General features: G+C 32.8%; 3 protein-coding genes and 1 long non-coding RNA gene across 4 annotated transcripts; 1 reads left to right on the top strand and 3 right to left on the bottom strand.

Annotated features, from left to right (window-relative positions):
* Positions 1-9,247: 9,247 nt before the first annotated feature.
* LOC105778139 (probable cysteine protease RD19D) lies at positions 9,248-11,122 on the bottom strand. The gene is made up of 4 exons (XM_012601766.2): positions 10,563-11,122; positions 10,322-10,441; positions 9,939-10,182; positions 9,248-9,670 (listed from the first exon to the last, which is right to left on the bottom strand). Exons 1-4 carry the CDS (start codon positions 11,079-11,081, stop codon positions 9,399-9,401), a joined length of 1,155 nt encoding a protein of 384 aa, XP_012457220.1. The 5' UTR covers positions 11,082-11,122; the 3' UTR covers positions 9,248-9,398.
* An 18,343-nt stretch (positions 11,123-29,465) lies between these two features.
* Positions 29,466-30,643, bottom strand: LOC105778673 (probable pectinesterase/pectinesterase inhibitor 58). The gene is made up of 2 exons (XM_012602422.2): positions 30,379-30,643; positions 29,466-30,298 (listed from the first exon to the last, which is right to left on the bottom strand). Exons 1-2 carry the CDS (start codon positions 30,641-30,643, stop codon positions 29,598-29,600), a joined length of 966 nt encoding a protein of 321 aa, XP_012457876.1. The 3' UTR covers positions 29,466-29,597.
* Positions 30,644-33,329: 2,686 nt separating this feature from the next.
* Positions 33,330-34,555, bottom strand: LOC105778672 (probable pectinesterase/pectinesterase inhibitor 58). Its single transcript, XM_012602421.2, has 2 exons — positions 34,243-34,555; positions 33,330-34,162 (listed from the first exon to the last, which is right to left on the bottom strand). The coding sequence occupies exons 1-2, from the start codon at positions 34,505-34,507 to the stop codon at positions 33,462-33,464; spliced, it is 966 nt and encodes a 321-aa protein (XP_012457875.1). The 5' UTR covers positions 34,508-34,555; the 3' UTR covers positions 33,330-33,461.
* A 6,593-nt stretch (positions 34,556-41,148) lies between these two features.
* LOC128033663 (uncharacterized) lies at positions 41,149-42,816 on the top strand. Its single transcript, XR_008189647.1, has 3 exons — positions 41,149-41,233; positions 41,704-41,784; positions 42,591-42,816. It is a non-coding gene; the product is annotated as an uncharacterized LOC128033663 (long non-coding RNA).
* Positions 42,817-72,089: the final 29,273 nt, after the last annotated feature.

Here is a 72,089-nt window from a genome sequence, read left to right as displayed (position 1 = left end):
AAAGATTTTCATAATCATATCTTTAATATCATATTGATCTTTATTTTTATTTATCTTTATTTATCTTCAATTAAATGTATTTATCTTCTGGGAGTTTAAGTAGGATTAGACTATCTCCCCTAGCACTATAAATAAGGGGTGAAGTGACCCAAAAAGCATCTATCTTTTTTTTCTGTAAACACTCTCTCCCTAAAAGTCTAGACTTTTGTTCTTCTCATATTTCCTTTCAATAAAATCTCCATTTTATTATATTTATTTTCTTTTTCACCACAACCATGAGCCGCTAAACTTATCTAGCAGAAGGTTGTCGATATTCCCCAAAATAAGTTCTTGAAGCTTAGAGTCCTCGCTGAGTATTCATCATTTCTCTGCACTATCGGGCTGACGCTTCCGTCCATGTCCTTAAGAAGTAAGGTTTTCAACGTATGCAAAGGCAACCGCTTTGTATGTTTTGGGAAGGTTGCACAGTCGATTCGTTAGCTTACTGCGTCAGAGGTTAGCGAGCCCAAGAGACAAAATGGTGTGCTATTCGCCATTGAGAAGTGTTGATCTAACATAAGACGATCCCACAGAAGTGATTGTTGGCAAGAGTCAGGTTCCACTAAATTGTAAGTCTAAATCCTTGGAGCTGGTGGTCGTAGGCGTCCTCTTCCACTATAACTGGCTTATTTGGTTTGGGAAGGATCATCTAAAAGCCGAGGATTGAACCCAAGGTGGAACGAGACAACCGGAGGCTTGAACCTCCCATAAGAAGCGTTAATCTAACATAAGACGATCCCACAGAATCGATTGTTGGCTAGAGTCAGGTTCCACAAAATCGTAAGTCTAAATCCTTGGAGCTGGTGGTCATAGGCATCCTCCTCCACTATAACTGGCTTATTTGGTTTGGGAATGATCATCTAAAAGCCGAGGATTGAACCCAAGGCGGAACGAGACAACTGGAGGCTGGAACCTCCCATAAGATTTATTTTCTCTCAACTCTATTTTTAATTTCTCAAATTTTTGATTCAATATTCTTAATTCTTTTTTATTTTATTTTTCGTTTCCAGATCCAAACCTTTAATTTTGTTATTTTCTTTTTTTTCCATAAACGCGGGTTTTCTTGGGCAAGATTCTGCCTAAGATTTCACGGAACAAGACATTGTGCAAATCCAGTCCCTGAGGATTTGACACTACTTCACTTTTACTATTTTTTTCATTATTTATTAGGGATAGGATATTTTTGGTGCTTTCAACGACCGCATCAAATTTTGGTGCCGTTACTGGGGACTGGCAACGTACTAATCTTGTTTTTTTATTTTTTATGACCAAATCTGCTCCAGGTACTCTTGCATTCGATTCAGAAATTAAGAAGACTGCTAGAGCCAATCGCAAGGAGACAAAGTTACGAAAAAAATAGTCAGGGGTGGTTGGAACTCAAAGAAACCCACCGCCAGAAATCGAAGTCGACGACGAAGCTGAGTCTAGGGTTAACGAAATCCCTACTCGAACACTTGAAAGCAAAAAAGTAGAAGTCAACTCACTAGAAGAAGTGCTTAACGCAAGGGTTAACGAAAACCCGAATCTAGCAATCTAACCAATGGCTCAAACGATTCGGCAACTGGCTGAAGCTCTGACAGAACAACCGCCATTGTGCATTGCGTATCCTACTGTGGATACCAATTTTAAATTGAAGTCAGGTTTAATCTAGTTACTACCAACTTTCCGTGGGTTACAAAATAAAAATCCCCACAAGCATCTGAAAGAGTTTCATATGGTTTGTCTTAGCGTGAAACCTCAGGGTGTAACTGAGGATCAGATTAAATTGCGTGCTTTCCCTTTTCCCTAGCAGATTTCGCTAAGGAATGATTATTTTATTTACCCCCTGGATCTATTACAACTTGGGCTGATCTATCTCTTTTGTTTCTAAACAGATTTTTTCCAGCGTCTCGAGCAGCTGAGCTAAGAAGAGAGATCGTTGGAATAAGACAAAAAGAAGCGGAGTCCCTTTACGATTATTGGGAGTGGTTTAAGAAGTTGTGTGTAAGCTGCCCATAACATGGTATAACGGAACAATCTCTCCTCCAATACATTTACGAAGGTTTGAAGCCCATGGAGATGAATATGGTAGATGCCGCTAGTGGAGGAGCATTGGTCAACATGACTCCCCAGCAAGCGAGAGACTTGATCTCCACGATGGATACAAATTCTCAGCAGTTCTGAGCTAATACTGAACCCCCTAGAAGGGTTCACCAGCTAAGTAATTCAATGTTAGAGGATAAAGTTGATAGACTTACTAATATGATGAATTCTCTTATTGTAGAAAAAGCAAAGACAGCCCGGTTATGCGGAATATGTGCTACACCTGATCATGCAACTGATGCATGTCCCAGTTTGTCTGATGATACCATGGCCTATCTAGATGTTGTGGGAAATTTCCCTGGGTCGCCACAAAGGCGATACGACCCCTACGCTAATACCTACAACTCAGGGTGGAGGGACCATCCTAACTTAAGTTATGGGGCCAATCCACGAAATAACCAGCCATACCAAAATCAGTTTACGCAACAGCCGCAAGGCTCAGGTAATTTTCTAGAAACCATGGTAAATAAGTTAGCAACTAACGTTCTTGATTTTCAACAGCAAACTCTTAATTTCTAAAAAGAGATGAAGGATTTCCAACAGAAAATCGAGGCATCCATCAGAGAGTTGACCATATCGATCGAGAAATTGACCTCTCAAGAGAAGTTGCAGTCACAAACAAAACCAAACCCAAGACAAAATGCAAATACAGTGACGTTGTGACATGGAAAGGTACTAAAACCAATGCCTAACAGGAATCTTGGCCAAGAAATCGCCCAGGAAAAACTCGAGAAAGATGAACAGGACCGACCGAAGCCTCCATTGCCTAAAATTCAACGTCCATTTCCAAAACGATTCAACTAGTGTCGACAAGGTAAAGAGGACAAGGAAATCCTCGAAACATTTAGGAATGTCGATATCAACATTCTGCTATTGGACGCCATCAAGCAAATACCGCGGTATGATAAATTACTTAAAGATCTTTGTACCAACAAGCAAAAATTAATAGGTAATGAAAGGGTGAATGTTGGTGAGAATGTATCTGTAGTGTTACAGCGTAAAATGCCGGTAAAATGCAATGATAGGGGCATGTTTGCAATACCATGCAAAATAGGCCATCTGAGAATTAAAAAGGCTATGTGTGATCTAGGGGCTTCTATAAATGTAATGTCGTATTCTATTTATGAAACACTTAACGCGGGTTTTTTGACAAAAACAAGTGTTATCATTCAATTGGCGGACAGGTCTGTTGTGCATCCATAAGGAGTCCTTGAGGATGTTCTGGTAAAAGTTAACGAACTTATTTTCCCTGTAGATTTTTATGTGATCAAAATAGAGGAGGATAGCACTCCTGGATCTTCAGATCTCTTGCTGGGTCGATCATTCCTTAGTACAACTAATACTAAAATCGACGTTCGAAGTGGAACTCTCACGATGGAGTTTGATGGGGAGATCGTAAAGTTTAATGTCTACAACGCCATTAGCCATCCAAGAGAAATCTTGAGCGTAAATTGTATCGACATAATTGACTCTTTGGTGGAAGAGAATTTTGAGTCAATTTATGGAGATAATTCTGAACTTGATGAATTTGAATTTGAATTTGTAAATGAATTATTATCTCTAAATACTAAACTGTTACCTTCTGTTATACAGACACCAGAGTTGGCGTTAGAACCCGCAGGAAAGACAAGGAAATTAGACATCCAAGAGTTAGAAGAAATTTGCAATGATGCCTTTGAGAATGCTCACATTTATAAAGACAAGACAAAGTTGTTTCACGATAAGAGAATAGCTCAGAAGCATTTTTCGGTAGGACAAAAAGTTTTACTTTATAACTCCGTGTTAAAGTTATTCCCAGGTAAGCTTCGATCACGATGGTAAGGACCTTTTATTGTTACTGAAGTGTTCACACATGGAGCGATTGAAATAGAGAGTGAAGAATCTGGAAAGCGGTTCGTAGTCAATGGCAAGCGGTTGAAGCCATTTTATGAGAATTTTCAAGCCTACACGGTTGAGAAAATCCATTTGGAACCACCATAAAATCAATAACGGCGTCGAGCTAACGATGTTAAACAAGCACTTTTTGGGAGGCAACCCAATTTTTATTTATTTATTTATTTACTTTATTTATTACTTTATTTATTACTTACTTGGATATTAATAAATTTTTCTTCTTTTGCTTAGAAAAAACAGAGCGAAAATGCGAAGAAAATCGTTGAGCAACGCTTAGAGCACATTGAGGCCCGACTTGAAACTTTTGGCCAGCAACTGACCGAGCTCATTGCCATCATATACGATTGACAGTAACAACACAGAGAGTTTTTCTAAACTTTTCTACCTATTTATTTCTTTTCGTCCACATTGAGGACAATGTGCTTTCAGTAGGGGGAGGTACTCTTCGTTATTACTGTAATTTTTTGCTATAATTTTGGTTGTTGTTGCTGTTGCTGTGATTATTTTTGGCTTGAGGCTCCATTTTGTCCATATTTATTTAGAATCTTCTGCCTCTTTTCATGCCCAAGATTTTTACCAAGAATTGCCTACTGTTTGACCTATAAGCATGATTCTTATTTTCTGAGGAAATTACGGATTTGCCATAATTGATGCCATCTCCACTGTTTTATTCTTATTAGGCTAAAAATAATTGTGATTCATAGAGTTAACTTTATCTTGCTTTTGTAAAATTGATCAAGTTTAATACAAAGTGGACACTTAATATGTTTGCATGCTAAAATATGTTCATGACTATTAAGGTAATTACTGAAACTTATTTTTGACACTTGATTGTTTTTCTCTAAAGTCCTCAAAAAATAGTTATTAATAAAATGTTGTTTAATGTTTTTGTGGTTATGAGTGCAGCTTAAAAACGTGACTGACTGAGTAACCGGGGTAAGTTGCTTCGGTTGTCATCCTATTTCGCTTCAAAAGGTTGTGTGACGTGTTAGGTAAAACTACGCTAACCGGAATTAATTTTTAAGAACATGTTGGGCTGAGTAACCGGGGTGAGGTGCTTGGCTGTTATCTCTCTTCGCGTCAAAAGGTTCGATGTGTTCTTAAGAAAAAATTATAATTAGGAGTCTGCTAGGCTGAGTAACTGGGGTGGGGTGCTTGGCTGTCATCTCTCTTCGCGTCAAAAGGTTCAGTATATTCCTAAAGCATAAAAAATATAAATAATAAATAAATAATAATCAAAATAAATAATAATAAAAAAGAAAAAGAAAAATATATAATTTGGGGACTAAAGGATGAAACAACTAGGGTGTCTCGGTAGGCTTGGTAATTTACCTAATTTTCATTAAATAATTCAAGTCGATCCTAATTTTTGTGTGTATTAATTGGAAAACTTTTTCTGTTTTACTTAAAGCAAGCTTAGGGTTCTCTTTATTTTTCATATGCATTTTTTACTGATTTTTATAAAACTTTGGACTGGTATTTCTTTTATGGCAGAATCTAACTTTCACAGTAGATTGGAACCATACTTGAGGGCAAGCATAGGGACTAACGTATTTTTATGTATTAATTATGTATTTATTCTAAGTATGATCTTGCTAATTTGAGCTATTTATGATCTTTTATCTCATAGGGACTAAATCTGAGGCAAAAGCAAAATAAATGGCCAAAAGTGTGAATTTAGAGATAAAATGGGTCAATGTGCGACACAAGGAAAAGTTGGTGCCAAAAGTGCAAGCTTAGAGGACACAAGGGTTGAAATGCAAAAAGAAGAGATTTTATTCTATCAAACTCTATTTTAATTATATTAGGATAATTAATATTAAGATTATTATTAAGGATTACTTAATTTTATAATTTTATTTTATTTATCTTTATTTATCTTCAATTAAATGTATTTATCTTCTGGGAGTTTAAGTAGGATTAGACTATCTCCCCTAACACTATATAAATAGAGGGTGAAGTAACTCAAAAGGCATCCATCTTTTTTTTCTATAAACACTCTCTCCCTAAGAGTTTAGGCTTTTGTTCTTCTCTTATTTCCTTTCAATAAAATCTCTATTTTTATTATATTTATTTTCTTTTCCACCACAACCATGAGCCACTAAACCCATCAAGCCGAAGGTTGTCGATATTCCCCAAAAAAAGTTCTTGAGGCTTAGAGTCCTCGCTGAGTATTCATCATTTCTCCGCACTACCGGGCTGCCGCTTCCGTCCATTTCCCTTAAGAAGTAAGTTTTTCAACGTATGCAAAAGCGGTCGCTTTGTATGTTTTGGGATGGTTGCACAGTCGGTTCGTTAGCTTACTGTGTCAGAGGTTAGCAAGCCCAAGAGACAAAATGGCATAGGATTCACCATTGAGAAGCGTTGATATAGCATAAGACGATCCCACAGAAGCGATTGTTGGCTAGAGTCAGGTTCCACTAAATCGTAAGTCTAAATCCTTGGAGCTGGTGGTCGTAGGCATCCTCTTCCACTATAACTGCTTATTTGGTTTAGGAAGGATCATCTAAAAGTCGATGATTGAATCCACGGCGGAACGAGACAACTGGAGGTTGGAACCTCCCATAAGAATTTCCTTTCTCTCAACTCTATTTCTAATTTCTCAAATTTTTGATTCAATATTCTTAATTCTTTTTTTATTTTATTTTTCGTTTCCAGATCCAAACTTTTAATTCTGTTATTTTCTTATTTTTTTTCCAGGAACACAGATTTTCTTGGGCAAGATTCTACCTGGGATTTCATGGAACAAGACATTGTGCAAATCCAGTCCCTGAGGATTTGACCCTACTTCCCTTTTATTATTTTTTTCATTATTTATTAGGGATAGGATATTTTTGGTGCTTTCAACGACCGCATCAGTATGGTGTTAATTTTTCAGAAACTTTTGCACCAGTTGCAAAGTTGGACAATTATAAAGCTTTTATTTTCCTTGGATGCTCAAAACAATGGAAAGTGCACTAATTAGATGTTAAATCTGCTTTTCTGAATGATTTTCTCTAGGAAGAAATTTTCATTGAACAATCAGAGGGGTTTAAAGTGTTTGGTGAAGAGCACAAAGTTTGCAAGCTAAAAAAGGCCTTGTATGGCCTAAAACAGGCACCAAGGGCCTGGTATGATAGAATTGATGCATATTTGTCTAGGCTTGGGTTTGAAAAGAGCATCAATGAGGCTACTCTTTATGTGAAGAAATCAGAGAATGAAACCTTGCTGATTGTGTCACTATATGTAGATGATCTACTAGTAGCTGGTAGCAAGAAAAAGTTGATTGAAGAGTTTAAAAAGAAGATGGAGGATGTGTTTGAGACTGACTTAGGGGAGATGACTTACTTTCTTGGCATGGAGGTAAACCAGACTCAACATGCTATCTTTATAAGCCAACAGGCTTTTGCCTTGAAGATTTTAAAAAAACTTTGCATGACAAACTGCAAAATTGTTAACACTCCAGTGGCTCAAGGTGAAAAGCTCTCCAGCAAAGGTAACTATGAAAAGGTGGATGAGAAAGGGTATAGAAACCTTGTAGGTTGCCTACTCTATTTGACAGCAACAAGGCCTGCCATTATGTTTGCAATCAGCCTTCTATCTAGGTTCATGCATTACTGTAGTGCAACTCACTTTAAGAGAGCCGAAAGGGTCCTAAGAAATGTCAAAGGAACTTTGGACTACTGGTAAATTTTGTGAAAACTGAAGAGCTCAAGCTGACACGCTATTCAGATAGTGATTGGGCAAGCTCTGCTAATGATATGAAGAGTACAAGAGCACATCGGGCTATTTTTTCACTTTAGGCTCAAGTGTTTTTTGTTAGAGCTCAAAGAAGCAACAAATCGTTGCTCAATCAACAGAAGAAGCATAGTATATCGCAGTTGCTGTAGTTGTTAATCAGGCCATTTGGCTAAAGAAGCTTTTATGTGATTTAAATGAGAGGCAAGATGAAGCAATTGAAATCAAAGTGGACATTTAGTTAGCTGTTGCCATAGCAAAAAATCTTGTGTTTCATGGCAAAACAAAACACTTTAAGACCAAATTTCACTTTGTTAGGTAGGCTGAACAATTGGATAAAGTCAAATTAATCCATTGCAGTTCAGAAAATCAGTTTGCTGATATTTTAACTAAGCCCCTTAGTGCTACAAGGTTTGAGAATTTGAGAAGAAGTCTTAGTGTTTGTTGCATATATCCAAGGAGGAGTGTTGAACTTTAGCTTGCAATGCAACAGCAAAAACGTTTTGGAGCTCAACCATGCAGCTGTTCTGTTTTATTTGACTTGTAACTAGTTCAGTTCATTTTGTAATTAGTCTAGTTGATATACTAAGACTAGTTTGCTGATTGGTTTGATGATATACTGATGTTTAGGTGATGATTTTAACTGATGATGATTTTAACTGATAAGTCAGCTTGTCTAAATGTGGAAGATAACTACATAATTAGTGGGAGTAATTATGCATTAGGTAATTTGTAACTTATATTTTTAATGAAATCATTTATACAGATCAATTTGTGATTATCTTCATCAGTTTTTCTTTATTTTTTTTCATTCCTTTGTCAATTTTTTTTTTTTCTTTCCTTTGGCTGATATCCCCAACAACTCCAGACTACTTTCTAGCTTTTTAAAAAGCTCGCGCGTTTGGCTTGGGAGCCTTGCATCATCCATCGAGCTTCTAAGAACAATAGGATTTATGTTAGGAATGATACGGTGATGTTTGAGATATACTTTACAATGATCTTTGGGGGGCTGTAACGTCACAACCTCATTAACGGACCATGGATCCAAATATTTGAGATATACTTTACAATGATCTTTAGGGGCTGTAACGTCACAACCTCATTAACGGACCATGGATCCAACAACTACGGTCAAAACATCGCAGGTAGATGAACTGTAGCTTGTTATTCTGTGGTGTACGCGGTACCACTACGCTGTTGTGTCATAAAAGTTAGACCTTAACTAAACCAGTGCTCCCCGAGAGATCATCGGAAGGTCTCAAATACCTTAATACAAGGTACCTGATAGTCATCAAGTAACTGAAATCCAAACTTCCTTGCATACTACATCTTGATCCTATGTAACCCCCCTCAAAGTTTGGGACTTTACTATAAGATAACAAAAACATATTTAATATAAATAGCCTCTCCTACGTCGTAACTGCTTTTCTTTGTTTCCCATTTTTATTCTTACTCATTCTCATCACATTACAATCCCAAGGTAAACCATTTTCATAATCATTTCTTTAATATCATATTGATCGATTTAGATATAGGTCACTTCTTCATAATCAGTTCTTCAATAGAAAATACATATATGTTGATTAATCTAATTTAGAAATGTTACTTCTTATCACTAGGAAATATAATTGAAAATTACTATACTAAACAAAATGAAAACGATGATTTCAGTAGACTTGGGTTGCCACTGCTGAGACCATTGTGTTGATTCCACACATGGAATGGCCTCGGCAAATGCGATAATAGCCATGTTCTCCCCACCGTTTGCCCCATGAGTTCTTTATGATCCAATAGGGTTGATTCCCAAGTCTTAGAATTGAAAACCCTTTTGCCCCATAACCCACTAGTAATACTCCATGGTTGATCCACCTCTTCCCACATATTATTGGGCATGACACCCCTCCTATGTAGGTTTGCATGAAGATAGCATTCAACCCAACTGTAATGTACAAAATATCAAACACGAGCATCAAATACAAATATACGTACGATTGTGTTAGTTATGTATAAGAAGAGATCCTTTAAGAATCTTCTAAAAAAGGATATAAACCGAACAAGGGTGTCGAAACTCGGAATATACATAAGATATATGCAACCTATGCTATATGAACTCTTGTTTCTTACTTATCTTAGAAAAGAACTTCATGTAACATCATGTATAATTATAGCATATTACTTTCATTGATTTTTGGAGGAAGTTAACTCACCGGCTAAAGGGCCACGAAGGACTAAATTTGCGGCGATTTGGTTTTCATCGATGGGGATGTTAGTGAAATTCACAACTTCAACAGCTACTTTCTCAGGGTTGAACTTGCATTTTTTGCGTTCCCCAGTGTAGGGGTATGCACTCTCCTCCATTAAGCCTCCTGCCTCGATCAAATACTTGTAGGCATTCGTCATTAGGCCTCCACCGCAACCGTTGTCGCACGCATCCTTATCCTTTATATCGCACTTTACGAAATGGCATCGAAAGGGAGCAGATCAAAGAAAGGTTAACAAAAGCTTTGTGGACAATGATTAAAAACCGAAGCATGCAATATGAACAATAATTGAGAGAGACCATATATAGAGTATGAAATTAAGTAACTACCATGTGATCACAATCTACAAGCTGTTGTTCACTTAGATTTAGAAGCTTCCCTGTTGCAATAAAGTTGGCTCCTTCAATAGCTCCTGTGGTGCTAAATGCCCAACATGATCCACAAGTACCCTATAAATATAATTAAGCTTTGGTAAAACCGTCCGATTACTCCAGACCGGTAACCCGAATCGAGTCAAACGGTCCAAATTAAAAATCAATATTGATTCTTTAAGAGAACAAAAAAATTTACCTGCATCTTAACCTCTGTTACAGCTCCTTTCTCTCTCCAATCAAAGCTCTCAGGCAACCCATCAACCTCCAACACCTCTGCTTCACCACCAACACCATCCCTCAATAATGGTGCCGCCACAGTGGGTCCCTTGAAACCAGTGTAAAGACTCTCAAACTCCTCCTCAGATAGATCAGAAAACTGAGTCACACCATGCACAGCCGTAGGATCAAGCAGCTGGTGCTCAGCAGCCCTCACCAAGTTCTTCGCAAAGATCCCGAGGCGGTGCATGTACTCCTCCCTGGTTGAGTAGTTTTTTCCGTACGTTACCATGAAAACTCGGAACTGTTTGTGGACGTGGTTTCTCGTGAATTTGGTCTTCAGAGTTGGGATATCTGAATTTTCAGTGACTTGGTGTATGGTTGGTTCTTGTGGGGTTTCGAGGAGAGCGAAGCTGAACGAAAAGATTAGGCTGAAGGTTAAGATTTGAATGGCTATGGTGGTGGTGGTTAGAGCTAAGCTTTGCCCTCCTGGTTCCATTTTTGTTGTTTTTAGGGTTTCTGATTTTTGGTCTGTTAGCACCGTTTTGCAGGGAAGATATAAAAGAATTGGGGTTTGAGAGAAGAGCATATAGGACACTTGGACTCTTATTATACTGTGCCACATGCCTGCCATGCATGGCTGCCCGTTGCAGAAATCTGCTTCGCTACCTTCTTGCTTTACTTTTTATTTTTATTTTTTAAAGGTTGATGTATGTTTTGTCTCTGAATTTCATCAATGGTGTTAATATTATTTTTAAACTTAAGATATACTTAAATTTGGATTGCATGACATATTTGGTATTTTTTTTTATAGGCTTAAGATATAATAATATAACACTGAGAACAAATAATGTTACGAAATATGATTAAAACTCATATTATCGCACGTGACAAGCATTAATATATTATAAAAATAGTTTTTAAAATATATAAATTTATAAAATATTATAAAAGTTATTTTACGTCCAAAATGTATATTTAAATAAATGTTTATTTGTTGAAATTCATTTTGAATTTAATTTTATAATTTTTATATTTTTATTTTTATAAATATTAGGTTTTTATTATCATTTTAAAATTAAAATATATAAAATCTAAAAATCTAATATATATATATATATATTTATAAAATTATTTCATTTACATAGGAAATATAATGTCAAAATTTAGATGAATTTGGGCATCATTCTGCTTAGATATCCCTTGACATAATTTAGTATACAAGTGAGAATAAGCAAGTTTATAGGATGAAATTTGATCACCAAAATTAAAGCAAAGGTGATATTGATGAAAGATAATCTAAAGGTAAAAGTATCTTGGTGGAAAAAATTTCAATTTGACAAAAGAGAAATTATTGAATATATTAAATCATTGGTTTACAAGTTGATTTTATCCTTAGAGTTGATTCGAATGCATAATATATTTTGCATATCAATTCTAAAGAGATACAAATGCAATTCTTCTTATGTCATCACTTCAAATACAGTTGAAATTTAATTATCTTTGACATACAAAGATGAATCTATTAAAATCTTAGTCCGAGAGGTTAAGGAATGCATAAGGAGAAGCTTCCTTGGGTGAAAATATTGTGGCAAAATCACAAAGTCAAGAAAGGTATTTGGGAGAGCGAGGAAGTGATGAAGTAGCAACACACACGACTATTCGACACAAGTAAATTTTGAGGATAAAATTTTCTTAAAGGGAGAAAAATTGTAACGCCCTGAAAATTTCAGTGTCGTAAAATTCTCATAAAATAGATCATTATTCATTGAAAAAAATTATAGAGTTAAACTTAGATAATTAACAAGGGAATTTAAGATTATGGAAGTACAGCTGTTAACTTGTGACTAGATTGGAATTGTGGTGAAATAAGAGGAACTTGATTGAAATTATACAGAAAGAAAAGGGAGCTGAAAAGGAATTTAACCATGAAGTTAAATTAGTAGGCAAACGACGGGAATTTTACAAAAAAAACCCTTTTTTATAAAAAAATTACCGAAATGGGCCAATTATTTAATTATTTACCGGAATGGTCCATTTTTCGGAAAATCGCGTCCATGTCTGCGCAATGTCAGGGGACGCGTCAGGAAATCTCTACCACGTCAGCGCGAGTTGCTGACATGGTAGCGATTTCCTGAGCCACGTAGTGCGTTACGGGGGACGCGATTTTGCCGTTTTTCCCACGTTAGGTTTTTTCGGCTTTTAGGGCTTAGGGTTCAGGCTTTTTAGGGTTTTTAGGTCTTGGAAGAAATAATTTCAAGTTGACATTTCTGATCAAATAGTATAAAATCGCTTCTAGCAGGATGCTATTTGAGAAGAATTTGTGAAATCGCGCCCTTGTGGATGCGCTTTTGCTACAGTAGGTCATGGAAGAAATAATTTTTTTTGACGTTTCTGAGCAAATAGTATAAAATCGCTTCTAGCAAGATGCTATTTGAGAAGAATTTGTAAAATCGCGCCCTCGTGGACACGCTTTTGCTACAGTCGGTCATGGAAGAAATAAATTTTTTTGACGTTTCTGAGCAAATAGTATAAAATCGCTTCTAGCAGGATGCTATTTGAGAAGAATTTGTGAAAATCGCGCCCTCGTGGACGCGCTTTTGCTAGAGTAGCATGTTTGGGCTGAGGCTATAAATTAGGCAGAAAATGTTCTCAGAATGCATAAGTCACAGCAGAAACAATTTAGAGAGGCTAAAAAGGTTAGAGTTTCAAATATGAGTGAACGTATTAGTGCTGTTATTTACTATGATGGTGAGGTTTGCCACACCGAGAATGGTGTTGTTTTTTTCGAGAATACGGTCATCGGTTTTAACCAGAACATAGATTTGAAAGAACTTCGTAAAAGAATTAGGCGTAAAATTTTCGAAACGACGCCAATGAAAATTCTGTCTATCACGTATCGATTTTGTTCTTCTGTTGATCCGGTGACATATGACTCGTTCGACATAAAAGGTGCTCCTAGCTTGGAGGCAATGGTGCAGACTCATCTTACTAGTGGAGCACCTTATATTGAGTTATATGTACAATTTACATCGCCAACTGATGTACTTGCGAACGATGTTCGAGATGTATACACGACACCTGGCTGACACTTGGTTAGCGGGTTACTAAATACGGAACAGCCCATGTTCGGTAGTGGTGTCGAATGCACATCCCCCGTAAGACACTCAGTCGGTGGATGGGACATGTGCGTCGGTGGTTCGACGTTTGATGCTGGACATACGTACTGGGGAACGGCATCAAGTTCTAGTGGGTGGCAATCTATATCCAATTGGGGATGTTATCAAATGCCCAGAAGAAGGGATGACGTACTCCTACGACGTCAACCGGTGAGGAGACCTCATACGCTGCAGATGATTGTGGGTTAGAAGATGACTCCGATGTGGATCCACCTCGAGAGCCCAGGCCGGATGGTGTAGAAGTTGGCTTATTTTCTGAACCGGAGCCTATTCCAATAGAACCTGAAGATGCTGAAAGGAGTTTAGATGAAGAAGAAAATCCACGATTCAGAGCATACTCACCTCTAGCCCACATGCATAATATCGATCTGTCCGCAGATGATGCGTTAGAGTTTCCAGATCTACCACACCGGTTGCGTGATCGTACAAGTTCGGGGGTAGATTCCGGTGAATTTGAAGTTGGTAATCAGTTTACCAACAAGGATAGTTTTATTGGTGCTTTGAAACAACATAGCATCAAAAACGACGTTAACTACCACGTTGTTAAATTCAAATCTGATAAGTTTGAGACGAAGTGTGTGGTCCAAGACGGCACATGTTCATAGAAAATCTACGCCTCGTTAAGGAAAATGACAGGGTTGTGGGAGATTAAAAAGTACAAAGGTCCACATACATGTGCTGCAGGTACAGTATTGACGGTTTCTGAGTAATACTTTTATTATGCAATGTTGCATTATTTAATGTACTCAGTTTATAGGTGTTTCACAAGATCATCCCAAGATGGATTCAGCTATGTTAGCTAGCTTGATACTGCCCACGGTAAAAGCAGATCCCAGGACTTTAGTGCCGGTGTTAATTGCCAATATCCGTAGCCAAATGGGGTACACGCCCTCTTACCGCAAGGCTTGGATAGCTAAGCAAAAAGCGTTGGAGAAGATGCATAGTGGGTGGGACGCCTCATATAATGAAATATGGAAATGGTGTCAAGTGCTAGAGAGATACGTCCCAAGTGCCATCACAAACCTTGAAACGGAACATGCGTACTACAACGGCCGATTGCTACGTGGATGCAAAGTGTTCAAACGCTTGTTTTGGACCTTTAAGCAATGCCGAGACGCATTTTCATACTGCAAGCCGTTGGTACAAATTGACAGTACCTTCATGTTCGGAAGGTATACTCATCGGCTATTGCTTGCAGTGGCACAGGATGGCGGTGGGAAAATTCTTCCAATTGCATTTGCAATAACACCGGGGGAGTCGTCTGATGACTGAGATTTCTTTCTCTCTAGGTTAAGGAGGCATGTGTGCCCCCAACCTGATATCTGTGTTATTTTAGATCGGGGTGCCGATATACTAGCTGCATTTGATAGACAAGGAAGCTTATGGCAGCGCACACACCATAGATATTGCCTAAGACACGTTGCTTCGAACTACTACAGGCAATATCCATTTAAGAGCGAACGACGACAAGTGACCAACATGGGTATTTAGTCTATATCTGTGTTATTTCGTTTGTCAATTTGAATTAGTTTTATTGGTAGAAGTGTTATAAATTATTCGCTATGATCTTATATTGGCAGGGTATGAAATAAAGAAATATCGTTTTCACGAGATGTTGGCAATTTTACGTTCAATTAACGGAGAAGGGGCGGACTACCTTTGTAACATACGTTTCGACCAGTGGGCACAAGCATACGACGGCGGCCTACGATATGGCCATATGACGTCGAACCTAACTGAATGCATAAATTCTGTTCTTAAAGGAACGCGCCATCTACCGATAACATCAGTTGTGCGAGAGACATATTTTTGTTTGGCGGTGCTATTTCCAAAGCGAGCAGCAAGTTATGAAGGCCAGATGTAGGGAGGTCATGTATGGTGCAGTAAGGTAGTTCAAGAAATTAACAAAGCCAAGGCGAGGACAAACACCATGCACGCAGTGTGTCACAATTGAGACAATTTATGGTTTCGCATGACAGAGTTTGACAGACCACACCAAGGTGTTGTTGGCGGGCAATATTGTGTACACTTACGAAATAGGAGTTGTGACTGTGGGATGTTTGATGCACTTCATTATCCATGATCGCATGTTATTGCAGCTTGTCAGAATCTCCGTCTAGATCCGATGAGTTATGTGGACGAAGTGTACAAATTAGAAAACATTTACAATGTCTGGAGACACTTTTCCCACCGGTCCCAAATGAACGTAAGTGGCCGCCAGTATCTCTTGCTCCTTTTAAGCTGTTACCGGATAGAGAATTACGTCGCAAACCAAAGGGTCTACCTTGCTCGACTAGAATACGTAACAATATGGATATCCGAGAAACAGCCAATCAAATGAAGTTGTGCAGATGGTGTAGGAATCCAGGCCATACAAGTCGACCATGCCCTAATCGCAATAGTTGAATGTAATTGTAAAAAAATTAAGTTTGTGAAATTATTAATTGATAAATTGTATTAATAGTTAGTAAAAATTTCAAATTATATAAAATTATTAATTGTTAGTACCAGTCAAAACATTTTTTCCAAATCTAACATTATGTGAAAGTAAAATTATTAATTGATAAATTGTATTAATGGTTAGTAAAATTATCAAATTAGGTTAGGGTTATTAATTGTTAGTACCAGGAAAAAACATTTTTCCAAATCTAACATTATGTGAAAGTAAAATTATTAACTTAGTTTAGGGTTTTAAAGTTAAGGGTAAGGGTTTTTAAGTTAAGGGTTTAGGGTTTTAAGTTAAGGGTTAGGGTTTTAATTTAATTAGGTTAGAGTTTTTAATTAAATTAGGTTAGGGTTTTAGGGTTAAGGGTTAGGGTTTTAATTAAATTAGGTTAGGGTTTTTAATTTAATTAGTTTAGGTTTTTAATTAAATTAGGTTAAGGTTTTTAATTAAATTAGGTTAGGATTTTAGGTTAAGGGTTAGGGTTTTTAATTAAATTAGGTTAGGGTTTTAGGGTTAAGGGTTAGGGTTTTTAATTAAATTAGGTTAGGGTTTTTAAGTGAAGGGTATTAATGGTTAGTAGAATTCTCAAATAATATCAAAATATTCAAAATATTTAAAATTTTCTATTTTATTACATCAAATAAACTTCTATTTTATTACATCAAATAATATCAAATAATATCAAATAATATCAAAATATTCAAAATATTTGTACAAATAAATTTAAATACGGCAATCAATGTCTATGCCCGGGGGATTCAGTGCCACATGGCGGCCATCGACGGTTACGCGCTGGATTCCTCATTTTTCTAGCTTCCGGCCGCTGATGATGACCCGGGTGAATGTCTGGGCCTCGTTGAGGGGCTGCCTTCGTCGTCTTGTCGTCTTGGATTTAGAGGCCCACGCCTTTCCCTTTTGACACGTATTTACCGTTGCTTCTCCTCTGGCGTCAGTAAATACGGCTTGCCATGGATCCTAAACCATGGCATGTATTCTGGAACGCACGCTAACTCCGGAACGATGATTGGTTCCCGAGTAGGTATATATCCATACTGAGCTTCCCACATTTCCATGTACTCGGACCAGTATCTCGGCCAATCCGTATTCAATTGCGGAAGGTCAACTTTGTGGTGATCGTCAAACACCTCAGGGTCCACGGGAATCGGTTGTCTACATCCAAATTGTCGTAACACCTTGTCTGACTGGTGCATCTCCACGGTCGCGTAGTTGATCAACACAACTTTCACATGCCAAGCGTTCGGATTTTGTAAGAACTCTTCCGGAATTATTGCCCGAATTGCCGGATCCTCGTATGGTGTCCATTGAAACTATATGAACATGATAGAAATATTAGTTATATACATAATACTAAATACTAAATACCAATCGACTAGCGAATGTATGGAAATATCTATTTTATTTAATACTTACTTGTGCTTCCAACCGTTGGTCCAATAGAAGCCGTATATCTTCAAGAAAGGTAGGTAATCGAGCATGACTTGCCGGATGGTTCCACCTAATTAAATAAATTTTTAGCATACTTTTATTTTTAAAAATCTACATAAATATTGTAAAATCTAATATAAAATTTACCTCGTTATGAGTGGGAATGTATATGGGTGGTCCACTCGAGGACGTAGAAATGGAAAGCGAAACCGTGCCCACGACTGCAGTAGTGACAGACAACCTCTGATTTTTGCTCTCCTCGGTCGCGTCGGCCCTCACATCTCTCGATAGAACGTTGCCAAGACGAGTTGGGCATCAGATAATCTCCAATTAATTGAAGAATGTATGCCCGAGCATATCAGATTCTTTCAATTTCGGTACCCATCCACCGGCAATCCCAATTGCAAACTGACATCTTCTAGAGTGATAGTGCACTATCCACATGGAAGATGGAATGTGTGCGTCTCAGGTCTCCACCTCTTGATCAATGCACTGATTAGTTTCGGGTCCACCTTGCATCCCCGACCTACTGTCGCCACGTGCCAAAAATCCGCTTCCCGCAGGTAGTTCTCTACCAACGGTGATGGAGAAGCATGCATATTCCGGATATTGCATTCCAATACCCGATCTACAGACTTTTATAACAAATAATAAATTAAAAATTATCTAAAAATGTATAAATAAAAAATTCTTAAATAATATTTAAAAATTATATTTAACGCTTACCATTTTCATTTGTTCCATCGATATGTGATGATTATCAAAAGGAGTCAATGATCCGGCCATTGATGAAATCGTACAAATTTTTACGATTTATAAAAAATATAAAAAAAATTTAACATTATTTTAGAAAAGGAAATTGAGAGAAAATTGAAATTAAATATGGATTTGAGAGAATTTTGGAAGGAAATTGAGAGGAAATTGAGAAGAAATATGAGAGAGGATTAGTTTGTGAAAAAATAAAAAGGGGTGGGGGTATTTATATTTTTTTACCGCGATTTCCTGATGCGTCCCCTGACATCGCGCTAACGTGGATGCGATTTACCGGAAAATGAACCATTCCGGTAAATAATTAAATAATGGGCCCATTTCGGTAATTTTTTAAAAAAAAAGGGTTTTTTGATAAAATGCCCGGCAAACGACAGTGTTGTTGATGTTATTTTTGTTGGGGTTGAAAAATAGAGTAAGTTAAGTTCCGTAGTTGGTGGGCTGGGTTTTGTGGCTAATGAGCTAGAATCTGTTCCGTCTAAACTATGAATCATAAGTGAACTAAGAGGCGCCAAAGTTTGTGCTCTCGAACACTCTCCTATGCTTAAGTCAGTGTTTTGATAGAGAAAAGCAAAATTAAAGATGATAATAAAGTTAAAGAAAAAAAGTGTGGGAAAGGTCCTAACAGAGAAGAGATTGAAGCTTAGCATTTATAGTTAATTCATGAGCTATATCAGATGCTACCCATTCACTATTCAGACCCACTATTTTAAGAATTCATTCTTGTGTCGACTTCTTGAATAATGTAGAATCTTCCTTTTGTTATATAAGTAAGAGCATTTGTGCAATGTATATAGATTTTTATAAAATTTTAAACTATTGAGTTTATTATTATTTTGAAGGTGGAGCTCGTTTCGATCTTGGCTGAGTTGTTGAATAAACATTTTATTAAGTTATTTGGGTTATTAAATAAATAAAATAATTTCTCTTTTTCTTTTATTGTGTTGGATTAATTTACTTTTGAACAAAAACAACTTTTTTTTAGGAAGCCCCCACTAAGCAATGTTTTCACGAAGTAAAATGTTGTTCAAAAAAAGGTTTAATATATGTGGAGTATCTCGCATTTTCGGATAAATTAGAGCCAAAATAGAGGTGGCGTCGTAATGAGGAACCATGCAACGTCGCAACGACACAACGACAAAACAAAACCAAAGCAGGGACGATGTTGCGACGAGGAGACTCTCGACGATGTGATGGTTTCCCAAATTAAAGCAGTTGCATGTTAGAATTTTAGCAAGGTTACTTTTCCTAGTTAAACTTTGATTATATCATAGATATTTTAGTATGATTAGACCTCTAATCTTAGCCTATAAAACGAGTCTTTAGTAACCCTAGGAATGAACAGCATTGAATAATATTAAGGGAAATCTTTGAGAGAGCTTTGAGGAAATTTTGTGTTTTAGTTAGAGGGCTTTGTTTTCGAGGTTTAGGGCTTGTTTTTGAATTTGTCCATCTTGTACTCTTTGATTATTTGCTCATTCGTGAAATCTCATTTTCTCGTGATTTTTTATCCTCTTCATTGTAAAAGTTTTTCCACATAAATTTGTGTGCCTAATTTTTCTCTATTCGTTCTTATTCGTCGTTAATTCGAGTTTATCCCCAACAAACTGATATTAGAGCTTGGTTAGGATTCTAAAAATAACCCATTTATAGATGGTGATAATGAGATTTGATATCAAGAAGTTCGATGAGATTTCAAATTTCATTTTGTGGAAAGTTTGGTTGGCGACAATTCTATTTTAAAACTGTCTGAGGAAGGTTGTTATGAAGCAAAAGCCTACGGATTTGAATTAGTTGAAATGAAATGAGATTGATGAGAAGGCTTTATCTACAATTTAGTTGTATCTCACGAAGAATGTGTTGTAAGAGGTGCTTATGGACAAAACGACATCTGCCTTATGGAAGAAATTAGAAGTCTTTTACATGAAAAAGTCTCTAGCGAACCGATTAGTGTTAAAACAACATTTGTGCATGTTTCATATGGCTGAATGTGCATCTATTAGGAATCACATCAGTAAGTTTGTTACTTTCTTGAATAACCTGAAAAATGTTGAGGCTAGTATAGATTATAAAGATCAGGCTATGCTATTATTGTGCTATTTGCCCCCTTTATATAAAACTTTTAGGGAGACCCTAATTTATGGAAGAGATAAACTCTTATTCAAAGATGTAAAGGGAAACTTATTATGTAAAGATAAACTCGACAATGATTTAGGTTTGAATAGCAAGTCAAGTGGGCAAGCATCAATTTTGGTTGCAAAAGGCAGACAACAGTCCAAGGATTCAGGTCAAAGCAGGTTTAAGTCAAAATTGAAGTCGACAAATCGAGACAAGATATGTGGCTATTGCAAGAAGTTAGGTCACATTAAGCCAAAATGTTATAAACTGAAATACAAAAACAAGAGGGCTGCTAAGAGCAATGAGAAAGGAAAGCAAAAGGTTGAGGTAATCGATACTAGTGTGGTTGAAGACAAGGGTAATAATTTGTTGCTGGTATTTACGATCTAAAGGTCTAAGTTTATGTCCGAGTGGATCCTGGATTCAATGTGTTCTTACCATATGTGTTCCAACAATGAATGGTTCTTCACATATAGTCCAGTTAAAAGTGGAGTTGTGCTTATGGGGAATAATTCACCCTGTAAAATAATTGTTATTGGTATCGTTTAGATCAGGATGCACAACGGGATCTTTAGGACACTATCAGATGTTAAGCATGTGTTTGATTTAAAAAAAATCTTATCTCCCTTGGTATTTTAAAATCAAACATATAGCGACCTAAAAATTTGGGCACGGGCGCTAGTCGAAGTGATTATTGAAAATTTGAAAGCACAGTTTCAATTTTATTCGAGAAAGGGAGTCGCCACCGATCTTTTTTCTAGGTGTGATCGGACACCTAATAAATTCTCTTTTTTTAGAAAAACTTTATTTTTAAACTTTTCTAAAAAGAGGTAATTTTAGGCCTACGTGAAAATCCAGAGAAAATTAGGGTTCGAGAGTCGGTTACGCGCGAGAAAGGTATTAGCACCCTCGCAACGCCCAAAATTGGTATCTCGTTAAACGCGCGTTGTCTTAATTTTTAAAAATACAAGTTCAATTTAATAGTTAATCACGATCTGATCAACGAAATTTTTTTTAAACACGAAGATTTTTGAAATAATTATTTTTTTTGAGAACACGAAAAATTTTTTAAAACACGAGAATTTTAGAAACACGAAAATTCTTAAAAACACGAAAATTTTTGAAAACACGACAATTTTGAAACAGGGGAAAATTTTTGAAAACACGAAAATTTTTGAATCACCGAAATTTTTAAAAGCTCGAAAATTTTTTGAAAAATCAGAATTTTTTTTAAAACACGAAAATTTTTGAAACACGGAAGTTTTAAATATACGAGGATTTTTTTGAAACACGAAAATTTTTGAAAACACGGAAATTTTTAAAACACGAGAATTTTTTTGAAAACATGAAAATTTTGAAACACGGGAGTTTTTGAAAACACGAAAATTTTTGAAAACACGGAAATTTTTAAAACACGGGAATTTTTTTGAAAACATGAAAATTTTGAAACACCGAAGTTTTTGAAAACACGAAGATTTTTTAAATCACCTGAATTTTTGGAAACGCGGAAATTTTTGAAACACCGAAATTTAAAAAAAACGAAGATTTTTGAAACACAGAAAGATTTTTTTTTTACACAAACTTTTCGATTTTTTTATTAAGCACGTATCGTATTTAATACGAACCGATGATATTCATTCAATATAGCAATGAAATCAACGAATTAGTATCAAATCGATTCGTTATCTTATTTTTTTTAAAACACAAATATTCTTTGAAACACGAGAAAAATTAGTTTGAAGAAACGAAAATTTCGAAACACGGAAATGTTTTTGAAAACATGAAATTTTTTTGAATATTTTCGATTTTTAAAAGGGCGTATCGAGTTTAACGCAAACCGGTGATATTCACCCAACATAGCGATGAAATCAACGATTTTATATTAAATCGATTCGTTGCCTTATTTATTAAAATTATTTAAAATAAAATAAAAAAAAGAATTAAATTAAAAATATAAATACAAAAATATAAAAATGCATAAAATGCTAATGATATTAAAACGAAATAACATAAAAATACGAGCATTAAATTAAAAAAGAAATGAAATTACCGAAAAGATCTCAAAACGCGAGCTTCGTCGAACAGGTTACACAAATTAAACTTTTTTTCTTTTTTTTTCTTTTTTTCTTTTTTTCTTTTTTTCTTTTTTCTTTTCTTCTCTTTTCTTTTTTTTCTGCTGGGCTAATGGGCAAACTGAGCCTGCTGGGCTGCTGGGGACTGGGCTGCTGCAGGCCTGCTGCTGGTGGCCTGCTGGCTTGGGCCTGGCCTGCTGAGTTGGGCCTACTGAAAATGGCCTGCTATTATGATTTTTTTTTCTGTTTCTTTTTTCTGGTTTTTTTTTTTTGCTTTGGGCTTCTGGTATGCGGGCCTGCTGCTCGGGTCGGATTTTGGGCCGGACGGGTCGTGGGTCGGGTTGGTTCGGGTCGGGTCGGGTCGGCCCGATTAAAAATTTATTTTTTTCTTTTTTTTCTTTCTTCTTCCTCTTTTCTTCTTTCTTTCTTTCTTTTCTTTCTTCTTCGTCTTCTTCTCCGTTTGCTCTCCTTCGTCACCGTCGACGCCTCTGCTCGTGCTGCTGCCGGTGGTTCGCCGGTGGTAAGCCGATGGCCGGCCTCTCCTCCTCCCCTCTCTTCTTTTCCTTTTCTTTCTCTTTTTTTCAAAGCTTTTTTTTCTCTTTTTCTTTGTATTTTTTATGTTTTTTTTCCATCCCCTTATTTTTGGGGTTTAAACCCCTTTTATAGCTGATTTTGTGCTTCTTTTTGCAGGTAGCAAGTGGGCTAGGAAGGGCTAGGCCGGCCGCCGCCTGTTGCAGGTGCAACTCGCGTGGTGGCTGTCAGAAGGACTGAATCGTAAACACAGCAAAAGTCAGGCAACATTAAGGTATCTCATGGAGCTCTCATTATGATGAAAGGTCAGAAAATCGACAACCTATATATTCTATAGGGTTCAACTGTGACCGACGCAACAACAATTACGGAGGTGGAGCCGAAACAATCGCCACATCACAATGTCATAACAAATTCTATCTATTACAGGATTAAAGTCAACACGATTGTGGCATATGCGACTTGGTCATATGAGCAAGAAAGATATAATTGTTTCGAATAAGAGAGGTCTTCTTCCAAGAGAATGAGTTGGAAAGTTATATCTCTGCGAACATTGCGTTTATAGGAAGCAAACATGAGTTAGCTTCAATTCTACAGAACAAAGGATGAGTGACGCTCTTGACTACATCCACTCCAATTTATGAGGCTCAACTCAATTCACCTCAAAATGAGGCAACAAATACCTTCTAACATTTATTGATGACCACTTCAGGAAGGGTAGGGCCTACTTCCTAGGCATAAGAATAAAGTCTTCAAAATTTTTAAGCAATGAAAGACCTTACTAGAGAAGCAAACTGGGAAGTCTGTAAAACGGTTAAGGATAGATAACGATCTCCAGTTATGTTCAGTTGAATTTAATGACTATTGCAGGTGAGAAAGAATTGACATCGCACAACTATTGGTACCCCATAGTAGAATGGTGTTGTAGAATGGATAAACATAACTCTACTTGAGAGAGCCTAGTGCATGCTTTTTAACGCAGGTTTAGGAAAGGAGTTTTGAGTAGAAGTCGTTAACCTGGCGAGCTATTTGGTGAACCGGTCTCTACATCGAGTATTGGATAGAAAGGTTCCCAAAGAGATATGGTCAGGTAACCCTTTTTTACTCTAACCTTAGAGTTTTCATTTGTCTTATTTATGCACAAGTTAGTGAGGGAAAGCTTGAATCTAGGGTTGTGAGATGTATATTTCTCGGTTTTGTTGGCGACATAAAAGGTTTTAAGTTATGGTGCCCAAAAATTGAGAAATAAATGGTTAGTAGAGATGTTACTTTTGATGAAACAATGATGTTTCACCCGAAACAGGAGTCGCCTGATTTTACTGACCCACGTCGCGACGAGGAAGCTCATGACGTCGCAATGAATTTTACAGTTAAGTCAAACTGAAAGCTCTTCGTAGAAGTAGGAAGATACTGAAGCCACCCTAGATCAGTTAGAGACTCTTTTTGTTTATCTAACATCCTTTACATTTCAACTACAAAATTATAAGTTAGCTCGTGATAGGGAAAGAAGAGAAATCAAACCACCATAGAGATTTTGTCATGGAAATCTAGTGGCATATGCTTTAAGTGTTGCGAAAATCATTGATTCAACTGATCCTTCAAATTAGTTTGAGACGGTTTAGTCTCTTGATTCTAGCAAATGACTTGTGACAATGGAAGAAGAGATGGTGTCCTTACAAAAGAACGAGACTTGGCAACTTGTGAGACCACCCACTGGAAAGAAGATTATAGGTTATAAGTGGGTGTTCAAGCAGAAAGGAAGGATCAAATCCAGGTGATACTAGATATAAGGTGAGGTTGATCACAAATGGTTACAATCGAGCGGAGGGAGTTGATTTTCATGTTGTTTTCTCTCTTGTTATCAAACATACATCCATTCGGGCATTATTAGCCCTTATCGCATTAAACAACCTTGAATTGGAACCATTACATGTGAAGACTGCATTCCTTCACGGTGACCTAGAGGAGGATATTTATATGCAACAACATGAAGGCTTCAGGACTGAATGCAAGAAAGATCATGTTTGCCTTCTACAGAAATCCTTGTACGGTCTAAAGTAGTCTCCTCAGCAAAGTACAACAAATTTGATTCTTTCATGTTAAGCATTGGTTTTGTTTAAAGTAAGTATGACAGATGTATGTATTTGTATCGTCTAGATTCATACTTAACTCTAAGTTTGAGATGAATGATCTCGATGCAGTTAAAAAAATTTTGGGAATGAAAATTTCAAGAGATAGACGCTCTGAGAAGTTTTTTTTCTGTCATAACAAAATTACATCAAAAGGATTCTCAAGCAATTTGCGATGCAAGATTCAAATCCGGTTAGTACTCCTTTAACTACACACTTTAGACTTTAGACTTTAGAGCCGTCATAGACCGAAAACAAAGAAAAGTACATGTCCAAAGTTCCCTACTCTAGTGCAATCGAAGTTTGATGTACGCAATGGTCTGCACTCAACCTGATATTTCACATGTTGTTAGTGTTGTAAGTAGATATATGGCTAGACCCGGCAAGTTACACTGGCAAGTAGTTAAGTGGATTCTTAGGTATTTGAAGGGCACATCCAATATTTGTTTGGAGTTCGAGAGAATTTTAGAGGGTCTAGTTGGCTATGTGGATTCCAATTATGCAAGAGACTTATGTTGCGAAAGTAAACATGTAACTGTTTTCTATGTATTTGAACGATGAATAAATAAAGTTGATTTCGCATTTTACTATTATATCTTTGGTGTTTTTGTCTTTCATGTTTTGCATGCATAGCGAAATTGTGACAAGCAAATATTAGCTTATTAATTGTCTAAGTTCAAACTGATGATAAGTGACACTGTAAGAATGTTTACATTGCGAGAAAGACAACTTACTTCAGTAGATAATCTAAACAAGTATAATCTCGTAAAAGAATCAAAGTGAGCATTTGATTCAAATACTTTCAAAGATTATTATGTTATCTACAATTCCAATTCGGCAGATGACTAGTCTTGGCTATCGGAGCGGTTGACTCCACGGGTAGAGACATAAATGTATTCATTGGATTGGACTCAAGATAAATTAATTCTGAATCCATTTGTGAATTAATTCACTTGTGGCATTCATGGTGTGATTTACCTAAATCCTAAGTTAGTCACTGACCATGCGTATGTAACTCATGTGCTTTGATATAAGTGAAGGCTTATACTTTACAGATGATCGAACCGATAACTGGTATGGTGGGTACATGACTTGTGTATGGCACGACTTTACTAGCAACAATGGAATTCATAGCTTAATTAAAGACTTAACAATATCCTCTAATTGACATTGTATGGATTGATAAATATGGAACGTGGCCACGAGTTGCTTGTTCCCGAAACCAGGTGAATATTTGTTAAAATATAAAAATTATTGAAAATTTATTAAAATTTTTCTGAAACCAAGTGAATCGCAACATTGGTCTTCAACACCTCTTTTCACCTTATCTATTTTGAACGTTCATCTTTTTCGCCATCATTCTATTCTTCAATGAAAACAAAGGGAATGATCCTAAAATACTTTTGCGTTTATGGTAGAAAGATTTTTATAGAATATTGTAGAGTCTCCAATGGTTCATACTGAATTAGTCTAACATCAACTACATCATCGCTTGCTATATAATCCATCATAGAATATTGAAAAGAAATTGTAGACACCAAATTTCATCAAGCTTTACGATAGACTTATTTTAATCCAATTTCAATTTTTAATACAATTGTTAACCAACCCTAACTACTAACTGTCAAGAATTCTAACTACTAATTGCTAACTACCATAGCTGCTGACATACTCTAATATGCCACCATCCTCTAATATGACACATGGGACTTGGTTCCTTTGCCTGCCGATAGGAAAGCTGTGGGTTGCAAGTGGCTTTTCAAACTTAAAAGGAACTCCGACGGTACTATTGCTCGCTACAAAGGTCGCATGGTTGTCAAGGGCTATCTTCAAGGGGCGGGCATCGATTTTCAAGACACATTCAGCCCTGTTGTCAAGCCAACAACTATTCGAGTTGTCTTGGCCTTAGCTGTTAAGTTTGGATGGCAACTTCGACAGGTGGATTTTAACAATGTCTTTCTTAATGGCGAGTTGTCTGAAGAAATCTATATGACCCAACCACCTGGCTTTGAGTAACATAGTAATGATGGATTGCTAGTGTGCAGGCTGAAGAAAGCATTATACGGCCTCAAACAGGCTATTAGAGTATGTCAGCAGCTATGGTAGTTAGTAGTTAGTAGTTAGTAGTTAGAAATCTTGACAGTTAGTAGTTAGCGTTGGTTAACAATTGTATTATAAATAGTATGATTCTATGTGGTGTAAACGTAGAATTATTCAGTAATAAGACTTCAAGTACGATTCTCAACACTGCACAGGATAATTGCAGGGTCGCGGGCGGATGGCTCCTAGCAGCAGTACCTTCGACAGTACCTTCATGCTCCTTCTATATAGCCGAAACCTGAAATTCAACAGAGGGGGAAGATTCTTTTTACGGAAGAAAAAGCAAACTCCATATTCTCTTTCGGCCACACAACATCTCCACCCATCACAACCATATTTGTCACTTCCTACTACCTCAACACAATAGCCGACCACTACCATCACCACTCACAGCAGCCTTCATCACCATCGCCCCCTCCAAACTCTAAATCTCACCTCACCAGCGATACCCGACGACCCTTTTACTCCAAACTTGCCGAAAATCAAGGTCAACGTTTCGAGCCAACAATTGCTTCACCATTTGTGGTGTTCAAAAACATGTCAGTAGATCCCATTTTTGATGTCTCGATGGAAATAAAGGCATTTAATTTTAAAATGTTTGTAAATATATATCTTTCAGCTCGTTCTGTTGAACAAGAAAATATGTTTTAGCTAATACCATATTATTGATTAATATTCTACCATCATTGGCATGTATTTGATTGTTTATGATGTTGATTCTCCTCAATACATTGAATTAAATATAGCTTTCCGTTTCGGTATGGAATTTATTGATGTTACTACCACATACTTTTTTCGAGCAGAGTGAATTCACGAGTTCTTATTAATAAAATATAAGTTTTGGTATTTTTATGTACACCGAAAAATATCGAAAATAATTTCATTTCAAAATTTAGTTTACCCCGAAAATTAAATCTTTTTATTATATGTGAATGCTTTCAGGATCATAATTAAATATTAAATTTTGTATTTCTAAATTTCGAGTTTTTTTACAATGCGTAGTTAATAAGGTACCAATTTTGGGTGTCGTAAGAGTGCTATAATCTTCCCTACACATAATTGATTCTCGAACCTAATTTTTCTCTGGATTTCAACATGGGACTTAAAATTATCTTTTTAAGGAATTTTAGAATTTCTTTATAAAATATGATTTTATAGATGACCAATCACATCTAGCCAAAAAGGTCGGTGGCGACTCCTAAAATTGAATTTATGTATTTTTATATATTTATTCAAATTTTCAAATTATGATCAAATTGAGAAATTTATAAATTTTGAGAGTTATTTTTTAAAAATTATGACTAAATTAATATAATATGTAAAAGTTGAGGGCTATATTTATTATTATACTAATTTTTTAAGCGCCACATCACTTGTGCTTTGTGATTTTAACATTAGTTACTAAAATGACCGAACCATATAATATGGGTGCTTAAATTGCAAACTTTTTTTATTTTGAATGCCTAAAATAAAAAATTTAATAATTAGATGACTATATTTATAATTTACCTAACTTTTTATATATAAAAATAAGAAATATAAATTAATTATAGGATAAAAAACAACAGCCCATTAAAATAAAGAATCATCTAACATTTACTGATTTTTTTAATAAGACTCGATAGAGATTAATTTCAAGACTAATGTGGCTTAAAACATTTTAAATTTACATAAAATGAAATATTGTTGTGAATTGAGTTTTACCTTGATTGACATCAGTATTCTTGCTAATAAAGAAGGACATGGGTTCAAGTGTTTTAAAGTGCATTGTCCTCTTATTTGTAAGTTGGGGTGTACATTTATAATAAAAAATTACAATTATAGAAAGTATATAGTCTTGAAAATTAATATTTATGTTAAATGATAATTACTTATTATTAAAATTAAATATATTTTAAAATATTTTTAAAATGTATTCATATTAATTAATAAAATATATTAAAATGTATTGTTTTAATTAATGAAATACATAACAAAATTATTTTTTAAGACCATATTAAACTTTATATCTATCTCTTATAATTTCATTTTTTATAATTGGGGAATAATAAAACAATTTCATATTTTACCTTCCATGATAATTATGACTTCCCTTTTGTCTCGAATAAGAGTTGAATATATTATTATTATAAAAATAGGATAAAGTTGTTCAGATTAATCAATAATCAACAACATTATTTCAAATAATGATAATAAAAGAAGACTAATGGCGATGGTTTTGAAAGTTTAAACTCCAGGGGTCATATCAGGATCAAAGGGAACGCCAGTTTGTGCCAGCCATTCGTCGGATTTTAAAAAGACACGAGGAGTCCATTTCATGGCTTCATCCATATCGATTTTCTTGATAGCTTTCCATGTGACTCTGCCCTCGGTGTTGGCACCTGGTCCCCTATTTTGGAACTCGGCAAAATAACCAGTGTCCAATCCTACGGTGCCTTCCATGGGGGAGTAACCCTCTGGTGTAATGATGTCATCGATTTGACATTGCATTATGACAGTTGTCGCAAACTGTTTCCAGGGACGACCAAGGTACGTCTTGTTCTTGTCCTTCACCGGGAGGTAGTCAGGGGCGCCCGAGATGGTACAATTTTGAAGCACAATAGCTGTGTTAGTTTCTTCTTCTTTCTTTCCGTGTGCTGTAACCATGTTGTGTTGGTTCTCACCTGGCTTCCTCACGACGATCTGACAGTTTTGGAACACACTCGCCGCATTCCCGAAAATGAAGTCCACCGTCCCGCTGATGAGACAATCCCTATAAAATTGTTTGTCTCTATGAGCGTAAAGGGTGTCTTGGTACCCAGTGAAATGACAATTAAACATGACGACCTTATCACAGGATGCCCTAAAAGCCACTGCTTGATGACCTTCGGGTCCTGCTGAGTTATCGAACCCAACGCACTTGGCCATGAAACCAGCCCCATCCACACCTACAATATTTCACAAACATACATACTAGTTAGTCACCTCACCTGACCACCAAAACTTATATGTATATAATACTACTTACCAACAGTTGCAGTGTCGAATGTTTTAACATTATCCTTACAACAATTAACGCAGTTGGTGATGATGGTCTCAGTGGGGCCATCACCAAGGAACATAACATTAGTCATCTCCTTGGTCACGAGGATTTTTTCCTTATAAGTACCAGCCTTAATGTGAATAACAAATCGATCGCAACTATTCAACGGGACTTCAGCTAAGGCCTCTGTGATGCAATCATATTTCCCACTACCATCCTTAGCGACCACAACGTTAGGCGTCGAATCCATTGATTTTTCCCGAAGTAGTTTCCTCTTGAGCTTGAATATTGAGCTTGAATAATACTTGAATATTGAGCTTGAATAATATGTCATTGAAATGTCCTATTTATACTACCAAAGTAACCTCTTCTTAACAAATTAATGACTATTTTAGTTAATTATTTGCAAGGGGCGGAGGGTTTATAGATTTTACTAGAGTTAATAAAATAAAATACAAGATTTAAATTATGGAAACAAAATACAAATTTAAAATACATATGAAATGTAGAATTTTATGTATTTAACACAAATGTCAAATTTGTAATGAATGTTAATTATTATATAATAATTCTCATTAGTTACATTTCTCTATCCTCATTTGTTCCAAATAATATATTGTCTTCAAACATTAATAATTAAGAAAGAGTTGAACTTTATGTATTGTCCTGATAGTTAGGGTGTTTATTCTCCTAGATGTGTTCTCGATTCGCACTAGTCGCGTTGCTATTAAGATTTTACTCTCCTCTTATAATTTCACCAAAAAATAATTAAAAAATATCTATACACTATTATTAATAATAAAATAAAATAAACATTAAACTTTATCTGAATATGCAATCCCATCCATATTTTGTTAATGGTAATTCTTTTATACACCATGCATCTAAAAATTACAATGGGCTTTACATAGTAATTACTTTTAATATATTATTCATGAGTAATTATCTTATTTGTAAATTTATTAAAATTTTAATAAAATATAAATATATTTTCATATATTTAATTATTAAATATAGTTAAGTTGTGTGTCCTTTATTTATTTATTTATTTATTTTGTTATTAATTTCTAAGTTTGTAGAAATTTAATTATATGAATTTTATATAATGTCATAATTTTTAAAAAAAGGTTCACAATATAAAATCCCATATAAACCCATGTGATGGCCTGGGCTTGAATTGCGCTAATTGCGTTGGTTGTTCGGGCTTTGCCTTATTATTGTAATTCACCAAAATATATATATATATAATCCCATATATTTGAATTGATTATATAAATTCACTTAAATTATGGATATTATTGTAACATTTATATGTTTGCATAATAAAACTACATTAAAAATATTAATATTATTATCAAATTTAAATTTATTATCATATTTTTGAAATTATTTATGTATCCTTTTATATTTTAAAATTGTATATATTATTTTGTCAACAATATTTTTTTGTTTTTAGATATATTTTAAAAATATTTATGTATTTTATATATTTCTTTGAATTTTTAGAATTAGGATCAAATCGAGAAATTTGTAACTTTTGAGAGTTGATTTTTTAAATTATGACTAAATCAATATAATATGTAAAAGTTGAGGGTTAAATGTGTTATTATACCAATTTTTAACTACAGTTTGTGATTTTAACAGAGTAACCAAAATAATAGAACTATGTAACTTAAGTGCTTAAATTGTAAATTTTTATTTTGGATGCCTAAAGTAAAAAGTTAATAATTGAATGACTATCTTTATAATTTACCCAAACTTTTTATATATAAAATGAAGAAATATAAATTAATTATCGTATAGAAAACACAATCACCCATTACCATAAAGAATCCAATTACCTACTTTCATTTCATCTAATATTTATTGATTTTTTTAATAAGACATGATAGAGATTTGTTTGTGGCCTAAAACACTTTAAATTTACATAGAAACGAAATAGTGTTACTGATATCCTAATTCAATCCAATTTAATTTAACTTTTTAGTATATAATTGAGAAATTTAATAAAAAATCAAAGATAAAGTTGTTTTTATTTGTCTAGAATTACATTTTAATCACTTATATTTGAAATATTAAGTTTTAATCATTTACGTTATCGTTTTGTTACGAAGTGTCACTCTGCTGTTAAATTACGTTATCTCCCTAACAACAGTCCTACGTGGCAGTCCAAATGAGTTTTAAATGCCAATTTGGATGTCAAATTACTGGGATGAAAATAATTTTTTAATTAAATAAATTTAATTTGAACTGCCACGTAAGACTGTCTTAGTAGAGCTTAATGGCAGAGTGACTACTTCTTAACAAAACAATAACGTAAGTGACTTAAACGTAACAATGTAATATGAAGTAAACAAAAGTGACTATTTTTATAATTTACCAAAAATCAAATGAATATCTCTTATAGATAGATTTTGATGATGGTATAGTATGAAATCTTGGCTAGAAATAAACATCATTTAAACCTAAAATGAAGAATAACATTAAAAGAAAATATAAATTATAGAGTACAAGTACCACATGGAAATAGGTGTAGTACAGTATAGAAAGTATATACTTTTGAAAATAATATTTATATTAAATATTACGTTAAATACTATATTATGAATTAAAATAATAAAAGTATTGAAATTATATCTATATTAAATAGTTTATTATAAATTAAAATAATATTTCTGTTAAATGATAATTAAAAATTATTAAAATTAAATATATTTTAAAATATTTTAAAATGTATTCATATTAATTAATAAAATATATTAAGATGTATTATTTTAATTAATGAAATACATAACAAAATTAATTTTCTTTTCTGTTTAAGAGCATATTAAACTTTATATCTATCCCTTATAATTTCATTTTTTTATAATTGGGAGTATAATAAAACAATTTCAGATTTTTCCTTCCATGATAATTATGACTTCCCTTTTGCCTTCAATAAGAGTTGAATATATTATTATTATTATTACAAAAATAGGAAAAGGTTGTTCGGATTAATTAATAATCGACAACATTATTTCAAATAATAATGATAATAAAAGAAGATTAATGGCGATGGTTTTGGAGGTTTAAACTCCAGGGGTCATATCAGGATCAAAGGGAACGCCAGTTTGTGCCAGCCATTCGTCAGATTTCAAAAAGACACGAGGAGTCCATTTCATGGCTTCATCCATATCGATTTTCTTGATAGCTTTCCATGTGACCCTGCCCTCGGTGTTGGCACCTGGTCCCCTATTTTGGAACTCGGCAAAATAACCAGTGTCCAATCCTACGGTGCCTTCCATGGGGGAGTAACCCTCTGGTGTAATGATGTCATCAATTTGACATTGCATTATGACAGTTGTAGCAAACTGTTTCCAGGGACGACCAAGGTACGTCTTGTTCTTGTCCTTCACCGGGAGGTAGTCAGGGGCGCCCGAGATGGTACAATTTTGAAGCACAATGGCTGTGTTAGTTTCTTGTTCTTTCTTCCCGTGTGCTGTAACCATGTTGTGTTGGTTCTCACCTGGCTTCCTCACGACGATCTGACAGTTTTGGAACACACTCGCCGCATTCCCGAAGATGAAGTCCACTGTCCCGCTGATGAGACAGTCCCTATAAAATTGTTTTTCTTTGTGAGCGTAAAGGGTGTCTTGGTACCCAGTGAAATGACAATTAAACATGACGACCTTATCACAGGATGCCCTAAAAGCCACTGCTTGATGACCTTCGGGTCCTGCTGAGTTATCGAACCCAACGCCCTTGGCCATGAAACCAGCCCCATCCACACCTACAATATTTCACAAACATACATACTAGTTAGTCACCTCACCTCACCACCAAAACTTATATGTATATAATACTACTTACCAACAGTTGCAGTGTTGAATGTTTTAACATTATCCTTACAGCAGTTAACGCAGTTGGTGATGATGGTCTCAGTTGGGCCATCACCAAGGAACATAACATTAGTCATCTCCTTGGTCACGAGGATTTTTTCCTTATAAGTACCAGCCTTAATGTGAATAACAAATCGATCGCAACTATTCAACGGGACTTCAGTTAAGGCCTCTGTGATGCAATCATATTTCCCACTACCATCCTTAGCGACCACAACGTTAGGTGTCGAATCCATTGATTTTTCCCGAAGTAGTTTCCTCTTGAGCTTGAATATTGAGCTTGAATAATACTTGAATATTGAGCTTGAATAAATGTCATTGAAATGTCCTATTTATACTACCAAAGTAACCTCTTCTTAACAAATTAATGACTATTTTTAGTTAATTATATGCAAGGCACGGAGAGTTTATAGATTTTAGATCAACCAATAAAAAGAATTAATAATACAAGGTAATTATTAAAATTTTAAATATTTTATTTTAACATTTATAGATTTTACTAGGATTAATAAAATAAAATACAATAGTTTTTGTTTTAGAAACTACTAATCCCTAATAAATAAGCAGAAAATTAAATTACATAAACGATTACTAATATTTAAGGCTCAACAGCAACTTATTTTATCAATACAAATTTTATTAAAATTTTGCAGCCACAAATTGTGATGTTGCAATTAATAAGGATAAAATTAAATTACACAAAATGAAAATATATATTAATGTGATTTAAATTATGGACAGATATAATTTTGTGGTTTGAAAGGCAAATGTTACGTGTAAGTTTAACATTTGCTTATAGAGAGAAAGAATATTAATGGTAATTGAGCAATATTCTTTTTTTGTAGAAAATAAAATCAGTACATAACTAAATTTCCAGGAGGACTAATGTCCAAGCCCCGCTTCATCCATCCAAATGTTTATGTGGCCTCCTTCGGTAGACTTAGGCTTCTTTTGGTTTGGCTTTTAATGCCAGTGAGGTGCAGTTGGGGGGAAAATGTGGTGCCAACCTCACTGGTATGCTGTTTGGTTCAGCAGGCCAATCCAGTGAGAAGGCATCCCCACCACGCTGGTCAGCTGAAAATCAGCTAGAGATTTCAGCAGCAATGGAGATTTCAGCTGTTGGCATTTTTAACAGACAAAAATACCCTTACTCTTCTGCCTCTAATATTTTACCCTCTTTCCATAGGCTATGCAGCAAAATATTACAAGTATTAGGGACACAACCATTTCCCATCATCTCATTTACAATAGCATTTGCTTCAGATAACTTCTCTTTACGACAGTAGCCGTGCAGTAAAGTGCTAAACTCATTCGGCAAGCAACCTTTCTCAGGCATTTTATCAAACAACTCTCGGGCACGCATTTAGAGACTAGCAAATACTAACAATATTCAGAAGCACAATAATAAAATGTATTTATCACCCAATGCTAGGGTAGGATCGCATTCACTCACTGCAGCTTTTTCTTCTATCTTCTCTTTTCTACATCCAAAACATTTTGCAACAAAAATTAGCATATATATACTTCAATAGGAAAGGTCAAAGGAACTGCATGGCGTTTCTGCATCAAAAATAAGTGGGGTACTTGGCAAAAATAGGTTAGGACTGCAAACGTGAAAACAAACAAGAATGATGTTTAATAACAAAAGCTACTTCACATGCATTGCTCTCTGCTAAAACAGCTAGCAATGCTTGAATGTAAAGCTGCAATAAGATGGTTAGGTTTTGGATGGGTTAATAGAAATTCATGAAGAACTGACACTAGTTAATTGAGAGAGCAGTAGGGATTACTTAGTGAAGATACCGCAAATAGCTTAAGCATAACAACACCTATTTCAGTAAATCAATTTTGGAAAAAGTTGTTGGGGTTATTAGATATCTTTGTTCAGCCAAATGACTTAATTAGTGGTGAGTAATGATAATAAAGTAGGTTGTAAACTTTTAAATTTGTAAAATCTAATAAATAATTTAACTATAAAAAATTAAAAATAATTATCATTTTATCTAATAAATAATTTAAATTGATTATATAATTCATTAAAATATTAAAAGATATATTTTAATATTTTATTAAATGAATTTATAAATTCACATATTTTAATAATTTTAAAAAAGTAAAATAATTTTAAAAATTTGTATTATATATCAATTCTAATCTGATGTCCTTAATAGTCATTTTTTATTCTCACCTCACCGCTACAGCTGCGTTTGAATCCTAACACACACTCCACCATTGTTTCTAATCTCACTGCTACAGTATCCAATCTCACCGCTACAGTAACTAATCTCACCGCCACCGCTATTTTTAACCTCACCAGAGGTAAACCATCGCCCATCCAAACTAACCCTTAGGGTGAGTTTGGATGGGTAGTGCGTTTACTTGCGTTTAGTGTAAAAACAGCGGTGGCGGTGATATTAGATACTGTAGCGATACTGTAGCGTGAGACAAAAAGTAAGCTAAACGCACCGCACCCAATCGCCCATCCAAACTCACCCTTAGTATATGTGACGGTAGGTCTATGAGAACAATTAACTGGTTCATTTTATCTTTTGTTGTTTTGGCTATGCAACCAGTAATTTTAGTATTATTCCTTAAGACATATTTAAATTTAACTTGTTAACCTTTATTTCACCGCTCATGGATCATTCTGACTTCCACAATATTACTGATCACTGCGAAACCATTCCTAATAATATCAATTAACAAAGTGTTATTGTAACAATTTGTTTTTCAATAGTGTGAAAAATAATGGTTTCAGGATCACAATGTCGACGAGTGAATCCGTAGATATTATTATTTAATATGTATGAGTCAAATTTAGTGATTTGATGGTCAATTAGGGTATAAAGACTAGATCGTAAAAACAATAAAAGCTTATCGCTATTTATTTTTATTGATTAAAAGGCTTTAATAACATTATTTTAAGGACTTGCATGCAATTAAACCTTAATTTATTTAAATGGACGGTTGGTGCATATGTTTTAACTTTGTTTTAGTAATTATTAAATAAATCAAAAATAATAAAATATGTTAAACTAAAAGAAAACTAAAGCATCATCATTTTTACATCCACCGCTGATTCTTCAACAAAAAATAACCAATAAGCCATTTTTGAACATCCAAGGTTCAGTCAAGCTTAGTAACCTTGCATGGTAAGTTTTTCTAAGTCTGTTTTTAATAAATTTTATGTTTTTGATATCGTTGTACCTTAATTTAGTTAACCCGAGTGTTAAATTGTAAAAAATTTTAAATGTTACCATTGATGGATTTTGAAGATTTGGGTGCTGTTTTGTTAGTTTGTAATATTGGAGATGAAATAGGGATTAAGTTGTAAAGTGAAAATTGTTAGTTTTGAATTTAGGGACTAAAATGTAATAAATTTGAAGTTACTATGAAATTTGTAATTTTTTTTATTAGAGGGGTGTAGAATAATGTATTTGAACTCTGGTTGTGAAACGGGACTCAAAAGTGAAAGATATGTTTGTTTCAGTTTTAGGGACTAAATTGAAGAAAATGTAAAATTTTAGAAAATTTTTAAAATGAGATTTATGGGTCATAAGGTATTTGAGTATTATAAGGTATTTGGAATTGATAATGTGAACTTAATTATATATAGATCAAAGATTGAATCAAGTCGAGGATAATCGAGAAAAAAGGAAAATTGCAAAATAGTCCCTACGTTTCAACTCGCTAACTGCTTGTATTAGGTAAGTTCATATGGTGTATGTATGTTTTAAATGTTATTCACTTGTATCATAGATTTTTATATGTTTAATGTATCTTGAATTATTTGTGAATGGTATAAAAGGTGAACTTAAATTAAATTGTAAAGTTTTGCATATGTGATAATTATACCCTATATGGAATTGAGATGATACATGCTTCAGTTCATGGAAATGCTATGGCAACATGAATGTTCTGAATCCTATATATATGTTTAATGTATCTTGAATTATTTGTGTTGGTATTTTTGCAGAACTCGACAATCGAATCATCTTAGAACTCACACTATCCAGCTTCAATCTCGGTAGACTTCTGATCATTCTCAATTTGATTTTTGTGGTATGAATATAGGGTTGTTTAGTTAGTGTAGTTGTTTTGAATTTTAATGATCTTGAACCTTCTAATGGTGTTGCCTTTAAATGAACATATGAAATGGTTTATATTAAGTACTTATACGATATATATATATATATATATATATATATATATAAGTTTGAAATGATCATGTACATATGATGTTGTGATGAAAGAATGGTTAAGCAAAATGGTGATAGTGATTGATGATAAATGTTTGAATAGAAGGTATTACTTGATATGATTTTAAAAAGGTGGTTATTAGATGGTTGGCCTTATTTTGGTTAGTTACAAAGTTGATTGTGTTTTACAATAAAGATTATTGTGATAGTTGATTGGTATAACATGCCCAAATGAATGTTGATTGAATTGGGTGCCATATGTGGAATATTGGTATAAAAATTGAATGTGATTAAAAAAAAATGTAGTTGATTGTACTGATTGGTAACGCTTGGATTGAATTTTATGCAGGGTTAATTGTGTTTAGGTTACCTATTATACGGTGACTTGATTTGAGCATGAAATGTGTCTTTAAACAAGTGATTTTTGACTATCTTAGAAAAAGTATCAATACCTAAGACCAAGGTATCAGTACTTTTCCAAATGAAAGTTTTCAAAACGGACAGAATGTCAATTTAGTATTTGTACTTATAAAAGTATTGATAATTGTTTTATTAAGATCGATACTTCTTCAAGGTATTGATAAAACAATTTTGATTCAAATTTAGGAGAAGAATTTTGTTTGTATTCGTGTTTTAGGGAGAAAATGTAATAGTTTTAAGGTATGTTTTCACTTTTTGTTATAATAATTTGTATATTAAATATATGTTTATATTTTACATTATTGTTAACTTTTATATTTAACATTTATGATTATATTTTTGTTTTGTCAAGATTACATTTGTGTTTAATTAGTTGTAGGGATAGATTACGATAATTTTAATGTATGTCTTTTTAATTTGTAACAATAATTTCTATATTATAATTTTTTACTTATAATATTTATATTTAATTTTAAGATTATATTTTAGTTGGTAAAAATTTGTTTGTATTTGAGTTTTGGGGAGAAGAAAAGGTTGGGTTGTGTTGGAGTTTTTGTTTTAATTTTTTTATGTTTGTAATTTATATTTTACTAGATTAGATATGTTTATATTTATATTTTTTAATGAAGATACTTAAATTTTTGTTGAAAAAATATGGGTTATTTTTTGTTTAGTTTGTGATTAAAATTTTTATTATGAATGTTTCATTTAAATAGATCAAAAATAAAATTATTAACAAAAATGAGTTGTGGTAAATATTATCATCTGAAGCTTTTATGTTTTAAGATGATATGTTTATTCAATTTTGCTTGTGCAAATATGAAAATGGGTTATTTGATTAGAGCAACCAATCACACAGTCATGATGATTAATGTGTTGGTAAAAAAATTTGTTACATGTTATTCACGGGTATATTTATAAAGTTATACGTCATTATTTTTTTAATTGGCATAATTAACTAATACGTTGATTTATTATGGACATGGTGAGTACCACATCTTGAAGGTGCTTGTCCATAGTCGAAGCTACTGGCCAAACGAATGTATTTTGTCATATTTGGATGCTTCGGGATTTGGAACAGTAGCATTGATTAGGATATTTAAGCTGAGAGCTAACTTAATATCCGCCTTGGTTGAGCGGTGACATCTGGAGACTCATACATTTCATTTGCCAAGTGGGAAGTGCACTATCATCTTATAAGATGTCGCATTGCAACTCAAGCTCCCAATTGACGGTGATGCAATCACAGGTTCAAGTAAAGTGTTTGAACTTGCGTTTGTTATCAGTTGTTTGGACGATCGTCGGGTGATGGTGGTGCTAAGTTTACCAGTTTGAAATTTTCCTAGTTAAAGCAAAATTTTGAAACATTATCGAGGTGTCACAGAATGGGAGAAGATGTTCACTGTTTGGGCATATATACTGCAGCTGATAAAGGGTTACTAATGCCGGACACAAATAATAATAAAGTCCACCTAATATACTTGCCTCTATTGGCTGATTTGCAAATTGATCGTTGGTACATTTAGGGTTCAACGCTATTAGCAACATTGTACCGTGAGGTTTTTCGGGATACAAAGTACGATACACAAGATATAGGCGAGTGTCTGATATTAATGTAGTCCTAGGTGTTATACAGGATGTCATTTCTAATATCAGTGAGTCACCAACAACATGTGTTCCCACTTGCAAATAAGTAAAAAAAAAATTAAAACTTCAATCAAGAATTACTTTTTTATGAAAATGTTATCTAACAATTTTGTTTTCTTTTTAGATGGTTTACTTCGTTTGGGGATTGAGAAATTTGAAACCCTCATTATCTACAGAAGTTTGAAACCCTCATTATCTACAGATAGTGTAATAACCCGATTTTGACTCAAATCGGAACAGTGGTTTCGGGACCACACATCCTAGTCTAAAAATATTTTAATATTTTTTCTGTGTTTATTATGTGTGAATTTATATGTGTGAAAGTTTCGTGAATTAATTTTATTGTTTGAGTGCTTAATTTGAGAATAGGGCTTAATCGCGTAAAATAAAAATTTAGTGGTTATTTTTAGAAGGGCCAAATAGTGGTTGTTCTTTTAATATGAAGGTTTCATGTTGCAATTTTGCAATTTTGCAATTGAATTAATGAATGGACGGCACTATGTATATACTATATAGTTTTTATAATAATTATAAAGGTTATAATAATAAATAATATATTATAAAGTTATTATAATAAAAACAAACATAAGTTAAAAAGCCATTATCATTTTCTTTTGTTTCTATCAACCGAATGTAAAAGAAAAGAAAAAGAAAAGAACAAGCTAAGGGTTCGGCCATTTTTTGAGTTTGATTAAGGTATGTAACTAGCTCGGTTTTTGATAATTTTTACGTTTTTGAGATCGTTGCTTTGTGTTTTAGCTAGCCCATGCTTGAATTTTTGAATTGATTGTGTATTTTGTGATATGCCATTGAAGGGAGCTTGTTGTTTTTGTTGTTAGATGATGGAAAATAAATATATGTTGTTAGATTTTTCATGTTTTAATTAGTAATTTTTGATAAAAATGTGTATTATGGACTAAATTAAGAAACGTGTAAGTTGAGGGACTAAAATGTGAAATAAATAACATGCAAGGACTTATATGAGCTTAGTGTATATTCGGCTAAGCTATTGTGAAAGTGTGTTTATTTTGTATTTTTGTGAAATAGGGACTAATTTGTGAAAAATGTGAAATGGTAGGGGCAAAAATGTAATTTACCCATTTATGTGCTTTTGGATTTAATTGAATGAATATGTGGTTAAATTAGTTAAATTTGAACTTATTTAGATCAAGAACAGAAGAAAACGGAATTAGATCGGGGGAAGTTGAAAGTAGTCGAGTAGTCGACTGTGTCCGTCGAAATCCAAGGTAAGTCGATAAGCACTTAAATGTTGTTAAATTCAAGAATATATATATATAATAAGTGATAAATTAAATTATTTTATTTGTTATATGCTTTGGTCGAATGTGATATTTGAAATAGGGATTTTGTTTTGAGTTTGATTCGATCGATAATCAATGTCTGAAAGCCCCGTACGAACCCTAGGAATAGATAGGATACTTATGTCATGACATAGGATTCTGATATGTGTTTTTGTGTAAGACCACGTCTGAGACTTCGGCATCGATATCTGATTATGTGTAAGATCCTGTCTGGGACAGTGGCATCGATATGTGATTACATGTAAGACCACGTCTGGGACGATGGCATTGTACGAGCTTTTTGATTATCCGTGTATCCTTTTTAATTCTGAACAGTTCAACGGGCAATGTGAATTGAAGACCGAATGTGAAATCGAAATAATAGGGTTCAGGTATGTATTTATATCATGCTATGAAATTAAGGTAAGTTGTATATTGAATTGACGATTCAAAGTTAATTAATATGTGAATAATGTGTGAGCATATTCGTGCTTATAAGTAATTTGGCTTATAGAAGCATTTGTAATATAAGAAGATTTGGCCTATTGTTATAGTCTTAAATTATAAAGTGTTAAGTATACAAGTATTTGAGTATTTGTGCATTAAGCTTCATAAAGTTAAATGTTTACTTATATTTGATTTGGTTGGCTTAGTAAATTGGTTTGATATTAATGTTAAAATGAATAATGTCTGCTTACGACTTACTAAGCTGCAAAAGCTTACTGTGTGTATGTTTATTCTTCGTTTTATAGATTTTGGAATTCATTACGAGTTCGGGAATCGTCAGCAAGACTTATCACACTATCGACAGTTACTTTCGGTACTTTATTAAGTTGTTTTTGAGTATATGACATCTATAGCATAGTTGAAATGTTGATTTTGGGTCAATTTGTATATGAAATTAATAGCCATGCGAAAATGGCTCATCCTATTTTGATCGAGTTTGGTGTTTATGAATATGGTTTTTAATGGTCATGGAAATGGGGTTTATAATTTTGCATATTGAATTATGGTATAAGTTTGTGATATGATAATAAATGTGATATATATAGTTTGGACATGTTAAATTTGATTAAGTGATTAGTATATGTATAATAGTTATGCATTGGATGATGGATTGATTTGGTTATGAGTTGAACCAATTTGTTACATATATGTTGTCCAATTTTGATGCTTAAATGCTGCCCAATTTGTTACATATATGCTGTCAAATTTTGATGCTTAAATGCTGCCCAATTTGTTACATATATACTGCCCAATTTTGATGCTTAAATGCTGCCCAATTTGTTACATATATGCTTTCCAATTTTGATGTTTAAATGCTGCCCAATTTGTTACATATATGCTGTCCAATTTTGATGCTTAAATGTTGCATATATGCTGTCCAGTTTTGGTGTAAAATGTTGCTCAAATTGTTGTTTATATGCTGCCCAAATTGATGTATTTATGCTGTCCAAATTTTGGTGTGAAAATGCTATCTAATTTGGTATATAAATGCTGTCCAAATTGATGTATAAAAGCTGTCCAAATAGGATAGATTACCTATGTTGTAATATGTAGTATAGTTAGTAAATTGAAATGAAATAAATGTTTGGATATATGCTTGAGTTATGATATTAAGATTTGATTAGGTAAATGATAAAGATATAGTTGGATTCTTGAAATATGGTTAGTATATGAAATTTGATTAATGATGCATGTTTGATTTTAAATTGGTATTGTAGGTCATGTGTATTCGGATATGGTAGGAACTTGTGATAGATAATACAATGTGATACATATGGATTTGGTTTAATGTATTGGCTATAAAAAGAAAATGTTAAATATAATCTTTATGTTTTTGTTAACAATTTGAATAATATGATGTTTGTAATTATACTTATACTGACTTTGTACTTGATTCATTTTGATTGGTATGATATATGATTTTAGATGTAATAAAATTTATGAAGTTATTGTATGTTTTAGGCTGTAATTTATATGCTAAGTGGTGCCTTGTATATGTATAAAATATATATAAGTATTTTATATGCTGTCTAACTTGAGTTGTTTAGTCTAAAAAAAAAAATTTATGAGTTGGATTTTGATCGGTAATGCCTCGTAACTCTAATCTAGCGACGGATTCAGGTTAAGGGGTGTTACAGATAGTTAGTTGACACTATTTTTTTCAGCTTTCTTTTTTTTCCTTTTTAGGCTAGTTTTTTTTTTTAAATTAAATTGGTGTTACCTGACACACCGATGACACCAATAAAAAGTTAATTCTTTTTTTCATTTTTTCTCACCATTTATACCTATCTTTTTATGGATATTTTTAAAAATACATACCGGTGTTACTTAACACAGTGGCGACACCAAAAAATTATATATATTTAAAAACATGATGATGGGCCAAAAAGTAGGGTGGTGCCGCTGATGTGTTAGGCGACATCAACGAACACAGTAACAAACAACCAATTTTTGTAATTAATTTTCTCTCCACCATATTTTTGTATTTAATTAATTTTTTAATATTATTTTTATAAAACAACCTTAAATTTAAATAAATTTTCTGCTTGTGAAATAAATAGTGTGTCAACTCGATTTGCATAAATTGTGGTCGGATTCAACAACCTTCTTTTCCAATTAGGTATAACTATAAATTTAGTCTTTCAGGTTTACATTTTTATCAATTCTGTTCTTATTATTTTTAAGTTAAATTTGGTCATTAATTTTTTAAAAAATTAAATTATTTTTTAATGAAAATACTAACTAAAATATTAATTTTAATGATATTAGTGTGACAATCAGTATAACAATTTACATATATTTCAGATTCACAAATATGCACTTCAAAAAAAATTGAAAGGAAACAAACACAAAACACATGTAATAAGCTTTGGTGACCAACAACGACCTTAATTTTCAAATTAATTGACACTAAAAGTTGGTATTTAACCATCAAACGAATTTTATTGAAATTTATTTTTATGACATTACTTTCAACAACAAAATTTGTCCTTATGATATTTTAATTTTATAATATATTATGTAATTTAATTTTCTGTTTATTAATAGAAATAAAATTATTTGTCCTTAGTAAATTTTTTAAAATTTTGTAAAGTTTTCATTTCCGAAATTACATGAGCACCAATATCCCATGCGAAAGACTGTAATATGCTCGGGAAAATTACTAAAATTATATTAACAAAATAAGTTATTACTAAAATAATATAGATTTCAAAATTATTTATCTTAATGGTACGTTTACTATAGTAAAAAAGATTGATTTTATGGAGGCTTAAATCAGAATGGAGGTGCCGATTTGAGTCTTGAATACTATGAAATTTTTGATTGATGAGGAGCCCAATCCATGTCAAGTGTGCAGGCCTAGGAAGAGGCGCAGGTCGACACCATAGGTCAAAATTTTCATTTGGTTTTTAGTGTAGTATATACCACTGACCATTTAAAAAACTTTCTAATCATTTAAACCCCGAGCCATCTTACCTAATCATTAAAACCCAAAACCATCTTACTAACCCTAATAAATTCTTTAAACCCCAAACCTCCTATAAATACCTCCAAATCCAAACATTCCCCACACACAAAAAAAAAATCATACACTTATGAGCAAAAAATATCAGTCCCACACACCCATAATTCTGAGAATTTCAAAAAAAATCCCAAAAAGTTGATACCAACTTGGACCTCCCTCAAGGCCTGCACACTTGACACGGATTGGACTTCTCATCAGTCAAAATTTTCATATGATTTTTAACATAGCATATACCACCGACCATTTAAATTTCAAACGCCAAACCACCCCACCGAACCCTAATAAATTTCTAAACCCCAAACCCCTATAAATATCCCCAAATCTAAAATATACATTCATCGGGCAAAAAAACATCCCCACACAACCCAAATTTCGAAAATTTTTAAAAAAATCCCCTCAAAAAATTAAATCATTTATTTTAAACCCGAAATCATTCCACCTAACCATTTAAACCCTAAATCACCCCACTTAACTCTAATAAATTCCCTAACCCCAACCCTTTATAAATACCCCCGAACCTAAACGTTCCACACACCAAAAAAACCATACTCATCAGCAGGAAAAAAATCATCCCTAGACATTCACAATTCTGAAAATTTTGGGGACTTTTTTTAAAATCTCAGAATTATGGGTGTGCGGGGATGATTTTTTTTTTTCTAATGAGAGTGATTTTTTTGGTCTATGAAATGTTTAAGTTTGACGGTATTTATAGGGGGTTAGAGTTTAGGAAATTTATTAGACTTAGGTGGGGTGGTTTTGTTTGGGGTTTAATCGGTTAGGTGGGATGGTTTGGAGTTTAAAATTTAAATGGTTTGTTTTTTAAAATGGCCAGTGGTACATGCTTCAATAAAAGCTGGATGAAATTTTTTATTGTTGAGGAGTCTTGACTTGGGCCTCCTCCTAGGCCTACACACCTGACACGGATTAGACTCCTCATCAGTCAAAATTTTCATAGTATTTAAGGCCTAAATCGACACCCCTAATTCCTATTTGGCCCTCCATAAAATCATTTTCTTACTGTTGGTAAATAATTTTGAACTCATATTATTTTATTAATAAATTATTTTAGTAAATTGAATGTAAATAATTTTGAACTCATAATTTTTGTGTAAGTTGAATGTAATCAAATAACAACAATTAAAAAAAAAAATAAACTATACAAATGGTCACCCAATTATACTCGTGTTTCTGTTTTGGTCAGTAAACTTCAAAAATTTCAATTTAAGCACTAACGTTTGAATTTATTCCTATTTTGGTCACCCGTTATTAAATTGATAACGGAAAACGTTTTTCTAACTAGTATAACAACACATCTAGTCCTCAATACTTACTTATTCTATCAATTTGATCCTAATTCTAAACAACTGAATAAATTTAACCCTTCACATTTACAAATTCTATCGATTTGATCCTTAAAATTTCTAACCAAAGCTTTTAGATTTTAAAAGAGGCATTCCCCATCTATTAAATTTTTTTATTTATGGTTGAAATTATCGATTCAATTACATAAACCTTTTGTTTTCATTTTAAGAAGTTAATGTTAGAAATTAACTAAACACCATTAAAAATAATAGAAAATACAAATTTTAAAATTATAATATATATAAAATAAAATTATGTAAATAATTTAATTTTTTAAAAATAAATTTTCACTATGACTAGCATACTTTTAGTTTTTAATTAAATTGGTAAATGATTGGACACTAGATTAGATTATTAGTGATACATATTGTTTATTGTGGATTTAAAAATAAAAATAAATAGAGCACGTAATAATATCTTAATCACTTATAGAATTTAAAAAATCATTATCAATGTAGTAAAAGAAAGTTCAATTAATTCTCTCACATTTTTTCATATTTTTTCTTACGTAATTATTGATTGAACAATTAGATTATTCAAAGTCATCTTTTCTTTAACTCTGGGTTTAATTTTCAATTTCAAGGACTAACTTCTAGGGCTATTTCTATGTACCTTGAAGGAAATATAATAATAATAAAAGTAAATCTAAAGTGTTTTTAAAGGTTTTTCCATTTTCTTTAGCTAAAGATTTATCAATCAAAGGGTTATAGAATGTTATATTTAGAAGAAAACTAATGAAGAAAGAAAAGGAAATAAAATTTTAAGATAAATTCATTGGTATCACGAATTGGCTCGAAAAGCGGCTCGTTAGTTGAGAGAAGTTTTTTTTGGGGGGGGATTTTACAAATTTATAAATGTGAAATGTCTCTATTTTAAAAGATGAAAGCTTTGATTAGGAAGTTTAAGGACCAAATTGATAGAATTTGTGAATTGAAGGGTTAAATTTATTGAATTATTTAGAAGTAGGTTCAAATTGATAAAATATGTAAGTATTGAGGACTAAATATGTTATTATACCAAATATAAAATGGCTTTGCATTATCAATTTAACGGTGAGAGACCAAAACAGGAACGAATTCAAATGTTAGTGCCTAAATTGAAATTTTTTAGAGTTAAGTGACTAAAATAAGAACGCGAATATAATTGAGTGTCCACCTGTGCAGTTTATCCTTAAAAGGGATTAGGTTTTTATTTAAATTAGTTATATGAAAAGCTAACCACATCCACGTGATATAGGGGTTTTTTTTTTTGGTCATAGAATTGAACGTTAAGTGTTAGAAAGTCCAAAAGTAAAAGTTTGGTGTGAGTAAGTTTCAAAGTGGGTCCTTTTCAAAGTTTAATGGTTAAGAAAGAAAAGTCGGTTTTGTATTGTCTCCTAACCTTCTAGCATTTGACTTTTCTTTAATCTAATGCCAAATTGACTTCTCTTATTATATATATTTTAATCAAAATCATGGTATTAACCGACGGCGACAAAAATTAATTCACTTACTATGGGTGCTTTTTAAAGAAGTAATCGACTAGTTATAAAATATGTTCTATCCCCATGAGTGGAGATCGAACTCCAACCATATGATTAAGGGGATAAAGTGAGCAATTACCACGCGACACACAGTGGTTAAAATATGCTCCATAAATTTCTTTTAGTTTCTCAAAGTATCCATCAGAGCAAGCCCAATGATGAATCCTCTATGTTCTGTAGGTTCATTAAAGGGTAGATGTTAGCCACAAGTTTAAAAGCTGCTCCATACAGAGGGTAGACCTGATCATAGGTCGGGCTGGGCCAATGTAAAATTTTAGGCTCGGGCTCGGCTCAACTTGAAAAATAGGCCTAAAATCCTACCCAAGCCTGACCCAAATTAAAAATGCTAAACCCGAGCTTGACTTGGCTCGCTTGTATTAAATTTTTTATATTATTTTTTATATAAAAAAATAAATTTATAAAATATAATACATCAAATACACTAAAAACATTAAAATAAATGTTTTCCAATAAATTAGAAATACATTAAAAAAGTTTTCATACTTAAACAATACTAAGATAGTTGCAACTTAGCAAATAAATACGTCTAAAATGATAGCAAAATTAACAATAAAACAATAATGACAAAATAGTAGCAATATAATAGCAAAATGGCATAAAGAAAAAAGTTTAGGCTGATTCAGGCCGGGTCGGGCCAAAAAAATCCAACTTGAGGCTCGACCAATTTAGAAATTTGACCTTATTTTTTTTGCTCAAGTCCATTTTTCAGGCCTATATTTTTGCCCAAACCCTTTCACTTTTTAGGCAGAGCTTCGGCCTTGGACAGATGGGCCGACCCATAATCAGGTCTAACTCAAGACGATGATCGAACCCTTGACCACTAGAGGTAGGAGAGACTCTTGCCAACTCACCTAACCCCTATGGTTCTATGCTCCATAAATTTTAATCAACTTAATTACACTATAAATTTTAGTTAGTTGAAATATACAAGTCCTTATACTTTTTATACATTTGAAATTTAGTCCCACTTTCTAGATATCAAAATTCAAATCCAATTGCTAACATTGTTAAAATCTTTATGCTAATTTTTTGATGTAACATTTTGAAATGGAAGAAATACTCACTTCTTAGCCATGTAATAAAAGGATGACATTGTAATAAATATGAATTTAACAAACGAGCTTTAATTGTGTCAACAACTGGACTTGTATTTTAAATCTGAAAAAATAAAGGGACTAAATTACTTGAAATAAAAATAGAGGATTAAATTCCAAATATGTGAAAAGGACAATGACCTAGAGCACATTTTAACCATTCTAAATTGAGCTTTTATAAAAATTCTTTTATTTATCTTAACAGTTTATATTATTTACATATAAATATTTAAAATTATTTCAATATAAATTAAAAACTAAAATGTTTTTTTTCTCGCTGCAATCAAAATATAAAAATTATTTAATAAAGCAATAAATTCAAGTATTTTTATTTCTTATTTTTTTAAAAATAAACCTTTATCAATCCAACAGTATCGAGTAATTCACTTAATGAAATATTAATTTATACATTTTCATTGAATTTATTAAGAAAATTTCAAAATCTATATTATTTTATTCAATCTATTAAGGTTTGCAAGATAGACCTGTTCATGGGCCGGGCTATTCGTCTAAGCCCGAAAGTAGCCCGAAATTTGGAAAAGTTTAGGTAAAAATATTAGGCCCAAAAATGGGTTTGGCAAAAAAATTAAGCCTATTTAAAATATGAGTTAAGCTTGGGTTTAAACATTCAAAGCCTGAATCCAGTCTGGCCCGACCTGTTTTAATTTTATAATACTTTATATTATGTTATTTTTATATATTATGCAAATTAAAACACATTAAAAAAATAAACCTACAATAAATATATAATACTACTATAATGTAATCATTAAAATAATATTAAGATCACTCTATAAAAAATTCAATAAATAAAAATATATAAAATTAGTAAATATTAAAATAAAATAAATATTTTTAAAAAAATTAAAAAATAATATGGACCGGCATAAAATATGCTTGGGTTAGTTTTTTACAAATATGGGCGAGTTTGGGTAAAATTTTAGACTCATATTTTGGGCTAAGCCGGACTTGAGCAAGCATAAAGTATGTTAATATCATGCTTAGGCCCAACCCAAATCCGACTCATGAACACCTCTATTGCAAGGTTGATACTTATCTAATTATATTATTTATTTAATATTAATATTTTTATAAATATCTAAGTTAATATACTTATTATTATCCCAATTTGAACAGTCTGAAGAGGCCCCTCATGAAAGTTTCTGTAATAATTGATGCATGATTTGAGAATGTCCAAAACATACACCTATAATTTTTCTTTTTTTATGATTTGACAAACGACAATATTGAATAATGATTCTTTTATAATGATATATACCAGCCTGAAATTGCTAAGTTGTACATACGTGGTACCTGAATTTGTTTATGTTAAATTTAAAAATTGTAAATAAATTTAATGGGCCAGGCTCGGGCTTAGGAATTTTTTTAGGCCGGGCCTGGACAAAATTTCAGGCCCATATTTTAGGCCGGGCCGGGCCTAGGACTCGGGCCGAATTTTTTTGAGCCCGACCTAACCAATGAGCACCTCTAGTATTTATTAACATTGTTAAAATACATTAACGTGATATTGATAATTAATAGCATAGTGATACGTGGCAAAAATATATATTAAAAAAGTTACCACGTATCAAAATGTGAAGTTGTCATATGTCACCGTGCCATTGGTAATCAGTGTCATGTCAATGCCACATCAGTGTATTTTAACAATGTTAGCCAAATACTTTAAAAATAGCCAAATTGACTTACGTTTTCCAAATATAGATATCAGTTAGACCTGCTCATGGGCTGGGCTGTCCGAAAAGAGAGAGGGTTTGGATAAAAATATAGGCTCAGAAAATGAGTTTGGGCAAAAAAAAAAGACCCGTGAGACTCGGATAAGGCTTTTCAACCTGGGGCCGGCCTGACCCGAATATGTAAAAAAAAACTGCACTTTTTTTTACTGTTTTTTACTCTCTTTTTTCTATTTTCTTCTTCTTGTTGTTTTTTTTTTTACTATTTTGCTATCATTTCACCTATCTTAATGTTATTTAAGTATACATATTTTTTAAATTTTATTTTCAATTTGTTGAGAATAATTTATTTTAATATTTTCAGTATTTTTGATGTATTATATTTTTAAAAAAATATATAAAAAATTAATACGGGTCGGGTCGAGCTCGGGTTTTAACATTTTTATCCGGGTTGGCTTTGGCAAAAGTTTAGGCCCATTTTTAGGCCCGATCCCAGACCTAGCAAACAGGCCAAAAATTTTGTTTGGGCCCAACTCATGATCACCTTTAATATCAGTTAGGCAAAAAAATTTAAATACCAAAAATAAATTACCAAATTTAGGTAGTTTTGTGTATATATAGAGAGAGAGAGCGCACATAATAGGACAATATTTTTCTTATTCAATGAAATAGCTTTAGTTTAATATGTAATTTAAAACATGAACTTTAATTTGGTATAATTATGCACATGAAACTTGAATTGTAGTTCATGTGTATATATTAAACTTTGATATTGATTCAATTATACACATTTAAATAAATGAATACATACATTTATTTTCATATTGGATTAATATAATTATTTGTGTATGCAACATATCAACATAAATGGTGCTAATTAGATTAATGTTAGCAATTTATAAAATTGAACCAAATCAAATTTTATGTATAAAATTGCACGAAATCAAAGTTGAAATATAATTTTAATATTTACCCAAAAGTAAATTTGTATTATTTTAAAATTTAAGAAAAAAACTCAATAGCCTTTCATTTTCTCTTTCAATCTCACATTTCACCATATAAAAGTATTCTCAAAAGTCAAAACTCTTTTCAATCTCTTTTCTTCTCACAATCACAAAATCTTTAATTTTATATTCTCATATTCTCTAACCTTCTTTCATTTTCATTCTCTCAATTTGATCAAAAAGTTTTGAGGTAATTTCTTTTAATTTTTATACGTTGTTTATTTATTGTATTTTATGATTAAATTATTTATTAATTGGGAATATGGTTTTATTAGTTTAATTACATTAGATTAATTCAACTGTTTTGTTTATAGTAAATAATTTCATGTAATAGAGAAATAATATATTATTATGTGTTAATTTATTAGTTTAATAATTTATTACTTTATTAGTTTAGGTTAATTATTTGGGGCAAAATACCAAAAAGCCAATTTTTTAAATTTACGAAATGGGCCGGTATTTTATTATTTACGAATTGGCCCTTTTCCCGAAATCGCGTCCACGTCGGTAGCGATGTCGAGTGCGATGCCGAGAAATCGCGCCACGTCGGTAGCGCTTTCTTGACATGGCAACAAATCGCGTCCTCTGAAGCCCGATTTGTGTCCACGTCAGCAAAGCGCTCGACGTGACGCGATTTCCGCACGCATCTCGACATCGCTACCGACGTGGACGTGATTTCGCCGTGTCTCCCACGTTAGGGTTTTTAGGGTTTTTGGAGAAAAAAGTAAACAAATAAGGGTTTAGGGTTAAGGGTTTCATAATTAAATTAATTAAAATTTATTCAAAATTGGATTACGTTTCGTGTTTATGGGTTTTTAAGATAAAATCAAAGCAGGATGATTTATCAGAATGATTTTTGAAGTCGCGCCCACGTGTACGTGTAATGGCCCAAATTCAATGTTATCGGAATAGTGGTTTCGTAACCACAAATCCGATTTAAAGAGAAATTTATTTTAATGTTTTTGCATGAATATTGATATGATAGGAAAAATCGTATGAAAATATCGATAGAAAAATTTTACCGATTTAGTGGTTAGTTAGAAAAAGAAATTATTGAAGAAATTAGGTAAAAAAATAGATATCGAGACTTCGATCTCGTAAAACTGAGTCAAAAATATTTTTATAAATATTTATGAAGTGTTAGTAATATGGTATTAAAATTTTGTTAGAAAATTTTAATGTTTGGGTAGTCAATTAAGTGAAAAGGACTAAATTGTGTAAAAGTTATTAGAAGGATTAAATAGCTCAATTGTGAAATGAGGAGGGACTTAAATTGTAAATAACCCCAAAAGGAGATATTTTGGGCGGCATAAGCTGAGAAAAATCAGGAGAATTGAAGAAATAAGGGTAAAATTGGAATATTACAAAATTTGCTTTAAAAGTTAGGACTAAAGTGGAATTATCTAGATTTATCTTTATTTTTCTGCATTCTCATCAGCCAAAAACGTCCTAAGGGTTTCTTCAAGCTGGTTTTTCATAATTTTTGCACCAAGTGAGTTAATCCTTGCCTTTTTCTTGTAATTTTTGTGTTTCTAAGACTTTTACAACTAGGTCCAATTACTAAATTCATTAGTTTTTGATTTTATGAATGATATTGAAAGTTGATATGAATATGTGCTGGAAGTTTATGAGGAAATAGGATGAAATTGATGCTTTAATTTGTTTATGAGATGATTTTATTAGGTAATTCCAATAGAAATTGATTTGTAGGACCTAATTGTGAAAAAGTTTGGAATTAAAGTTTAGTGCTGAAATTCTGATTTCCAAAGGTTATAAGGTAGTTTAAAGTGATATAATAAAGTGTTGATTGAGAAAAATCAGCTCAATTGAGAGGTTAATTGAGCAGGGACGAAATTATCATTGTTGAAAGCTTAGTGGAAAAATGGTAATTAACACCATGCACTAAAACAGTTTAGACAGCAGCATTAGTCTAACTTTGAAAAATCACCAAAAATTGTAGAAATTGAATTAGAGGATGAATAAAATATGAAATTAAATCTTATCGAGTCTAGTTTCTTATAAAAGAAACGGTGTAAGCAATGGAATTGTAAATCATGAGATATAATAGATTTTGTGAGACATGCTCAGGATGAATTCGGGTTCCCCTGTTTTGACTTTAGAAAATAATTAAAAATTGTGAAAAAATGATTATGAGTTATAATTTATATGCTTAGAATCCTTAATGAGTCTATTTTCTTAAGAAATAAAGGGAAGCATCATCCTAATTCTGTACAGTGAGATAATTAATTTTTAGTGAAGAGGGGTCAGAACTGTCATACAGTGAAATAGGGGAAACTTTAAAGAATAAACTTTACTTTTTGGCTAAACAAAAAATTTTTAAAATTTTATGGTAGGAAGATATGTGAGTCTAGTTTCATGGAAAATTAACGGATCTTAATTTGGAGTTCTGTAGCTCAAGATATAAATAATTTAGTGACTATGACTCAGTGAGAGCTTTGAATGCACTATAAATAATAATGGAATTGTAGAGAAAGTTACATATGAACATGAAATGTATTAGATTAATGATTAAATTTATTTATTTAGATCCGAAAAATTCAAATACGAAGCAAGATCGAGGAAAAGAAAAAGTTCGGGATTAGCAGATTTTTGTTTACGAACAATTGTCGAGGTAAGTTCTTGTAACTTGAATTATATTCCTAAATGCTTGAAATGTTTGTTATTGATGTGAATATGATTTGGATGTTTATTGTATGATAATTGATGAAGTATTGATATTCTTGATGAAAAGAGGAAATAAATCTCAGTTGAATGAAAGGAAAATTCGATGGATCTCTAAAAAGGATTTGACGGTAAAAAGGATCTAGCCCGGACGGGTGATCCTATTCGATATAGCCCTCCGAAGAATATGTGGAAAATGGATTTAGCCGGATGGGTAATCCGAATTAGGTCTGAATTTAGCTTTGGTGGTAATTCGGATCCAAGCTCATTAGAGTAATTGTCATTGCGAGTTTAGCTTTGACGGTAATCCCGACAATACTCTATGAGTTTATATTACATGGGATTTAGCTTTGGACGGTAATCCATTTGTAAGGATGAGGTTCATGGAGTGTGCTCTCGAAATGGAAATGTCGCACATGAATATGAATTGACGGACCCGGAATTTGTACACTTAGGTGTATCCCTGAAAATCCATCGAAATTCCAAGTAGTTCAACGGGATAAATATGGAAAAATAACAAGGAAATGGAAATCATGGTATTGATGAGCTCATCAATCATGGTATAAATTATTGATACATGGAAATTATTGGACTAATTTGAATGTTGAGTTTGTGCATGATAGGGGAATAATGTATGGAATGGGTGTATGAATGTTTATTACATTGTATGGAAAATATTAGGTAAGTATAAATCTTGTTACATGAGCTTACTAAGCACAAAGTGCTTACCCTGTTTCTTTTTCCCCTGTTTTGTAGTGTTAAGAGCTCGGAGGTCGGATTTGGTCGGAGACGCATCACACTATCAACCTCAAAATATCGGTATATAAAGAAACTTTATTTTGGAAATCAATGGCATGTATAAGCTAGTAAAGTAGATGTTAATGTGGAATGAATGTATGGTTAGCCATTGGTATGGCTAACAAATTTTGGTTTTGGCATGTGATGAGATTATCTTATGAATACAATAAATCTATCTTGAAAATATGTTGAAATGGATTGGTTGTGTTGGCTTGGTCTCGGTTTAAAATTTGCAGGGAGGATTAGATATTTATAAAGGGGTTATATTGAGTTTTAAAAAAAAATCAGTAAAATCTGGTAATACCTCGTATCCCATTCCGACGACGGATACGGGTAAGGGGTGTTACAGTACGTGCTTTTGAGAGGAAATTTGAGATAGGATTAGTTTGTGAAAAAAAAAGGGGTGGGGGTATTTATAATTTTTTTTACTGTTGGGGCACGCGCGGGGCAAATCGCGTCCTCTGAAGTGCGATTTGTTCCCATTTCAGCAAAGCGCACTGACATGGCCGCGATTTGCTGGCACGTACCCTGACATCGCGCTGACGTGGATGCGATTTCGGGGAAAAGGGCCCATTCCGGTAAATAATAAAATACCGAACCCATTTCGGTAAATTTAAAAAAATTAGGTTGTTTTTAGTAAATTGCCCAATTATTTGCCTATCATTTTATTTCTTTATATGTTTTTCTTTTTACAATTTTTTTACATGTTAATTAGTAGTATATTGATATTTTTAATTTAAGGAAAGTTACAATTTTTGAAAATGACAATGGCATTGCTTTGATTGGATCAGATTTTTCGGTTCGGGTCTAACCTGAATTTGTCTAAAAAAATTTTCCTGTATGTTGCATTACTATTGTTGATGTTGTTTTATTGTCATTTTACTATTATATTGCTACTATTTTGTTGTTATTGTTTGGATATTATATAACTCTTGTTTAGTTGTTAATTTTGCTACTATTTTGGAGGCATTTGCTTGCTCAGTTACAACTATCTTAGTGTTATTTAAGTATAAAGAGTTTTTTTTTAAATTTATTTTCAATTTGTTGAGAAATATTTATTTTAATATTTTTAGTGTTTTTGATATATTATATTTTTAAAATTTATTTTTATATAAAAATAATTTAAAAAGTTAATACTGATGGGCCAGGCTCCAGTTTAGCATTCTTTATCTGGGTCAAGCTTGGGCAAAATTTTAGGCCCATTTTTTGGGTCAGGTTGAGCTTGGGCTAGAAAACGACCTAAAATTTTGTATTGACCTGGCCCATGATCAGGTCTAACTTGCACTTATTAGTGCATTACTAGAGATGTAGGAAACAAAAAACCTACACCTTTCATCTATTGTGTGGTAAGTGCAATCACACCAGAAGATGTGGTCATGCAATTGGTTTTACCAATTCATGGGGTATCATTACCGGTGTAGCCAAAAATGATTGGAATTTACCAATGGTTTCCAGGAAAGGTGTCTACAAAATTTAATGGTAGTCGGATTTGTAACAGCCCAATTTTTTAATGGTGTCAGAAATAGTGGTTCGAGGCCACCAAATCCAGTAAGTAAGTTCGTAAATATATACTAATATTTACGAGTCAAATATGATTTTAAAAAGGTTTTTGAATTGGTAATTTGTGTTTTATAATATGATTTATTAGGTAAAGTGGTTTTAGAAAGTGAGGTATCAGGACTTCGTTTCTATAAATCGAGCCGTAAATATTTTTATAAATATTTACAGAGTTTCATTAAGGTAGTAGTAAAGTTTCGTTGAAAAATTTTAACGTTTTGATAGTTAATTAACTAAAAGGACTAAATTGAAAAAGGTGCAAAACTTGCTAATAATAATATTTAAGTGATTAAATGGCTTGATAAATAAATGAAAGAGGACTTAAGAAGCAATTAAACCTAAATTAAAAGGATGAGGCCGCATAAGAGAAAAAAATAATAAAATAAGGCCATTCGATGGCAAAACTGTAAATTTGATGAAATCAAATTAAAACAAATTAGATTTGGATAGTTTTCTAGACATTTCTTCTTCAATTTCGGTTCAAAACAGACATAGAAGAGACCTTAAGCTGGTTCTTCAATTTTTGCTTCATGTGAGTTCAATTATTACTCGTTTCTTGTAATTTTTATATTTTTGAGATTGTCACAATTAGGTCCAACTAAACCTTACCTTAGTTTTTGATTTTATTAAAAATTTTTGAAGTTTCCATTGATAAATATTTGATTTTTTGATGAATTACATGGATATAGAGCTTTGATTATGTTGTACGATGATTTTATAAAGTGATTTTGTTAAATATTGATTTTAGGATTAAATTTTAAAGGTTAATAATAGAAGGTTTGTTGTGAAATTATTGCATAAATGGGATGTTTTGAATATTATGAACACTCATCTAGCTTGCGTTTGTATTAAAAATGGTTAATTTGCATTTATTGGGCTTAGAGACTAAATTGAATAAAAGTAAAACTTTAGGGGAAATTTTGTAAAAATGTCAAAAATGACCAAAGTACATGAAATGAATTTTTTTATTGTCTAAATTAATATATGGAATGAAATTATTAATTTAGATCAAGGCCGAGCGGAAAATCAAGAAAAATAAAAAATTACCAAAATGCCCTTGAATCTGGGTATTTCTGTAATTTAACCAGGTAAGTTCATATGAACTGTATTCTGTATAATTTTGATTAAAGTGAATGTTAATTGGTGATTGGTATTATATATGTGTTCTATTGTTGGAATTGAATTATTGTTGGAAAAATATTATCGAATTTAATACTCAATTTGGATTGAACACAGGATTTGAGTACATTCGTAAATTGGTGTATGGTGGTATTGGAGGGAGACATCGACATATTACCCAAGTAAACCAGGATTAGGCATTTGTTGCGAACTCTCGTGTTTTACTTTCTATTTGGAGTGATTTGGGTGGATCAACTCTCACGAGCTTCTATTCAGCTCTCACGAGCTTCTGTTGGCATGTTTGGGAGGACCAGCTCTTATGAGCTTCTGTTAACGATGTAATTTTATCTGTAAGTCGTTCTTCGATTTGGGGAAGTGTTGGTAAAGTGATTTATTGTAACACCCCTTACCCGAGACCGTCGCCGGAATCGAGTACGAGATGTTATCCAATTTAACTTACCAATTCAGAGCATAAAAATTTGCTTTTAAAATTAAATTCACTATTCACAACAAAACTGTCCACCTGCGCGACTGTCACTAATTTACTTATAACTCAAGTTACAAAACTCAAAATTTAAATCCGTAAATTTTCCTTGAAACTAGACTCATATTCCTACTTACCATATAATTTTCAGAATTTTTCACTTAGCCAATTAGTACAGTTTATTCATTAAAGTATCCCCTGTTTCACAGCTCGACAGATCTGACCTCTTGCCACTAAAAATCAATTATCTCATTATACAGAATTCATATAAGGTTACCGTTTATTTATTTTGAAAATAGACTCACTAAGGAATCTAGAAATATAAATTATGACCCATAATTATTTCTTTACAATTTATAATGATTTTCCAAAGTCAGAACAGGGGACTTCAAAAACCATTCTGACCCTGTCTCACTAAAATTCAAATATCTCAAAATATAGAATTCCTTTGCCTACACCGTTTCTTTCATATAAAAATAGACTTGATAAGATTTAATTCCATATATAATTCACTCTCTAATTCTATTTATACTATTTATGGTGAATTTTAACATTCACATCACTGCTGCTGTCAAAGAAACTGCTTCTTTGAATTAGTTACTATTTAACATACATAACACCCAAAACATAATTTTTACTAACTATTTCAATAGCTAATCTTAGCCATATCATTTGAACATGCTCAAAATGATTAAGACTCTATACATGCCATAGTTTTAAACATTCTGAAAAGCACATAATACCGAGATGATTATGATAGTGTGATCGAGCTCCCGACGATCTCCAATTCGACCAAGTTCAAATCACTATAAAACAAAGGAAAAGAAGAAAGGTGTAAGCTACTAATAGCTTAGTAAGTTACATGTAAATAATAATTACTCATTTAATAATTAACACTTTTAACATATAACTAATCAAAACATTTCTTAGCAATTTCAATCACTTATACATGCACAATCTTACCAATTCACTTGCATATACATTTTCACACTTAATCTTTATCACTATGCCCATTCTTTTCAAATGTACCTGCATACACACTTCATTTCATATTCACTTTAACTCATTATTAATCCCGTTGAACACTCGGAATATACACAGATACGTAGAGATTTAGCACATAAGTGCAACACTGATATGTAGCCGAAGCTACCACTGAAACGTAGCCGAAGCTACCACTGATCAATAACACTGTAAATGTCCACGGACCTGCTCACACAAGCTGTCAGGTGTCTGCAACACATGCTAGATCACCCAGCACCCGGGACTCACTGTAACACTGATCTCTAGTGACATGTCACTTGTATCCACTTCTATTCCTAAGTTCAACCGGGAATTTACACTTAACACTTTATTTTCAACACTTTAACACTTGAATAATTCATGAATAATTTTCCTTCCACATTGAATATTAATTCACATATCAAATATAATTCACAATTTATAAAAATATAACTATTATTTACACGTAACTTACCTCGGATGCAAAACGATTATTTTTGTAATTTAGTCGATAACTTTCTCTTTTCCCGATCACTTCCACTATTTCTTCTTTCTTGATCTATATTAACACAATTTAATATATTTTATCAACATTTCATTCAAATACAATTCATACACAACATTTTGGCAAATTTACATTTTCCCCAAAACTTTTCAAAATTCCACTTTTGTCCCTAAGCTCGTAAAAATAAAATTCACTAAATTTTAAATTTCAAACTTCACTAAATCATATTTCATGCTCATAATAGCCCTCAATTTCACAAAATCACAACTTTATGCGCACTTTACCATCTTTCACAATTTAGCCCTTTTTCAACATTTTCATCAAAATTCATCTAGTAAAACTTGTAATTAACACTTCAAACATTCATTATCTAACATCACTAATCAATTTACAATTATATCATGAATGGGTCATTTTTAAACTTTAATTTCATTTAAATTAAATAGTAGAAACATGAAATTCAAGCATCAATAAGCATAAAAATACGAAAATAGTTAAAAACGGGGCAAGAAATCACTTACAATTGAGCTTAGGAAGATCAAGAACCTTAGCTATGGTAACATGAAACTTTCGGCAGCAAGCTTTTGATTTTGAAGAAGATGGACACTTATTTTCTCTTTATTTTGTTTTTTTCCCAATTTGGACAAAAATGCCCTTGACCCATTACGTAGATATTTTTCTAGAAATACCCTTTTGTGTCCATAACACTAATTTATGGTCTAATTGCCACATAAACACTTCCAATTTCATGCAATAATTCAATTAAGTCATTTAATCACTAATTAGACACACTTTGCATTTTTCTCGATTTAGTCCTAAAAATTCAATTAGGCACTAAATCATTAAAATTTTCTATCCATATTTTCACACAATATTTCAATCAATCAATAACTAATAAAAATTTATAAAATTAAACTATTTCACTTCAGATTTATGGTTACGAAACCACTATTCCGATTAGGCCCTATTTTGGGCTATCACATTTATTTAATGAATTTGAAAGTTATCCAACGATATTCTAAATGGTTTCTAAATTGGTGTATGGTGGTAATGAAGGGAGACATCGACATATTACTCAAGTAAACCAGGGTTTAACATTTGTTGCGAACTCTCGTGTTTTACTTTCTGTTTAGAGTGATTTGAGTGGATCAACTTTCACGAGCTTCTGTTGGCGTGTTCAGGAGGACTAGCTCTTATGAGATTTTTTTAACGATGTACTCTTATCCGTAAGTCGTTCTTCGATTTGGGGAAGTCTTGGTAAAGTGATTTATTTAATGAATTTGAAAGTTATCCAACAATATTCTAAATGGTTCAACGGGCAATGTTTTGTTACGAGATGATATGAGTTTGATACAAACTAATACATGTATATACATGAAATACATGGAAATGATGGTACATGATATATTGATATATAATGAAATATTGAAATGGATGATATATATATGAAGAAACGGTAAGAGAATGATATGTATCATGACATGAACATATACGAATATCTTTGATATGTTGATACATGGAAATTATGTAAGTTGAGACGAGTAATAAACTTAAATGTGACGTGTTGAGATAATAAGATTATCGATGTTGAATTTATATGAAATATGTTCAAGAATGCTAACAAGTGTTGTTGTTTGATGCTTAGGCAAATGCCAAGCTGTTGGTTGAATGGTAATATGTTTAATTATAAGTTGTATTGAAATGGTAAGTGTTCAAATGAAAATATGCTTGAGATCATGAAAGAGTGGTAAGGTTTAAAGTTATTTAAAATCCTACTATGCTAGGGATGATGTGTATAAATTTCATATTTAAATGAATTGATATGATTAAAGTTCATACGAGCTTAATAAGCATTCATTGCTTACGTAGTTGTTTTCCTTTACTTTTAGATTATCGAAAGCTCGATTGGGTTGAAAGCTTGTCGGAGTTATATCACACTATCCATCAGTTCTATCGATACTTTCGGATGTTTTAATTTTGGTTATAATGACATGTATAGGTATACTGGTTAATGTTGGCCTATATGTATTTTGTTGAGATTAGCCACTTTTTTGGCTTATGTTTTGACACATTTTGGGTTGTTCATATTTTCCTTATATGGTTGATGCGTGGTTTGGTTTATGATTGTATGGTGAAAGGTAAAATGTTAGCTAAATGTGTATTCTATACATGTGTTTTGGGATGTGATGAATTGATCATGAATCGGTACCTTGATATGTAAGGTATATATATCTAAATATGTTAGTATTTGAAATACATTTTGGCACCAAATGGTATGTTTTGGTAGGTAAGTGACTTGGTTTGAAATAATGCAAATTAGCTTGGTAAACTTTGGGTACAAATATGCATATAAGTTAATTATACATATGAATATATTGAATCCATGAATACACATGTTATAAGCTGTCATCTGAGGTGTCTAAAGGCATATTGGTTGTATGTGAATATATTATATGTTAAAGCTTGATTTTGGCTTGCTTTGGATGCCTAATTAGGGCTTGTTGATGCGCATAGTGTTGATTGTAGGTTGACACAAAAATTGGGTGAGAAATATGGCTTGTAAAATGACCTATTTTCGTCCACACGGGCAGAGACACGGACGTGTGTCTCAACTGTGTGTCACATACGGCTAGGTGACATTGCCGTGTGTCCCCTGTATTTTTTTAAGAATGTAAGTCAGTATGCTCACACAGCCTAGCACACAGGCGTGTGAGTTGGCCGTGTGACCCAAGTCAGTATACTTATACGGGCATGGACACGGCTGAGAGACGACCGTGTGTCCCTATTTCGAATGACCACACAACCTGAGACACGGGCGTGTCTCTTGACCATGTGAGTCAAACGACCTAGCCACACAGCCGTGTGACCCCAACAGTGTTGAAAATTTTAAATATTTCTGAAAAATTCTTTGAGTTTCCGATTTGGTTCTGACTTGTTTCTAATATGTATTTCGAGCCTTGAGTGATCGTTTAAGGGACAATATATATGATTTTGATTGTTTTATTATGAATATTGATATGTAATGAAACGTTTGAAATTTCTGTCTGATTGATCCGTAAACCCTAATAATGCTTTGTAACCCTGTTTCGGCGACGGATACGGATTATGGGTGTTACAGGATTCATATCTTGTGGTTGAACAAAAATTTTCCACCTTGATAGAACTACTACAGAGGGAGCTACACACCTAAGCATTGATATTGAGGTCAATCTAGGGTATTCCGGTCCTAGATAAATCTCAAATTTTGGTTCATTTGAGATTACTACTACTACTACTACTACCATCTAACCTTAAAGAAACCAAAAGGCTTTGGTGAGGATAAGTTGTCTTGGCAACTATGTTTAAGGATATGTGTAGGGAAAGAAATCTAAAACAAGTTAAAATTAGTGAAAAGCTCACTTGGTGTATTTTGAAACCAAGCACTCAAGTTCTTTATATAGGCTTTAAAATGTAACACCCCTAACTCTTATCCGTCACTGGAACAGGGTTACGGAGCATTACCGAACTTTACGAATTAAATACGGACATTTCCCAGCCTTTGTTACACATATTAAAAAGCAATCATATAACACTCATATTGTCTCTTAGATGGACCTTCGAGGCCCAATATTCACCTTAGAAGTGAATCGGGATTAAACTCGGTACTCAGGGAACTTTTCCCAAAAATTTAAAAAATTTCTTAGAAGTAAGGGACACATGCCCGTGTCTCTGCTCGTGTGGACGAAAATAGGTCATTTTAAGGCCACTTTTCTCACCCATTTTGACATTAACTTGTACTTAACATTCACATACACCAATATATCCCAACCAAGTAATCAATACAAACTAAAACATGTTCTCAACATGACATAACATCACAAATATTTTATTTACTTATACCTACCTATTTAACTCATTTCATTAATTTATCAAATTCTACTACTAATTACATGCATACAAACATTTAATATTCACAACCACAATTCAAACTATTTCATTGCTAAACCAACCCTATACATGCCATATAAACCAAAATTTACACTGCAAAAATTACCGGAATAAACTGGATAGTGTAGCTTGATGTGTTGATCCGATCTTCCGACTACACGTTAATCTACAAGAACATTAAACAACACGAGTAAGCTTAATGAAGCTTAGTAAGTTCAATAGGTTAAACATTGATCTTACCAAATTTAATATAATATAATAAATTAAATTGCAAATAAATCATACATTTTTTCTTGTCAAATACAATATAATCAATAAACACACTTCCTTCATATCAATATCGACAATAATTTATAAATCTTTCAATTCAATCACATAAGTCTCTTACCATTTCTTCCTGAATTGAAGAACAGCTTACGGATATGAGTACCTCGTTCTTTTTGTGCCATAGTCCAACTGGCCTTGCCATGGTCTTACATTTGTAGTGCCATAATCCAGTTATGGTCTTATCATCATAATGCCATAGCCCAACTATGGTATTACATGTATATATACTGTCATGGTCCAACCATGGTCTTACGTTCAAGGTGCCATAACCCAGCTATGGTCTTACATTAAAACATTGCCATGATCCAACCATAGTCTTATCCGTCAATTCATTCTTTGCCACGGAACGATTGTACTCAATCCTGCATTCTACTCATTTTAAACATTCAATTCAATTTTCCTACTTTTACAATAATCTTAATTTCAACAACAAAATATGAATAAATACATTATACCATTCCTAAATTAACAAATAATCATGACAGTTTAACCATATGAACTTACCTGGGTCGGATTGTAAAATTGATAATAGTTCAGAGACTACTCGGCTAATTTCCTTTTTTCTCGTTGATCTACAAGCTCTTGATATAAAGTAAAAATATAAAAACCAACTTAAGAAGCTCTCTAATGGCTATTTTTTGTTGAGAATTGAAGAAGAATTGCCTAGAAATCTTTAGATTTCTTTTTATTTAAGCTTAATTTTACCAAATTTACAATTTTACCCTTAAATCACCTAATTCCAAGATTTTTTCTGCTTATGCCGCCTCAACCATTCCTTGGGTGTCTAATTGCCCTTTTAGTCCTCCCTTATTTACCATTTATGTTATTTAATCACTTTAGCAAGTTTTGCACCTTTTTTAATTTAGTCCTTTTTAATTAATTAACTATCGAAACGATAAAATTTTCTAACGAAACTTTAATACTACCTTAATGTCACTCCGTAAATGTTTATAAAAATGTTTATAGCTCGGTTTATAAAATTTAAGTCTCGATACCCTATTTTCAAAACCAATTAACCTAATAATTCCTTCTAAACTCAAATAACTATTTCACAAATCTTTCTAAAATCACATTTAACTTGTAAATATTAAATAATAAAATTTACGAGCTTACTCATTGGAATTGGTGACTTCAAATCACTGTTTCTGTTACCACTGAAAATTCAAGTTGTTACATAAAATCCCTTTACCTCTTCCTCCCTAAGCATTTGGGATATATTAGGAATTCTTTTTAAGTATCTCATTTTTTCAATACTTTTTAAATAGCTCACAATTTATAAGCTAAAATGATAGGGCAATCCTTCTATATGAACTTTTTTAACCCTTGGAGTTACTAGAAATTTCCATATTTATTTCCTTATTATTTCTTTAACAACATAAGATTAAGGTCTCATATTTCTTTACACAAGTTCATCTTATCTTAAAGAACACAGTACCCTAACCTAACCACAAACTACCCATGCGACTTATAGGCTATAACAACATATCCTTCCCCTTTCTTGACATAAACGTATCTTTTCTATTGCTTTCACAACCTTATTAGAGATAGAATTCCAAGCATCATCCAACTTTCATGCACATTTTTCATTATCTATTCTCTCTCTCTCTCTCTCTCTCTCTCTCTCTCTCTCTCTCTCTCTCTCTCTCTCTCTCTCTCTCTCTCTCTTGAGTTCCTAGAGCTCCTTGTAAAGCTTGTTGGAAAACCCGTTGTCGGACTTGATTAATCGCTCTTTGTTGTTCAAAATAAATGGTTTCATTTTTGTAATTTTATAATTTTTCCAAAATCTTATAAGTTAAATTAATCAAATTCAATTTTTCTCGTTCTATCTCAGAGTATCCATTCACTCGAAATTGATCCGCCTCCATTTTTACTTTCCGTAAGCAAGCCTGAGCCTTTTCCAGCCGTTCAATAGCCCCCAATGAACATTTGTGATCTACGCCTAATATGTTTAACCATTGATCAATAGTTTTAAACTTCATATTTCCAGCAATACCTCATTAAACATGTCTAATTCCCTAAACCTTATCCTACCTTTATCTTTCTTTATCACAAGATTGTTCTAGCTTATCCAATCTATCATTTTTTCCTCATTATTTTGTTTCCACCAAAATCTTACCATAGCATGATTAACATCATTAATAACTTCTTTTAGCAACTTAAAACATTGGAGTAAGTAAACTAGGATTACACTTGCCACAGACTTTAATAAAATTTTCTTCTCCTCCCATCAAAAGTGTTGATTGTTTCCACCCTTGTATTTTCCACGTAATCCTTTCTTTTATGAACCCCATTTCCTCATTTTGTTTTACCCCATAATAAAGGGATACCCAAGTAGTTCGAGGTTATTTGTATAATAAATTCCTAAACCATTAGCCATTTCTTATCTAATCTATATAGGTATGTTGGCGTTGTATATAATACTAAACTTGTTGAAGTTAATTCTTTTACCTAAAGCTTCATGATATTCTTCGATCAAAGTATGTATAGATTCATAGATTTCAAGAGTAGCAGCCATGAATATCAATGAATCATCTGCAAAAAGAAGACGAGAAAATAAGGGACACTTCTTACAAAGTTTGATACCTCTAAAGTTTTTATCATCAACAACCTTGGCAATTATCCTAAAGACAACATCTTCAACAATAAAAAAAAAAGATAAGACGACGAATGATCCCCTTGTGATAGACCTTTAATAAGAGTAATGGTGCTAGATTGCTTATCCTTAACCACTAAATAATTACAAACATAATATACATACTTCATTATCAACTTTCTCCATTTCTTATCATAACTCAACTTTTCTAACACTCACCATTTGGAAATCTCATTCCACCTTATAATAGGCTTTGTTCATGTCCAAGTTTAAGGCCATTTCACACCTCTTACCCTTCTTCCTCAACTTCAAGTGATGAAAATCCTAATTTGCTACAATTATACTCCTAAACCATCCTTCTTTCAAACTAAAGTACACTAATTTGGAGTTATTAACCCCTCATTACTAATTTCAATCTAATTCACCATCATCTTTAAAATTATCTTGTAAGTAAACTTACAACAACTTATAAGGAATTATGTTTCATAGCTTTTAAGAAGTGTATTACATTTTATTCTTTCTCACTAACACTAAAATAGTCTTTGGATAACAAAGATGAGATTGCTTCACCTCACCAAAGTTTCTCACTTTCACTAAAGCGTTAAGCTAGATAGAAAAATACATCCTCTAATTGAAAGATTTTTACATTTTAACCCCTGTGATAATCTTATCCTATTTTACATTAAAAATCATTTGTTTTGATTGGTCTTTTACTCTCTCTTTTTTACTTTAAATTAGTTTACTTTTATTTTTTTTTTTTTAATGTATTTTAAATTAGTTATGTTTACTTTTTATTTAATTAGCTTATTTTAAAATTTTTCATTTAAACTTTTTAAGTTATTTATTTAAAATAATAAATAGATTTATAAACTATTAATTAGTTAATTATTTAAAATATTTAAACCAATTCATGAAATAAAATCTATTATAATCTTAGATGATATTATAAAATATATAAAATTAAAGCAAACATACATTTTTAAATTAATGTTCATGATGTCTATTTTCATTTTCATCTAATTGTCATCACTATATTTATATCCAAACACATATTTAACTATTAATTTTAATCCCGCTGCTATAGTAACTAATCTCATCAAAATTAATCTCATTGTCCATCCAAATGGAGCCTAAATTATGAAACATCCACAATGTAACACCCCAAACGCAACCTAGACATTATGGTCGAGTCTGGAGAGATTACATCAGCTCGTTACAGAACTTTTGATATTATCTAACTCAATGTGTGTTTCGAAAGTATAAATTTTGGCAAAACTCGTACATATTTTTAGAAAAATCCTATGTTCGAAAACACTTATTTTACAGTAAAATCACTTAATGGCTTATTTAGTTTTGCAACGAAAATTTTAGAGTCTTAATTTTGAAATTCGAAATCTAATTTGATAAATCGTACGCTACCACAATTTTACATTGAAAATACCAAAATCCAGAAAAATAAGCAGAAACCTTAAAGCAAAGTCCAAAAACAAATTTACAAACCAAAAGACCATAAATGAATTAAACATAAACAGTTGATTACCTAAAAAGATTAAAAGAAAAGGGTGACCTAACAAGTTTAGTCTGTAACTTAGCCCAAACAACAGATAATAAATAGTTTCAGATACAAATACAGTTTCAGTTATGGATGAATATTCAAATGTAGATACAGATGCAGACACAGATGCAGAAACATATCCCACCCCTATCCGCTACACACTATATCCGTCCAACCCTACACACAAAATAGGGTAATAAATACCCATCCAACCCTACACACCGCAATAGCGAGCGTATGTCACTTTCAGAATAGTGCAACCAAGTTACCCAAAATAGTGCGGTAATCCGCTAGAATCAATTAAGTGTGGTCAAGACACCAAATATGTAGATAAACTGACAGAATCAGATATGGATGGTTGAGCCACTATAATCGCAATAAAGCTGTCAGAACAGATATTTGGTTAAACCACCAAATAAGGCAGATTATTAAACTGACGTCACTTCATCCGTCACAATAACATATCCCACCCCAATGCACATGCTAACAAAATACATACTTAGACGCATACAGACGAATCACGCTTTAACAAATCATAACATGCTAACAACATTTCTTAGATTGTAGATCAGATGTAAAATTTATCACGAACATGCTATCAGAAAATACACATACAGATACAAATGTAGGTACAAATACAAATAATATCAGATAGCCTATACATAGTTTAGTAATTAGTTCCACTAAAATACATACGCTTAAATTTTATGGATTTCATGGTCCTACATACTTACAGAGTAATTACAAATTCGATTTCAAAATCTCATATCCGGCCCAAAATGGGCCCACATGCCTGTGTTGTAACACCCTTAACCTATATCCGTCGCCGGAACAAGGTTACAGAGCATTATCGAAATTTACAAATCAAATACAATTATTTCATATCATTTAAAATTCATGTTAGAAATCAATCATGTTCAATAATTTTGTCCCTTACATGAGCCCTCGAGGCCCAAAATATACATTGGAAACAAATCAAGACTGAACTGAGTACTCATATAAGTTTTCACAAAATCTCAAAATTTTTCCTAGGTGTAGGGAACACACGCCCGTGTCTTAGGCCATGTGGACATTCAAAATAGGGCACACAGCCGTGTCCCAGCTTGTGCCCGTACCCATGTAACTCTCTAACTTGAGTCAAACGGCCAAGTCACATGCTCATGTGCTAGGCCGTGTGGACATGAAAATTTGCATTAAATAGGTGCAAGGGTCACACGGCCAAGTGCCCGTGTGCCAAGCCGTGTGATCAATTCTGAGCATTCTGTTTTGAAATTTTAAAGATGCAGGGGACACATGGCTAAGTCACACACCCATGTGCTAGGCCGTGTGTCATACACGACTGAGACACATGCCCGTGTCTCTGCCCGTGTGGACAAAATAAAACCATTTCCAAGCCTTGTTTCCCAAACTTGTCTTTCACCTACATTAACACTTAAACACATTCCCAATCTAATATAAAACATTTGGATCAAGTTATATTACAATTTGCATATTAGTAAACCATCAATCAATTATATCAAAACACATATCAACCATGATAAGGCCATATACTTATATATATCAAAATGTATCAAACATAAGTCATTCAAATGGCTAATCACAACAAAACATTTACATGCCATCAATGGCCAAATTAACCTATACATGTCATTATACCAAAATTGATTTAATAAATATACCGAAAAAAGGCAATTGATAATGTGACGTGGCTTTAACTAGCTTCCAACCTTAATGACCTTCCGGGTTACTATAAAACAGAGGAAATAAAATAAAGTAAGCATTTAATTCTTAGTAAGTTCGTATAATAGGAAATTAACTTACCATTTAATTCACATTTAAGGTAAGCTAACTAAACATGCTCAAACCAATTTGGCCAACTGCCTAGACACATATCATTATCAAGCATGTTAGTCATGTAATTCACATGAATATCAAAAAACATATTAGATCTCATCAATAATCAATTTTCATATACTTATACTTTTCACATCAAGTATTCATGAAACATGTACAAATCATATCTTTGTGTTTCAAGTATATACTCGTAACAATTTATCTCAGATTCAAATTATTCTATGTCAGAACTTTGTCCGTTGAATTATTTAAAATATCGATGGATACACAGGTAGTACACTCAAAGTGTACAAAACTGTAATCTGTCAATTCATATTCGGAAGTGCTCATTAGAGCACATAATTGGGAAGCTCTCTCTCGAGCCATATAACGGGAAACTCATGTGAGCCATGTAACAGGAAGCTTATTCGGGTTGTATAACAAGAAGCTCATTAGAGTCATAATCAGGTTGCTCATGCGAGCCAATAATGGGTAACACTCATAAGAGCTGCGGTGTGTCCACAACACATGCAGGATCACAACCGATCGGATGCTCCGAAGAGTTATTAGCGGGAAGCTCGCAGGAACCATATAACAAGAAGCTCGAGAGGCTAATAACAGGATGCTTTTTCGAGCTGTGGTGTGTCCCCAACATATGCAGGACCATAACCAATACGGAAACCTTATATCCATCGAAATTTTATCTATTCCAAACAAGACTTAATATTTATCGGGCATTATAGGATATGTAATCAATTTCATATATATGGTATTTACACAATTCACGTAAACAACATTCAATTCAAACATATAAAAATACACAATTTAGTTACACGAACTTACCTTTACAATTGTACGTTGATTTATTATCTACTAATCCGACACTCTCTTTTCCTCGATCTAATTTTGTATTTTGTCTATCTGGATCTATATGAGTAAATTTAACTCAATTTAATACAATTCATATTCAATTCAATTCAATTCACATCTTAGGCAAAATTACCATTTTGCCCTTATACTTTTATTTAATAACGATTTTGTCCCTAGGCTCGGAAAATAAAATTCATGCAATTTAATCCTTATTCCGAGCCGAGCCAATTTTTACATGTAACATTAACAACCCACGTATTTCATAATATTTAGAATGTTTCCATGAATTTTACATCTTTACAATTTAGTCCCTAAATCACAATTTAATCAAAATTCCCTCTACAAAAGTTGTTTATCTATCAACAACCTTTCATTTTCTACCATAAAAATTCATAATTCATTCATACTCATCCATGGAAAAACCCTAATACTTTGATAACTTCACAAATTAATCCCCGAGATAGCTAAATTAAGCTTTTACGATTTTGGAAACATAAAAATCATTAAAAACGGGACTTGAGTACTCACCTAATTGAGCAATATAATCTTGTCTATTTTTCAAGCTTCAAACTAGGGTTTCCATGTATTTTTATTTGGTAAAGATGACGAAAAAGATGACATTTTGTTATTTAATCATTTATCATCTTTTATTATTTCCACTTTCCAATTTAGTCCTTTTCTTTATCAAACTTTCCATTGATGACTAATCATATTTATCTTCTAACTATTCTTAATGGTCTATTTGCCATATAAGGACCTTAAATTTTAAATTT

Source organism: Gossypium raimondii, chromosome 10 (assembly GCF_025698545.1).
Source record: "Gossypium raimondii isolate GPD5lz chromosome 10, ASM2569854v1, whole genome shotgun sequence".
NCBI classification, from domain to species: domain Eukaryota; kingdom Viridiplantae; phylum Streptophyta; class Magnoliopsida; order Malvales; family Malvaceae; genus Gossypium; species Gossypium raimondii.
Note: the sequence above shows the minus strand (reverse complement) of the source record. Positions and strands in the feature narration are given on the sequence as shown.

Coding starts and splice junctions, on each gene's coding strand:
- LOC105778139 (XM_012601766.2), bottom strand. CDS start 11,081: ATGGAACCAGGAGGGCAAAGCTTAGCTCTAACCACCACCACCATAGCC. Junction 10,442..10,562: donor TAACAGAGGTTAAGATGCAG/GTAAATTTTTTT, acceptor TTATATTTATAG/GGTACTTGTGGATCATGTTG. Junction 10,183..10,321: donor TTGTAGATTGTGATCACATG/GTAGTTACTTAA, acceptor CATTTCGTAAAG/TGCGATATAAAGGATAAGGA.
- LOC105778673 (XM_012602422.2), bottom strand. CDS start 30,643: ATGGATTCGACGCCTAACGTTGTGGTCGCTAAGGATGGTAGTGGGAAA. Junction 30,299..30,378: donor ATTCGACACTGCAACTGTTG/GTAAGTAGTATT, acceptor GAAATATTGTAG/GTGTGGATGGGGCTGGTTTC.
- LOC105778672 (XM_012602421.2), bottom strand. CDS start 34,507: ATGGATTCGACACCTAACGTTGTGGTCGCTAAGGATGGTAGTGGGAAA. Junction 34,163..34,242: donor ATTCAACACTGCAACTGTTG/GTAAGTAGTATT, acceptor GAAATATTGTAG/GTGTGGATGGGGCTGGTTTC.